The sequence below is a fragment of the Cicer arietinum genome, chromosome 8 (assembly GCF_000331145.2).
Source record: "Cicer arietinum cultivar CDC Frontier isolate Library 1 chromosome 8, Cicar.CDCFrontier_v2.0, whole genome shotgun sequence".
In the NCBI taxonomy this organism is placed as follows: domain Eukaryota; kingdom Viridiplantae; phylum Streptophyta; class Magnoliopsida; order Fabales; family Fabaceae; genus Cicer; species Cicer arietinum.
Window position 1 is genome coordinate 22,801,843 of NC_021167.2, and position 72,089 is coordinate 22,873,931.

General features: G+C 29.3%; 5 protein-coding genes across 5 annotated transcripts in view; 4 read left to right on the top strand and 1 right to left on the bottom strand.

Annotated features, from left to right (window-relative positions):
* Positions 1 to 2,349: 2,349 nt before the first annotated feature.
* On the top strand, positions 2,350 to 7,203 carry LOC101509171 (enolase). Its single transcript, XM_004514917.3, has 17 exons — positions 2,350 to 2,535; positions 2,925 to 2,988; positions 3,564 to 3,628; positions 4,077 to 4,124; positions 4,228 to 4,314; positions 4,423 to 4,503; positions 4,606 to 4,707; positions 4,795 to 4,875; positions 4,988 to 5,062; positions 5,342 to 5,404; positions 5,488 to 5,568; positions 5,676 to 5,870; positions 5,959 to 6,009; positions 6,130 to 6,218; positions 6,310 to 6,361; positions 6,523 to 6,579; positions 6,842 to 7,203. The coding sequence occupies exons 1-17, from the start codon at positions 2,470 to 2,472 to the stop codon at positions 6,920 to 6,922; spliced, it is 1,338 nt and encodes a 445-aa protein (XP_004514974.1). The 5' UTR covers positions 2,350 to 2,469; the 3' UTR covers positions 6,923 to 7,203.
* Positions 7,204 to 8,765: 1,562 nt separating this feature from the next.
* LOC101508847 (damage-control phosphatase At2g17340-like) lies at positions 8,766 to 16,068 on the top strand. Its single transcript, XM_004514916.4, has 12 exons — positions 8,766 to 9,069; positions 11,297 to 11,362; positions 11,460 to 11,526; positions 11,667 to 11,735; positions 12,684 to 12,824; positions 13,148 to 13,276; positions 13,391 to 13,477; positions 14,276 to 14,350; positions 14,423 to 14,500; positions 14,615 to 14,692; positions 15,547 to 15,609; positions 15,713 to 16,068. Exons 1-12 carry the CDS (start codon positions 8,900 to 8,902, stop codon positions 15,791 to 15,793), a joined length of 1,104 nt encoding a protein of 367 aa, XP_004514973.1. The 5' UTR covers positions 8,766 to 8,899; the 3' UTR covers positions 15,794 to 16,068.
* A 14,536-nt stretch (positions 16,069 to 30,604) lies between these two features.
* Positions 30,605 to 33,954, top strand: LOC101508329 (uncharacterized). The gene has a single exon (XM_073364410.1). It carries the CDS (start codon positions 30,854 to 30,856, stop codon positions 33,371 to 33,373), a length of 2,520 nt encoding a protein of 839 aa, XP_073220511.1. The 5' UTR covers positions 30,605 to 30,853; the 3' UTR covers positions 33,374 to 33,954.
* A 30,946-nt stretch (positions 33,955 to 64,900) lies between these two features.
* Positions 64,901 to 67,912, top strand: LOC101514242 (pentatricopeptide repeat-containing protein At3g62890-like). Its single transcript, XM_012720146.3, has 2 exons — positions 64,901 to 65,697; positions 66,142 to 67,912. The coding sequence occupies exons 1-2, from the start codon at positions 65,038 to 65,040 to the stop codon at positions 67,336 to 67,338; spliced, it is 1,857 nt and encodes a 618-aa protein (XP_012575600.2). The 5' UTR covers positions 64,901 to 65,037; the 3' UTR covers positions 67,339 to 67,912.
* A 1,512-nt stretch (positions 67,913 to 69,424) lies between these two features.
* LOC101508019 (hypersensitive-induced response protein 4) overlaps positions 69,425 to 72,089 on the bottom strand; it is a 3,945-nt gene continuing 1,280 nt past the window's right edge. Inside the window, exons 2-5 of the mRNA XM_004514913.3 lie at positions 71,910 to 72,030; positions 71,743 to 71,834; positions 70,469 to 70,565; positions 69,425 to 70,051 (exon numbers count right to left, since the gene is read on the bottom strand). Of these exons, the coding sequence (XP_004514970.1) occupies positions 69,678 to 70,051; positions 70,469 to 70,565; positions 71,743 to 71,834; positions 71,910 to 72,030 (684 nt within the window). The 3' untranslated portion in view covers positions 69,425 to 69,677. The remainder of the gene's footprint in view (positions 70,052 to 70,468; positions 70,566 to 71,742; positions 71,835 to 71,909; positions 72,031 to 72,089) is intronic.

The window sequence follows — 72,089 nt, forward strand, 5'->3', positions numbered from 1 at the left end:
ATTCTTCAATAGCACATACAATGTAGTCAAACTTTGAATGTAAGGAACACGAGATCTTCTCATATATTTGTTGGTTAGTGAGAGTTTCACCATTCTTTGGTCATGGAATTTGTAATACTACGAACCTTAACAAAGAAATCAACCAGGTTCTCTTGGTCTTCCATTTGCAAAAGTTTATATTGTTTCCTCAGGACTTGAAGCTTCACCTCTTAACTTTGTCACCACTAGCATTAGACTTCTCAAGTATATCCCAAGTCTGCTTCGCTGTTGTGACATTAAAAATCTTGTCAAGATTGGCTTCATCAACACTTTGATGAATGAGGAACATTACCTAAAGACTATTGATACAAATTTGTTAGAACAATTGTTACACTTGATTATTTGCAATACCCTCAATCTCGCATAAAGAAAATAATGAAATAATATAGTTATGAATTTTAATTGCACTAACCATATATTATTAACATATTGAAGTATTTATACATAGCACACCCACAAGGTTTAAGATACTCACACACTTTGCATCCCAATATTTTTGCTTTAGACTTTTTATTCATTACTACAAAATTCTCCATTTATTTTTTTTGAAAGATATTATTAGATGCTTTATTAGTTCATTATAACATATTTCTAGCCAAAAATTGTTTCTAGAAAGATGAAATACTGCCCAAAGCTACAAAACAGTTGGCCACAAAATGTCTATAACTTTGACTTCAAATCTTGCAAATCAAACAAGTCCATAGTTCCATGTGAGTATTCAACTTTTTACCAACAAACAACTAACTGCTTTTTTTCAAAACCATGACAACCTTTTACAAAACTTGGTGCTCCAAACAAGCATAATACAAGGGCCATATACCAAACATTTTTAAGGTAAAAAGACTAGCTAAATATCCAAATATAAAAAATAGTATGGATTACATCAAAAAAACATTCTTTATGATATATTTGGATTAAAATTTGCAAACTACATTTGATTGTGTAAGAAAAAATGAGTTTGTAATTATTTACTTTTTACTCTAAATGCATGTTACACACTCTGAAACCAACATTCAATTAAAGTGTATTATTAGGAATCAAACTCAATATTTTAAAATTTACATAACTAATATACATTCTGTATCTACCACTTGCATTAGACTTTGATAGTGAGAGAATAATTTCTCAATAATAATTTTTTAATAAACATAAATCTAAATATTAAATTTATGGTTACATATAATTTTAGTCTTTATAAAATTTTAATTTTTCAAATTTATAATTTTAGTTTCTATAAAATAAAAATATAATTATTAGTCTCTACAAAATTATTCAGTAAATACTTTCAGTCCATGATGAAAAGAAACATGTTTAATTGTCTTTCAACTTTAAATCTTTTAAATGCTTTTCTAGAAACATATTTAAAATATTAAATGAAGTTTTTTTACCACTGTTTTTTAATTTGCGATGAATTAAAATTAAATATGAATTTTTTAAAATTTAAAAAGTTTAAGATAAAAGTAAGAAAATATGAACATAGAAATTAAATTTCTAATTCATTTTTTGTGGAGGATATTTTTATAATGTTGTTAACTTACTGCAACAATTCGTTCAAAAATATATCTTGATTTAAAAATAGAGACTAAAACGGATACATGATATTTTATAATTTTATAAGAACTAAAAATTATATTTTTATTTTATAAAAACTAAAATTAAAAAATTAAAATTTCATATAGACTAAAAATATATTTTTTCCGATAAAATATTTTAATTATTAAAAAAATTAATAATTAAAATTTTAAATATAGTCACTTTAGGACACTTGATATTGCAGTTAAATGTGACCGAGCCTAAAATAACGATCATATTGTAGTCATAGTGATATCAATTTTTTCATTTTTTGTGGTGACTGAAATAATTGTCAGAGACATTTTCTAATTTTTTTTTTACGTTTTCTAAATCTTGTTAGCAACACATCACATTACACACATAAATAAATAAGTATATATATTTAATTTGTTATTTTATATTAGGAAGAATTGATTAAAAAAATATTTTAAAATGACTTTGTTTTTGCAATTGGTTATTTTATATTAGGAAAATTTTTAAACATGATTAATTTTTCTTAACATGAATGAACACTAACACATGAACTCAACTCAATCCTTTGCACACAGAAAAAATGAAACGAGCATAAGCATATTCTTCTCTATGTGCTTAGTAGTGGGACCCTCATTAAAATTAAAAAAACTAATCTCAACCGTCCTTTCATTCTTCTTTTTCCCACGACCAACGGTTCAGATTCAACACCTCTCATTTACCGCCACGTGGCAACCATTATATATATTCTAGTTCCATTTTCGTTTCATTTTCACCTCATTCATTGTAAACTGTAATTTTCTCGAGAAAAAAGTGGAAGAAAATCACCGAGAAAATTTTCAAAAAAACTAAGAAAACAACAAGAGAGTTTGATTCTTACGGTTAACAATGGCAACGATCAAGTTCGTGAAAGCTCGTCAGATCTTCGATAGCCGTGGAAATCCAACCGTTGAAGTGAGTCTCACTTGAATCTCTCTCTCTCTCTCTCATTTTGTTTCCTTTTTTTTTTCGTTTTATTTTTGGAAGCTGAGAAAATGAGCGGGAAAATGAAGGAGAAAATAAAACATTGTTTTATTTTACCATTACGATTATTATAGGTTTATTCATACTAAAATGTAAGAAAAATAGTATCTCATAAATTTGATTAAAAATAAAAATTAAGATCATATATATCAACTTTTTAGATTTATTTTCCATTTCAGATTTGTATTAATTAATAATATTAATTAATAATAATAATTATTGTTTTATTAACGGTTTGAGAAGTTTTTGAGTTGTCTTGTTTTAGGAACTTGTTTATGTGAAGCTATGGTTTCTGAACGTTTTTTTGTTGTTATTGTTAGGTTGATGTTACTCTTAGCGATGGAACATTTGCAAGAGCTGCTGTGCCTAGCGGTGCTTCAACAGGTACGATGTTCAATGTTTTCTGTTTGTGTGTATGAAATTCTAACTTGGACATCAAATATGACACTAACACTTAGACAACGATAGTAATATTTTAAAATATAAAAGTGATTAAATAGAACTACAATACACATTGACACATGTTAGGCATTGGATTTGCCTTCAATTTGAAGTGTTGGTGGTACATAGATGAGGAATATTTGGATTTGCTGCATTTTTGTAGTACATTGTTGTTTGTGTTGTGAGAAAATAGCAAGGAATGTTGATTTTGAAGTGATGTTTTGTGGTTTCTAACTAACATGCATGATGCATGATGTGACTTTTGTGTATTGTTGATGTTTATTGGTTGTAAAGTTTCATCCTATGAAGCAATGACACAACCAACGTCGGACAACTGACACTTAAACACCAATAATAATTTAAGAGAATAGAAGTAATTGAATGTAACTACAACACACGGACATATCTTCAGTCTGAAGTATTGTACTATATAGTTTTAGACTTTTATTGTGTGTTGGTGGTTTGGAAAGTCGCGTCTTATGAGTTATAACACATGCTAGTATTATTTTATGTAAAAGGTGTATATGAAGCTCTGGAATTGAGGGATGGAGGCTCAGACTACCTTGGAAAAGGTGTTCTCAAGGTACTTGATAGTTGATTTTTTTTAACATCGATGTATTTAGAAGTGGTTTTCTATTATTGGGACGAACGGTGAATTTCCTTTTAAAATGTTGGTATTTGTTGAATAGGCTCTTTTATTTCGACCACTATACAAACCCTTTTTGAAATATTTTTCATTACTAGTAACTTTAGTTAAGTGTTGTCAAATAGCCGCTATAGCAAAGCGAAATTTGAACAAATCGCTATTGCTTCTCGATACGCTATTTAGTACCAAGTGTTGTCAAATAGCCGCAATTGTGGCGCTATAACACTATAGCGTAGTGAAATTTGAACAAACCACTATTTGCCGCAATCACCAGTTGACAATGCTATTTAGTTTGTTTTGGGAGGGGTGTTGGTTTTCCTCTTATTTATTTTATAATGAATTGGATCGGAGCTGATAATAATACGATAAATTTATTTTGGTGTAGGCTGTGGGGAATGTGAATACCATTATAGCACCTGCTCTGATTGGCAAGGTATTGTGCAGCTATATTATTAGGTTATGTGGCGTATTGTTTTTAAATCATGTTTTCAGTTTGTGACTGATTATGTTTTATCATTTGATATCTGCGATTACAGGACCCAACCAAGCAGACTGAAATTGACAATTTTATGGTACAGCAGCTTGATGGAACCGTTAATGAGTGGGGATGGTGCAAGCAAAAGGTATAACTATATGATTTCTTTCTCTTATTTTCTGTGGCTACTTTTTTGGAGACTGTAATAGCCATTCATTTTATGCTTATTGGGTTTCCACAATCTTGAAATTTTCAGCTTGGAGCCAATGCTATTTTGGCCGTGTCACTTGCGGTTTGTAAAGCTGGTGCTTTAGCTAAGAAAATTCCTCTGTACAAGGTATGTAAGGTTTCTGTAACAATAGTTTCAATTTGGTTAACTTATGTTCTCACTTCTCATGATCTCATGGATTGATTTGGAATATTTTCGAAAATATTTCAGCATATTGCCAATCTAGCTGGGAACAAGACTTTGGTATTGCCTGTACCTTCGTTCAATGTTATCAATGGAGGCTCACATGCAGGAAATAAGCTTGCAATGCAGGTAAAATCTATCTAATATTATATGTGAATTGAAAAATCGGGTCTTTTTTTATCAAAGTATTCATCTTCCTGTCTCTTATGGGTGTAGGAGTTTATGGTTCTCCCTGTTGGGGCATCTTCTTTCAAAGAAGCAATGAAAATGGGTGTAGAAGTATACCATCATCTGAAGGTTAATGTCTTTTTTGCTCAACTTGCTTGAGAAAATAAATAAATTTGGATGACAGGAAAGGAATCTTTTTATTTATTAGTGTCATGAATTAAGATATTTTGTTTCCTTACAGGCTGTGATTAAAAAGAAGTATGGACAAGATGCTACTAATGTTGGTGATGAAGGTGGCTTTGCTCCTAATATCCAGGTTTTTACGCACATCTTTTCGTTTTTGTGATCTAAGTGTTACTTAAATATAGTCCATGGTTTGATTTCTTGCAATTAGTGAACTCATTTATTGTTTTTGCATACCAGGATCTTTTGTAGTTTGATAATCCAAATGTGCCTAAAAATATATTTATTTCCGCTGTTACTCTACATTCTATAACAAAAATTAATTACCTTTACTCTACTTTCTGCTTCTTTGCATTTTCATGTTGCCAAAATGCAGTTTTTAATTTTTACATATTATCTAATTAATTTATAGGAAAACAAAGAAGGACTTGAGCTTCTGAAGACTGCCATTGCAAAAGCTGGTTATACTGGAAAGGTTGAGCAAGTTAATACATATATATATGACTGATTAGTTTGTATCTTAATACATATATGACTGATTAGTTTGTATCTGTGCAGGTTGTAATTGGTATGGATGTTGCTGCTTCAGAATTTTATGATAACAAGGACAAGACATATGACTTAAATTTTAAGGAAGAGGTGGACAGCTTATAAATTTTTTCCAAAAGTTTCTTCATTTTTATTCCTTTGTTGAGATATATTTCTTTGTCAAATGCTTTAACTAGATAACTGACTACTTATTGCAGAATAACGATGGATCAGAGAAAATCTCAGGAGATAGCTTAAAGAATGTGTACAAGTCATTTGTGTCAGATTACCCAATTGTGTCGATTGAGGATCCATTGGATCAGGATGACTGGGAACACTATGCAAAATTAACAGCTGAAATTGGTCAGGAAGTACAGATCGTTGGTGATGATCTCCTTGTTACCAACCCAAAGGTATGCTCTATTAACTTCAAATTTGGTAGTTATGTTCCACAAATATGTATGCATTTGTGATTTAATTTTAACATTATTGGTGCCTTAGCGTGTGGAGAAAGCTATTAAGGAGAAGTCTTGCAATGCCCTTTTATTGAAGGTAAATTAGCTTTTGCCTTATTTTTATTTTTGTTAGAGGATCAAGAGTTATTTCTTAATTAACTATCCTTTTAATTCTCTATCAAATCTGATGAGAATATTTATATACTATCTTTGATAGGTGAATCAAATTGGTAGTGTAACTGAAAGTATTGAAGCTGTGAGAATGTCTAAGAAAGCTGGCTGGGGTGTCATGGCTAGTCACCGAAGGTACTGAACATCCATTGTTTTCTCAATCAGTTCCCTTTTTGTTTTGTGTTTCGTACGTTCAAACTAATGTGTTATGTTTTATTTATTGTAGTGGTGAAACTGAGGATACCTTCATTGCTGATCTCTCAGTTGGGTTAGCAACAGTAAGTTATCATTTGCTTTTTTTCCAATCATGTCATGATCTTTATCTTCGTCTCAGTTGTGCATTTGCCGAACAATTCGTGTCAAGATTTTGAATTGGAATGTTTTTACCTTCTCTATTGCGCTTTTGTGATTTGGTCATGTTCTGTCATTATTTTAACAGGGTCAGATCAAGACCGGAGCTCCCTGCAGATCCGAAAGGCTTGCTAAGTACAACCAGGTAAAACCGCAAAACTCTTTGTTAGCTAGTTATGACCTTTTGAAAACTGTATTTTGTAATGGCATGCCCATTTGATTTAAAATCTCTTATGCTTCTGTTTTATTATATTATTTGTTCAATGTTCAACTTCCACAATATTGCATGCTTTTGGGCCAATAATAAAAGAATAATGTAAAATAAATTTGAGATGTAGATAGCATATCTATCTATAAGTTGGACCATTGTTGTGTCAACACTCATACCTCTTCGATCTATGTTGCAGCTTCTTAGGATTGAGGAGGAACTTGGTGCTGCAGCAGTCTATGCTGGTTCCAAATTCAGAGCTCCGGTAGAGCCCTATTGATATATAACGCAATTTCGCTTAGCAACGTTGAATTAAGTTTCTGTTGATGTTGACCGCACCGGCATGTAATTCTGTGCTTTTTAAGTTTTGTCTCTATAATATATAGTTATGTGAATTGTGTAATTTTGGAACTGAGGCAATAGGGCAGTGAACTTTGATGTGTCTATGGGTTGGAACTTTGATTTTTAATTACAGAAGACTTTGTTATATTCTAAACGACAAAACTTAAATGTAAGAATGATTTTCTTGATTAATACTAGTGAATCTTAGTTGTTCAGAAAGTGTACATCAGAAGATATCTACTCATTCAATTCAACTAAGCTTATGAACCATATTTTGATAATCATGTTTTAAACTTGAGCAATAAATCAATATAAGATACCTATGCCTTTTTTTTAATGGAGGCAATGAGGTTTGAACTTAGGATTTCATGCATACTTCCAAATTCCTTACCATTAGACCAATTCTATGGTTTGTAAAATCACTTATTTTGAAAAAATAATTTTCATATAAAATAATTTTTAAGGAAATATTACTTAAATAATTTTCTAATTCTAGTTATTTTGTGAAGCTGTAAGAAAGAGATAAATTTTTTACAAGTGATTATGTTTTAGAAAGTAATCATACTTAAGTTGTAAACCACTTGAACTTGTGGGTTTAGTTAGAAAATTAAAACATGTTAGTATTATGTCAATCATTGAAAGATTATTATTTTTCTTTTTTGGATAGACAAATATTATGTTAATATGTTTTCTTTTATCAAAATTTAAATTCCAATCTTCTCACTCTTTATTTCTTCGACCCATTAATTCAATCTAATTAAATTAGTGAACTCTTTTTCATTAAAAACTCTTACGAGAAATTAAGATATTTATAGGATAAGAAAAAAAGGGTTTTCTTTAATTCACACCCATCATTGATGTATATTGCATATTTAGCTATTTTCATTTTTTATTATAATAGTTATTCTCACATCATTAGTGTGGTTGAAGGATAAAGAATCAAATGGGATCTTTTGAGCCTTGCAATTCTCAATAACCGAGTCCACATAACCATTGAAGTACTTTCCACCTTAAAGCCTAATTTTACAATCTATTTCGATAATGCATCCTAATTAACCCATTATAAATTAATGGGACGAAAAATGAAGATATATTTAAGTTCTTCTTTAAATTTGTAGCATCATATTAATCTAGTTATGCATAATATCAATATTATAAAATCATTATTAGAATTACAAAATATTAATTAAATTCATCTCCTACAACTCAAGAGTATTTGAATGTGATAAAATGTTTAGATGAAATAGTTTAAGTCTCTTTCAACTTAACTAGTACTTTTGAAATTGAATTCAACTCCCAGAATGGAACAACATTAAATCTTTTACCATCCATTGTGATTCTATAAGTTCAAAAATTAATCTTTGTAGCTGTGCATCGAAGATACTCAATTAAAAAAAAAAAAATCAACTCTACATCATCAACTAATAATATCATTTTAGTTTATACAAAAACCTAATTAATGTTTTACAATTAAAAAAAAGCTTAATTGATATACACTAAATTATTTTTACTAACTTTTACCGTAACAATTTCTAAAATACATTTATGAATTATTGTAATATGCTCAAAATATAAAACTAGTGCTACCAATTAAAGTCATTTGAAAAACCATTTTATAATATTAATACAATCATTTAGGTATTTAACAAAAAATACATTTAACCTAAATATATTTTTGATACGCAAACTTTATTTATTTATTTCTTAAAAATTAAAATAAAATTCAAAGAATAATTTTGACTAAACAAAAAGTTTTCCAGTTTTATGCATAAGAACTGAGTGAAAGTGAAAAATTCATTTGCTTCTTCCTTCAAAAAACCCAATCCAAAAAAAAAAAAAATCAATTTTAATTTTTTCACATTATTATCACTTGTTTAAATTCATCAATTCCATTTTTTTTATTGGTATAGAAAAAATGGAAAGCGCATCAGAGCTTGTTGAATTTCCATTGTTATCAACACCAATTGATTCTCACTACAGAGCTTCCACTATTCCTTACAGATTCCCTTCTGATAATCCTCGAAAACCAACTCCAACAGAAATTTCATGGATTGATCTTTTCCTTAATTCCATACCCTCTTTCAAGTATGTTTTTCTCTTTCTTTTTACTTTTTTTTTTCAGTTATAAAAAACGTATTTGTTTTTGGGTTTATGATTCGTTGTTTTTTATTGATTATAGTATACCCTTTTGTTTGTTTTAATTTGTATTGGTTTATTTTGTTGTTGATTGTTGTAAAAATTGGTGCTTTTTGTATTTTGTTTTTATTTTGTATTTTATTTTTGTAGTTGTGTGTGTGTCTTATTTTTCAGTTGTAAAAAAATTGATATATTTTTTTTGGTTTATGATTCGCTGATTTTTATCTATCATAGTGTACCCTTTTGTTTGTTTTGGCTTACTTTGTTGTTAATTGTAGTAAAAATTTGGTGCTTTTTGTATTTTGTTTTTATTTTTGTAGTTGTGTGTTTCCTATATGAAGCACACAGACCGACACTAATACTGAACACCATGCTGATACATTAATATCGATAATAATTTAAGAAAATAAATTAATTGAATGTAATCTAGGTGAGAGTGTCGTGGTAATGTCGAACGCTGGGGCACGTCTTTGATCAGCTTTGTTGGTGCTACAGAGGTTATATTGTATCTGGTTTTTGTCGTAAAAATTGGTGCTTTTTGTATTGTGTTTTTATTTTATTTTTGCAGTTGTGTGTTGTATTATATCTGGTTTTTCTGCTTGATGGGTTGTTGTATTGTCATTTCCTTGTGGGTTTTTAACTAAACAACACAAGACACTTCAAATTAAAGGCTTGTTAGGTGTCTGACATGTGTCGATGGACATTGTCATTTCCTTGTGGGCACATGTTGTTATTAGTGTCTATGTGTGATTACTGTATTTGGTGTTCGTGCATGTGTTGGTTGGTTCTTCATAGCTTTTTGCTTAACATACTTATTTTATGATATGCTGAATTGTTAATTAGTACTGCTATATTAGAAGTACCACTTGTATTGTGTAGTTTTCATTCGTTTCCTTATGCATTTTAAAATAAATGTCAAGCTTTATTACTCATTTACTTGGTCAACATGAAGATTAAATAAGTGTAGCAAAGATGCGAATGTTGTGTTGGATGTGTGGAAAAAACTAAATGAGATAGGATTAGGAATGACAACATTAAAAAGAGTTGGGTAGACCTATAGTAGAAAAGATGGTAGAAACTCGGCTTAGGTGGTTTGGGCATATGGAGAGGAGACTTGTAGATTCTGTTGTAAGGTGAGTACATCAAATGGATGATAGTCAAATTGCTAGAGGCAGGGGAAGATTTAAAAGAACTATAAGAGAAACTATTAGGAAAAACCTAGGGATTAATGAGCTGGAGACAGGGAAAGTGCTATATAATAGAACGTTATGGCGTCATCTAACCCATGTAGTCGACCCCTACTAGTAGGATAAGGCTTGGTTGTTGCTGTCTTCTTTAAATCAATGTCTTTGTTTGTAATGGTATTATGCTGGTGAGGGATGAAAAACAGATGACATCACCATTACCAATTTTTAGCTACTTATCTATCAAAATAGCACCTTGATATATTTGTAAGATTTATAATCTGTGGAAGTAACTGCCATAGTTGTACAATAAGGCTTCATATTATATTATCATCATGATTTTACTTATATCAGTCTTTTGAAAACTTTCTTCCAAATTCTTTTAGAACTGGATTGATATGAGAATGGATTCCTTAAGCATCTAAAAGGATACATATTTGGGTCATGGCTTTCAACACATTCACTTGAGGTGAGCTTGCTTGGACTAATGGAATAAGGGCTTCAATGAGCCTCTTCGAGCAGACTCTTGTGACGAGAACTATGATGAGATCCTAATATGTATCCTTCCAGTTGCTTTAGGAATCCATTCTCATATCCTGGATTGAGGTGATGTTTTGTTGGGAAAAAAAAGCTTGGGGTGAGTTGATTATTCTTGTTGAATTTAAAGGATGCTACTTACTATGAAAATGTTCTTCTAAAGAATGATTTAAGAGTTTTTGTAATATGAATATAGAAAAGCTGGTTTATGTGGTAAATTGTTACACTATAAGGCATAATAATCATCAATATTGACTATGGACCAATTTCTCCATGCAAAAAGTATAGCTTATAAGAAATATATGTTACAATTGTTTCAATAATTTATCTATGATTCTATGTACTTTTGTAGATTCTTTTTATAGCATGACTTAACAAAAAAGCTCCCACCAATTACAGCTCCTTTCAATAATTGGTGGTTATTGTTGTTTTCATGTTTAACTTTCACTTTGCAGGAAGCGTGCTGAGAGCGATACTTCTGTTTCTGATGCTGCAAATAAAGCTGAAAAATTTGCTCAAAGGTAATCTGATTCTACTTATCTTTTTTTTCTTCTATAGTTTAGTTTGTAGTATCAGATTTCTTAATTGCACCTTTGGTTTTTGCATTCCCTGGAAAAGGTATGCTGATATACTTGAAGATTTCAAGAAAGATCCCGAAAGTCACGGTGGACCGCCCGATTGTATTGTATGTTGTATACTATTGCTGACATTATACCGTAACTTGTCCTCTCCTCTCCAAAAAAATGAACCAGAACAACTTTTTGTGTAGTTTGATGATGTGTCTAATTACGTTGTTTTTCTTTTTTCGGTGGGGGGATTCGCTAGCTTCTCTGCAGACTTCGTGAGCTAATACTTAGAGAATTGGGATTCATAGATATCTTCAAAAAAGTCAAGGTAAATTTATCTTTGTTTTCGGATCTTATTTGTTACTGTTATGCAGTCATAGATAATAAAATGTTAAAGAAAAGTGTGTCTATCTGATTGTAGTCGTGGAAGTGTGGTATACTATGTAGCTCCGACACTTCAGATTTAAGACGTGTTTGTATTTAACATCGACACATGTAGTTACTTTAACTTCAACTTTTTCAAATTATTATCGATGTTGCCGTGTCGGTGTCAGTGTTGTGTATAACGTCCATGTTTGTGTCACTGCTTCATAAATGTAACATCTTGCATATGAATATAGAGGAAAATATAAATGCAATTGTTTTCAGATTTAGTTGACTGAGAATGTCTACATTTACTAGCCAAAGTAGCTCGAAATTTCAACATATGTTGTTATCAATTTTGATAAAGGAGGTCTGTGTGGTATAAATGACATTATTAGTGGACCATATAGCTATGTAGCACTGACACTTCAGATTAAAGGCATGTCTGGTATCTGAAACATGTGGTTGCATTCAATTAGTAATATTTTTCAAAACATTACCCGTTAGGTACTGGGTTTGGGCTTTAGAACAATAAATGGACCAATTGGAGAATTGGTTATAATATGCTTATGTGGCAAATCCTTTAGAGGAAATGTAGGTATATTAAGGAGACGGTTAGCAAGAGGGGAATTTATTCAGAATCATATTCAGTTAGAAACCTTTGGGTTTGGGCATAGAGAGAATCATCTCTTCTTTGAGGAGCATTTGCCTTGGGATTATAGGGGTTAAATCTTCTGTAATATTTCTCTTTTTCCATTAATAATACAGTTTACACGTTCTTTTTGATTTGGGTTCCTATCATTACCGGTGTCGAAGTGTTAGTGTTGTGTATGTCTGTGTAGTGCTTCATAACCATGTAGCCTTTTTTTTTCATTGAGATACTGTTGATCACTTTTCTGATTGAATGCTATAGGATGAAGAAAATGAAAAAGCCATCTCCCTATTTGAGAATGTTGTTCGAGTTAATGACGCCATTGAAGATGAAGGCAAGCGAATTGAGAATCTAGTTAGGGGCATTTTTGCAGGAAACATATTTGATCTTGGTTCTGCACAGGTAGAATGATTTTCTATGCATTCTTTTGATAATTTCTTGATAACTAAAATGTCCATGAAGTGTCAGTTCAATGGCAAGAGTTTGACTTTGTAACTTCAAAGGACATTGTTCAAATCTTATCCGGGACATTTTTAAAATGGTCATTAGTGTCACCGTCATTAATAATAATTTCCCCCTTTCCGAATTTTAAAAAACTTCTCGATAACTAAAATTAAGATTACTGTTTTGCTAGTTTATACAATTACAATCATATGCAGGAGTTTAGAGAATCATATTTATGTGTAGTATATGTATTAACATATTCTTTTTGCAATTCCTTGAAGCTTGCAGAGGTTTTCTCTAAGGATGGAATGTCCTTTTTGGCTAGTTGTCAAAATCTCGTTCCTCGACCTTGGGTTATCGACGATCTCGACACTTTCAAAGTGAAATGGAGCAAGAAGTCATGGAAAAAGGCAAGTGTTTTGTGCATAAATCGACACAATTTTGAAATGAATTGTTGAATTTTTTGTCTTCTGGCTTATTTTCTGCAGTGGTGCTGTTGTAATCTGTTCTCTTCATCATTGCAGGTTATCATATTTGTAGATAACTCTGGTGCTGATATCATTTTGGGTATTTTACCATTTGCAAGGGAGCTTCTTCGGCATGGGAGTCAGGTTTGTCGATATTTTAAATATTTATTTTAACAAAAGAAAAATTCATTAAAACAAAGACAAGCAATCACAAAGAGATGCGAGGATAAAAACAATAGAATAAAACACAAAACAACAATGAAAGAAGAGAAAATCAATGGAGCAAATATTTCCAATTGTTAATTATATATGTTAGGGAACCCTTTACACAAATCCACGTGCTTTGCACCAAATAAGGTTATGTTTCGATAAACAACTTAGTTAAGTGTTTATAGCCTAGGCGTTTAACATATAAGTACTTATGTATAAGCTATTGCTATAACAAAAGATAAAAAAAAACTCATTTTTCTATATAACTTATAAATTGTTTTTATAAGCTATCCTCGAGACCTTATGGAAATAGGCTACTAACAACTTATGGAATCTCATAGGCTGTTTCTATAAGCTCTTCCAAACAGTCTCACAAGTACTTATGCCACACTCCAGTAGATCAACTCTAATGAGCCGATCAAACAAGCCCTAAAAGCTCAATGCCTAGTTTTATACCAAATCAAGTGTTGTACCATAGAGAAGTACAAAAGTTAATCTCCAACCTAATGCACCTAAGTGTAGCACAGTTTGCACATTACCTGGAAAGTCTTGCCTCTTTATTTCTACCAAAGCCACGAAATCGATTTTTTCTGTCATTTTAATTCTAATCCAATCCTTTGATGGATATCAACTGAGATTATTTTGACTTTCTTGTTATATATATGTATTTATTTGGTTTAATGGATTTCCTAATGGTTTCGGCATATTTTATGTGATTTTGTTTGAATGCAGGTTGTATTGGCTGCAAATGACTTACCTTCCATCAATGATGTTACATATTCTGAGCTAGTTGAAATCATATCAAAGGTAATGAAAAATGGTTTCGCAAACTTTTGGTATTATGATATTCTTTGCTAACTCTAGCGGGTTGATTTTCAGTTAAAGGATGAAGAAGGAAACCTTGTCGGCGTCAGTTCATCAAATCTTTTAATTGCTAACTCTGGCAATGATTTACCTGTAAGAAAGTCAACAATGCTTTTTTATTAATTATGGTATTGCAGTTGATGAAATCCAAATCGATGTGATATGTATGACAAATAAGTCTTACTTGCTTTATTCAATGGATTGCAGGTTATTGATCTTACAAGAGTGTCACAAGAGCTTGCTTACCTTGCTAGTGATGCAGATCTTGTCGTCTTAGAAGGGATGGTGAGTTTTTCGTTCGGTGTCATTGGAAATATTTACTGCATTTATGTTCGGTTTTGATGCTTGGAGTGAAGTAAGCAATAGGATAAGAAAGGAAATATAGTTGTTGGAATTGAAGTGAGATTGGTTAGTCTTAGATTGGCTACGATTGAGCTAAATGAAGGATATATATGAAATGTGATTTATATATCCAATGCTTTCAAATTTTGGGTGGAGAATGTGTTTTGGTCCTTAACTAGTTGTTGCACCTCATGCTTTTTGGACTTACCAACTAGTGGTATCAGAGCCACGGTCTGATAGGATGGAGGAGCAGGAGTAGACCTAGACAATTCTTTAAAATGTCGGAGATTTAAACTTGGGAGATGAGATTGTTGGAATTCAAGCGTGAGTACTTAGTTTCAGATTTGCTAGGATTAGACAAAATGAAAGATATATAATAGAGGTGACGTGACTCACATACTTAATGCCTTAAATTTTTGGGTGGAAATGTGTGTCCTGATCTTTTGATGGTGTGGTTCTTAACTGTCATTGCTCATAGTTTTAGTGAGATGGTTTAGGGCTATGTCAATATTTTACGGTCCAAATCGATTGTCAACTTACTATTCAATGTAAAAGATTAGTGGTTATTTGGGATAAAAAATTGAGCAACTCACTTTAGAGAATAAAGTGAGTTATATCAACCATTGATAATCCAATCAATAGTTGATATTATGTAAACATGTATGACCAATCATGAGTGGTTATAATATCAGCTATTAATTTCCTCACTTTAGAGGAGTCAAATTTTTTGTATAATTTTTATATATTTTTTTTTTATTTTTCAAATTCAAATACTAATGATCTATTTCTTCTACCAGGGCCGTGGAATAGAAACAAATCTCTATGCTCAATTTAAATGTGATTCCCTTAAGATTGGAATGGTAATGCATTTCACCATTATTTCACTACATTCATATAACAAAGAAAACTTGATCCTATTTTTTTTTTTTTTTTTAATTTCTTTCTTGATACTATATTTTTCAGGTCAAACATCCCGAGGTTGCGCAATTTCTCGGCGGACGTCTATACGATTGCGTATTCAAATACAATGAAGTTTCGAGTTGACAAGTCTCATTCTTTTCTCTACTAATATGCTGCATATATGCAGTTCTCTAGTCTTAATCTTTCAACTTAATACTTCAATATTGTGCCTGAAGCTAAATGCTTTCTAGAATGTTATTGTAGCATTAAAAAAGGCTTTTACTTGTAATAACAAGTTATTTATTTTGTGTACGTGACTTCTAATGTGTAGCACTGATACTACAAATTGAAGACGTGTTCGGTATTCAACATGATACTAACTCATGATGTTACATTTAATCATTTTTCATTTTCTTAAATTGTTATTGTGTCGTGTCCAATGTCAATGTTTTGTATGTTATTATTTTTATTGTAGTAACCTTCTTTGAGATCTTTTTTGGGTCTAGATATGAGCCACCCCTCTTACTAAATATTTAGTATGTGAATTAAAAAAATCAACTTTATACAAAATAATTTTTTATTGCATATAAAAATTTCTCACGCTTTTATCTATTAGATATTCAAAAGACAACTTAATAGTCAAATATGAATTTATTTATTAATTAATTGACTCTTAAGAGCCACCTATAACTATGAAGTTATCTATTAACTAATTGACTTATGAATAGTCTATTAATTAATCAGTCAAATATGAATTCATCTATTAACTAATTGACTCTGAAGGATAATTATCAATATTTTTTTTGAAGTATCGATTTTTTCTTCACTTAAATTTAATGGTTTTGTGGGAAAAGACAAATAAATGAAATAACGATAGTAGTCCATACGTTTGCATAAGTATTTAGTGATGATTTTTATGTCTACCACTTATGTATTAAGTGGTAAATTAAAAAGAAACATAGTGTTAAAATAATTTTCACTTTAAGCTTGATTGTAAAAAAAAACACAGATAGATGTCAACAATAGAGTATACAAAAATATACACCATGAGCATAATAGAATATATATAATTTGTGTTAGACATTATGTTTTATAGATATATTTTTTTGATGAACAAATATGAAATGTGTAATTAGTAAGATTATATTTAATATCTGTTTATAGATATATAATAGATAGAAAGTATGTTAAAGGATATATATAGTAGATAATAGAAAATAATAAAATATGAAAAAAATAATAGAGATTAAAGAAATGGAAAGAATAAAAAATAATACAAAACAGAATAGAAAGTAAAAAGTTTATTTTTGGTGGCAAAAATATATTTTTAACTATTGGAAAAAGAAAGAAAAAGTTGAAAAGTGAGAGATAAATTGTATTAGAAATTGTAAAATTAACATTATCTTATTCAATGTGTATGCCTCTCTAAATTGAAGTGTCCATTATCATACTATTATGAATTAGGAAAGCTTGAGATCCATTGCTATACATGAACATGTGACTAAAACTTTTTGTATTTATAATATAGTTTCCTTTTGACCCCTATATTTACACATATGTTAGTGCTACATATATGATTCAATAAATATAAGGAAACGTATTCCACAAGGGAAGGATTTCGTATAAATGAATATATGATTACTCAAAGATTGAATGAATCTTTAAACGGGTCAATTTTCTTTTCTAAAGTGTTGAATAATGAAAGTAGGATTTGAGCCTTCTTCACCTTATTATTATTGCTTTCGTTAGGGTATAACCCAATTGTTTAATTTGTCTATCAAAACTTGTCAACCAATAAAATCAACCTACAATAAGTTTTTCGTCCCTGTAAAATTTTAAAATTTGGTTTTAATTTTTGTAAATTTTATTTACATATTTTATAGTCCATACAAAATTATTGTATATACAAGTAGTTTTAGTCTATGTTGGAGTATCAACATGTATTTTTGAATGATTATTTTGCATATATGTTTGCAAAACTATAAAAAATTATTTCACAAACAGTAAGTTAAAAAGTTGATTTTTACATTTATATTTTAAGAACTTTTATCTTAAACGTATGACTTTTAAAAAATCCATATTTAATTTATCTCAAGTTAAAAAATTTAATATTTTTACGGATGAACTTTTAATAATGTTCTAAACAAGCTAAATTTAATATTTTTTATGGATGAAATTTTAATAATGTTCTAAACATACTTGCAAAAAATCATTCAAAAATTTAAAAGTTTAAATATGTTACATTTCAACAAAGACTAAAACAACTTGTAGAATAATTTTGTAGAGATTAAAACATGTGATTTTTTTTATAGGAACTAAAAAAAATTCAAAATTTTATAGGAATTAAAAACTTGTTTAACCCTAAAACAAATTAACAAGTTTTTCATTTCTAAATTCAAAAGTATATCCAAAACTAATATCACATTTCTTATCTTAGGAGATACATAAACAATCTCAATAAAGAAATATATATGTCCATAATTGTCTGCCTCAAAATAAGCTTTTTGACAAGAGTCTTACACATTGAATAAGATAAGACTTGACAAATTGTTTATAAATAGTGAATAAGATAAGACATGACAAATTGTTTATAAATAGTGAATAATCTTCACCCTATAAGTTATTTTACGTGGGATTGTGTTAAGCTCAATTTAAATTTTAATATGGTATCAGAACCTATCTAAAATCCGTTGGATCATATGTTATCAGATCACTGCTATCGAACTACTCGAATCACACTTCAGATGTCAAATCCTGAACATAAAAAGTATTAAGAGTTTCACATTATATGAAATAAGTTGTGATAAAACGTTTATAAATGACGAGTAACTCTCACCATACAATTCGATTTTGTGGAGTTGTATCAGCCTCAACCAAAATTAAAAGATATTTCTTTTTTTATCAAAAAAAAAATTAGACTATTAAATGTGTATAAATTAGAAGACATTTTTTCATTAGTTACCAAATGAGAGAGGAAGAGACATCTCGACAGACTACCAAACAAACAACCCAATCTGTCGTGGGCCACAACCCACTCATTACAAAAGCCCAATTACAATATTCACAAATTAACTAAGTATTTTATTATAAAAGATACTTCCCAATAAATATATTTATTATTCAAACTTTTTAAAAAACTACAATTTCATATTGATATATTAACAACAAAAACCATATTTTAATTATTAATTAATGTTAATCCGCATAACATAATTAACTTAAAATTCAACATGGTTGCTTACATCTTGAGGTAAAAAAAAGTCACTAAAAACATTATGTGGTAAAATATTTTACAAAATTTATGACAAAAATATGATGATGGCCACAATACATAGAGATATGAAATGATTTTCATTTTTAGGAAAGAGATATGAAATAATATATTATATGACAATTTGATATTTTAATCTATAATAATCTATAGATTACAAAATTAAACTTTAATTATTGGTATGCAAATATTTTTGTCCGTTGATAAGTAAAGTTATCTTAGAATTAAAGACATTGATTATTACATTGCAAAAACGAATATAGTGACAAGAAAGAAAAGGGAGATTATCAATGGAGTGTTTGAACTTTTTGTGTACCTTACTTGTTGATAACAAATATAAGGCCAATATTCAAAAGACACATGTGGTAATATGTATTATGCAATGATTAATCATCATGATAATTAATGATAGCATTAGCTCTATATATAATTATACATTCTATAGAGAGAGAGAGAGGTCTTACCTTTTATGGTCACATGGATGAATTGATGTTAATTAGTTTTCAATATGATCGGTTTCAAAATTGGTTTGCACTAGGTAAATTATTATTATTTTTTTAAATTTATTTAATTACTGTAAAGCTAGCACAAAATTCGTAAAAGACAATAACTTTTTTAATCATCTAATGATGAATATGTATTTTAAATAAATGTGAATTAGTAGCAAAAAAGATATCGATATCCAGTAATTTGGATTCAATTTAAAAATTTAATCCTTACGTCTTAATTTAACTGAAAAATGCCAATATTGTTAAATTAGACGTCTTATTTCGATTTGAATCATGACTTCATAATTATGTGATTTAATTATAGTATAATTTACTATCTTTTCTAAAATAAAAAATGTAAATCTAAAAATTAAATTATTCGATAAAAAATAATGAATATAAAAATTCTTTGCATTTCTAAATTGTTTAAACTTAATAGTGAATTTTTTTAACCTTCAAATTCTTAAAAGAAATGCATGCAAGTGAATCGGAGGGAAAAAGTGTAGGGTCATTTGTTAGGGTATTAGGATGCATATATGGATGTTAGTTTCCACCCACATGCATAGATTTATGTGGGACTGTTACTATTAAGGTTCTACCTGTAGAGATTATTTTTCTTGTCGAAATAGGGAATGAAAGAAAATTATCCTAAAGACACTTTTTAGTCTGGTTGGTAATTTAGATTAGGTCCGGTTTTATGTTTGTGGTGGTATATTTAAAGATTATAGTAATTTTTTTTTAATATATTTTGTAATACCTCTTGATATTTGCAATGTTTTATTTGCGGAGTTTATCTATAATGGCATTTGAGATAGTTTTTGAGAAAGATTGACATAACTTGTTCTTAGAATGCGACTCAAGTTTAGTTGTTGTTGTTTTTCATAACTCTCGGTTTGTATCTTAGAGATTTCAAAATAAGTGGAAAAATTGTATTCATCTTACCACATTATTCACATATTTTTATGGACGAAAACCCTTGCGTTAACTTATTAGCTAATTTTCTGTATTTACAACCATGATTTTGTCCGGTGAAATGTTTATTCCTTATTTATCTTCCCAGTTATAAGTTCTTTTGGTGTGATTGAGTTTGGTGTTTGATCCCTTGCATCACTTTGTATTTTTTTTCTTCTTAATTTTTATTAATAATATTTGGTGTTGCATATGATCGTTAGACTTGTTGTACCAATCTAGTTGGGATTGTTGGTGCTTGTATACTCTCTACACCTTTTTTTTTACTTAAAAATAAGTTAGGGATAGAGATGAGATGGTTAAAGTTATTTTTTAGTTTAACTAGAGATTTTAAATTTAAATATAGTTTTGAGAACGCAACAACCTCAAAAGTCTTGTGACTTTATTCAACACGAGGGATTAGTTTATGCGTTGTACATAAAAAAAATATCTTTTTCACAAAACAATATACAAATAATTTTAAAAAGTTATATTATAAAATTGTTGGACAATAAAAAAAAAATTATTACTACTTCTATTATATTTTTATAAATTAGGGGGATCTTCATGGACAAAAACACATGAGAGAAAAACTTGTCATGGTATATTTTTCCCCCAAATTCATTGGATATTCCTAAAAAAAATATCATAATAATAAGTAAGATAAAAAATCACAATATAAATATCTACAGAAATATAAGTAAGTATCTGTAAAATTAAGCAAATATGAGTGTAAATACGGATATTTTAGTACCTACCTCACCTTAATATATATAGAGAAATAAAATAAAATGCAATGTTGGTGTAAACTAATTTTACATTGATAGTGAATGGTAATCTTTGATTTCATCATATCACTACATAGTTATAATTTTCATCATAAAATAACCACTCAAGCAACGACTTAAGTTTGTCTCCAATGTAAAATATTTAGACTAATAGTGTACGGTCATTAAATCTATATATAGAATTAAACTTATTATAGATGTATTCTTAAAAATAAAAATTGTTTCAGATCTCAAATTCATTGTGAACTATTTCAACAAAATAACAATACTTTAATGCACATATATTTTCCCCTTATATTTTTAGACAATATTATATTTTTAGTCTTTTATATTTGACTTAGATTTCAAATAAACCCTTTATACTTTTTTCCTACTTAAGTCTTTTATGTTAGTTTACGAATATACGTAAAAAAGACATATAGTTGTTAAGTGTATATATGGCTTTAATGAGAAGTTGTATCTCTTCTACAAGGCAAGCACACATAATCAAATTATATTTTTATTAAAAATAAAAAAATATATTAAATTAAATTAACTTGCTATCAAATAAAAATAAATACCATTAGCACATTTTTCTCTCATCTTCATCATTTATATATTCAGATTTTTGGGCTTTCATTTTCAAACTCTACATCTTTTGGACCAAACATCCAACAAATGTTCATCTCTTTTACTTTATATGCCTCTTTTTTTATATATATAATACATATTATTCCTTCTTCAACCTAAAATTCCAAAAAATCTTCGACCTAAAACTCACCTGCAAATTCCACATAGCTTGAACTTAAAAATCTCTTTCTCTTTGTTGATAATTTTCTCAAATCTATTATCCCCTCTTTAATTTTGCAATCAATGAAAATAGTAAACAAAACAAAAATCACATAAAAGTGAGATCTCATATTTATAAAAATGATGAAACCCACGAAATTTTTAAATTTTGATTCTCCTTCTACGGTCACAATTTGCAACTGAAATAGACTCTAATGAAATTTGTGATTTAAGAAAAAAAGTAAATCTTAAGCAAAAATTCAAAAATCTAAATGTGTAGATGATGAAGATGGGACAAAATATATTTATGGATTTGTTTAAATTTAAAGAATCCTAACAGTTTAATTTAATTTGATATATTTATTTTTAATAAAAAAATTAATTATTAAAAAATCTAATTTGATGACGTGTGATTGCCACATAGGAGAGATGTAGATTTCCATTAAAATCAGATATACACTTAACGGTCATGTGACATATTTTTAACGGAACTAAAATAAAAAAAATCAACATTGCTAACCAACTATAACATAAAGGTTAAGATCGCAAACATTACATGACGTAAAAGACCTAAACAAAAATTAACTTAAACTTTAAAGACTTAAAATATAATTTTGTCTATTTTTATTAAAACTTAAAAGTTTTATATATTTATGTTCATAAAAAAAAAAATAGAGCAATAAAATTAGAACCAACTACAGTTAAAACATATTGTTGAACCTTCCTTTTCGGAATTCCTCAATTTAATACCTTATATATAAAATTTAAATAGTAAAATTTTCAATGAGGTTAGTAATTCTTTATAACCTTAAAAGAAATGTGCCTTGCCTATATAATATAAATTTCATCTTGTAAAAAATAGTGATAAATTTTTTATATATATTAATTCAATATTTTTCAGTTGACTTGATCAAATATATATAATCAGTTAAAGTTATTATTAAAACAGTATTCTAGTAAATATTTAACTTAATTAAATTTAGAGTTTTTTTTTTTTGACAAGTTAAATTTAGAGTATATGATCTTTACATTTTATATATATCATGACTTTAGGACATTTTCTTATTTATATCGCTAATATTGGGTTTTTTAAATAAGTTGACTGTATTAGATTTTTTTGACAAAAAGTTGACTCTATTAGTTGGTTGATTGGTGTTGTATAGTTTTTTTTTTTGGACAGGTTGTTGTTTAGTTAATTATTTTTTTGGGTGAATTTTGTTTAGGTTTTTGAAGTACATCCTTATTTTGAAAACTACTTTTTTATAAAGAAAACTATACTAAATTAATAGAGTTTATTAATCCTATATTTTTTTTTCATTAAATAATCATTTGGAAAATGTTGCTATTTAAATAATCAATTTCTAATATAAGAGGTTGACCTATAAATACATATATTTTTTTATATGCACCAATTAAAGAGAGAACTTCTACCTAAGTCTGATAATGACATAGAAAAAATTTCTCTCAAAAAATTTAACACTATTGTATTTTCATAGTTAGATTAAAACTCAAGATTTTTGATTAAATTGGAACAAACTATTATCATCTTATTCAAACACTTATAATATTCACTTATTGTTTTAAATCATTTATCCGTTAATAAAGTTGTATAATGATGTACCAATCAAAATTTTTGACAATAAATGTCAATTATTTTAAGTTTTGTAATTGTACATTTATTCTATTTAAAAAAACTTTTATTTCAATAGTTGGATTCGTTGCACTTACATTCTTTTCTTAAGTGAGAAAAATAAAACATTATTGATGAAAAAAAACATGATAAGAAAAAAAGAATAAAAGTGTGGGAGGACAAAACCAAAATCCAACTAAACAAATTTAAGATCTCATCTAGCTTGAAAATTGTTTGTTCTTACCTTTAGAAAAAACTTATCTCGTTTTTTAAGTTTATACCTTAGTGATTTAAATGTAATAATAGCAAAGTCACCATCAATAGTAATACTTCAAAACATTATTCAATGAAATTATTCAATAAAAAAAAATTATTCAATGAAATAATACTAAAATTTTTATATCTTATCTCCACTAATTTTAAAGGAAATTTTTAATGTTCATCCTAAAAATCAAACTCTCCGTTTTCATTAATGTTATTCCTTTTTTTTTATTACTAAATTTAGTTAAATTAATGTTATTCACTTGAGAATTATTTTATGGATTTAATATTGGTATAAGCATTGTTTATACAAAACTTTTTATATGTGATTTTTTAGGGTAGACAGTTAATTAGAATTAAATTAATATTTCTAAAAATGTTTATAATTAGTTTATCATTATTTTTATTTTTACATTAAAAGTACATCAAAATTAAACTCTTATTTTACAATTTTACCCTTGCAAAGAAATATAAGAACAAAACATTTCAATGTCTTTAACTCTACTCCACAAAATTAATAATAAGTGGCCAAAAAAGGGAATAAAGAACATGACCCTAAATTGAAGGGGAAAAAATAAAAATGAAAAGGTATCCAACTACTTTGTTGTTCTCTTGTTTGAGTACATCACTGCATAATTTGCAAAACATCACACATTATATGACAATATAAAATACTGTCCAAGTTTATAAAAAGTTCACATAATTAAAAAGAATCAATTACAATGTGTGGTTACCTCCTTTTATTATTATTTATTATTATAATTATTTTTTTTCTCTTTTAAAAGGTGAATGAGACATTACAACTGATAATACATGTAAAGTCTATTATTAACAACCACATGCTTTAGGTGAAATTATTCATCATAAGCTCTTCACCAAAATTGTGTATCTATACATTTGACTTTTCATCCTAATAATCATATACACTGTTACTTCTTCCTCCCCCACCTCCTTCTTAAATCATATAGATTAATTACTATATACTATTGGTTAATTATCACCAAATCATGTTTTATTAGATGTTGTATTCATTGGTAAAAAAAAATGTTGTATTCAAATTTTAATAGTTTACATCAATTTTATAATGTTAACTAAGAAAATATATAAGACATCATTCATGGTAGTTTACATAAAAAAATATAATTTTAATCCATGGGTTCAATTTGATTTAAAGGATGTGGTATAGTTTTTAAAATTCAATTAGAAACACCCTCCAAATTTAGTTTTTATTTCGTCCTATAAGTATGATGTTATTTATTTATTTTTTAGTGTGTATTTTAATTTTTCAATTTTGATACGATGTTTATTTTAATTTAGATTGACAAAAACATTTTGACTCATTATAATTTGAAAGAACACAGTTAATTAAGGATGTGTATTTCTTACACTTTTCAATTTTAGTCCTTGATAATATTTGTAGTGAAATTTTTTTTAAGGTGAAAGAATAATATTTTAAACTATGTTTGATTAAAATTAATTGATAGTTTATCAACTTATAATTGATAATGGATTAATATTTAAAATATTTTAAATTTAATAACTTCACATTTTTAGTACTTCAAAATTTATTATTATAAAATTAATTTTTATTTTCTAAAATTTTGTTTAAAAATATATTACACACACACACACACACACACACACATATATATATATATATATATATATATATATATATATATATATATATATATATATATAATCTTTTTATAAAAATTTTGCTAACATATCCCAACCCTATATATATATCATGTAATAATAAATTTTAAACATATAATAACATTATAATTAAAATAAAAACTTAAGCTAATCTTAACTACAATAATTGAATAGTGCATCCATTCTCTTTCGTATATACATCGTCCTGCAATTATAACATGTACATATTTGATTTATTTTAAGTTATAAGAAATACCTTTAAAGGGTAACAAAAAGGTTTTAGTTGAAATAATAAAAGTAAAATTTACATAAAATATGATAAGTTATAAACTATAAAGGTAAAAATTACTTGAAATAGTTTATAAGAAATATATTATAATCTAGTAAAAAAGTTATATATAAGTTCAGACTACTACTAAACATATTTTATTTTATTATAAGAACTTATAAATTATAAACTAACTTATTTATCTTATGAAACAATGTAAATTAAAGATGACTTTAGAGCTCAAAAAAAACTTACGTAAATATTCTAATTTTTGTGATTGATTAATTAGTTGAATTTAATATTTTTTCATAAATTAAAATGAGTCCCTCCACTAACATTAAATTTAGTTTGGGGACTAATTCAAATTAGTCTAATAAAAAACATTGAAATCTATTTGTTTTGTGTAACTCAGCTGAAACTAATCTTTGTTGAGTATAATCACAAAGGACAAATGTTCCCTGAAGACTTTTATCGCTGCTACATTCATGGAGTACACTGAGATCTTTTGTTATTTGACAATAGAAAATATTATTTTGGTCGTTAATTTATTTAAAATATAAGTAGTCAAATTAGACTTGTTTAATAATTTTAAATATTGTTTTTCAATAAATGTAAGGTTTTCTAGAGGTAAATAAAAATAAAAAAAAAATAAAAAGTAAGATGATATATAATATTATATGAGTAGTGATGTCAAAATAGATCTAATATGTCAGGCCGATTTGTTTTATCCACCATTTTAGGTAAAGCGAACAGAAGATTTAAACTATTTTATCTAAGTTTGTCTGCTATATTTAACTAGTTAAAAAATTGGACAAGGCGGATTGGCCTCTCAGACTAGATTGAATTTTTTATTTTATTTTTTTTTACTTTAGCTGATTTTTTTTTTTTTGTTACTAACTCAGCCAAATGAAAAGACTAAAATTAGTTTATTAATTTACTGAACTCAATTAAAAAGTCAACCAAAACTAAAAGAGTAAGGTATTAGGGTTATGAAGGTGAGTCTTAGATCATAAAAGTTATTAAGAATATGAATTCTATGTACAAGGGTCAAAAAACTAAACCATGTAATCTTAGTTCTTAAGGTGTTAGAAATCTAGAATACATTAGAAAGAAGATTTTAATTGTAATCTTAATTGTGCTGACAATTTTAAAATTCTATTTCATTTCGTAAACTAAAATGAGTTATCTATTAAAATATTTAACTTTGATCATAAAATACTTTAAACGTTAGTTGAAGTTGAACTATAAAAAAATGATGAAATTAAAGAGATAAAAGAAGATAAGAAAGATACAAATATTTTTATCCTAGTACACAACAAACTGTTGTTATATTTAGTCATCTCATTATAAAGAGATTTTATCTCAGTATAATCGAGAACTTAATTTACTATGATCCAATAGCAAACAAGTATTTTATAATCTGTCTCTTCAAAATTTGAGTATTCTTCTACTGCCTCTTCGATCTATATCACTAGAAACTTTTCTACTATTCTCAACATTACGGCAACCTGCCATTGAGGAATACAAGTATTCTACACCTATTCAAGTACCTCTTGAGTTAAAAAGTTGTTGCCACTACTGGGCTCAATTATATTGAATCAAGTTTGGGGCTGAATTGACACTCAGTTTGTCCAAGGATTTTAACTTCCATAGAGAGAATATGTTAGGTTAATTTTATTTCAATTCAAGTGTATGAAACAACTTGATTGATATACACCATCATCTAAAAACCCCCATCGGATAATTTTTCATAAAATGTTTTTTTTTTGTTCAAGGCTTTTTCAAATTGCATTTTTTAATTGAACATTTTTTTTTTGATACTTGATAAATTTAACCTTGCCATAGACAAGACCTACTATGAAAAAGTTGTATATAGTTTGAAAACCTCTTCAAGATGATGCTTTCAAATATAACATTGATGGTTTTTAAGCCTTCCACGATCATTCTTTATCTTGTGGGTGCCTCGTTAAGAATCCCTATGGTCGTTAAATTAAAGGCTTCCATTGTCATATTCAACTCTCCTATGCTGTGGTTGTTGAATTTTGGATTTGCTTTATGGCCTCCACCTTGCTAAAGAGCTTCACATCTCTTTTCTCTACGTGGAAACTAATTCCCAAGTCTTGACTGCCATCATTATGTTGGGAAAAATAGACATAAACAAAAAATTAAAGGAACACAATCAAAACACAAAAACATAACGCTGAAGCTCCAAAATCGAAGAAAAATCACGATTGTTGTCTAATGATAACGACCAGATAATAACACCATGTGAAGTTTTTAACAACTCATAGATACTCAAACACCCTCTGACCCACAATACACCCATATCCCCCAGAACAAATATCTAAACTACATTTTTCAACATTATGACACAAGAGTATTATAGATAAAGCAAAAATTAGATACAAACTTAAAGTATTTCTTACTAATGTAAGTTGTAATAAAGAACTAGTCATATATATAATATTGACATCTAATTTCCTTTAAAATGATAAGCAATATGTAACTATTTTAGTAAATTTTCTAGTGCTAACAATTTTTTTGACATGCTGCTCAACAAAGAAAAATATCTCTACAAACTACCAACCAATCCAAAACTGAATGCCAAACTTGATTGAAAAACATACAATCGAAAAAGAGATGATGTGAAGTTTCTTTTTTTACCACAATACATAACACAAAGAAAAGAGTTGTTGAAAAAGATGCCACATTTTCACAAGTTATCTTATTTGGCCACTCTATCATTGAACAACTTATATGCAAATAATGAAGCTTTTAAAGGTGTTGCCTTATTGCAGATGAACTTGAACATGGGTGACCTCTCTTCCTCCTTGTTATATGTAAGTACTTTGTATGCAATTTTGACATTTTACTCCGTCTCATGCTCAGATTCTAACGTCCACTTGTCTGAAATATTTTTTGACAAAGACATATTATATAACAAACACACAACGCTCCTTTAACAAATCATCTTCCCATGTAAACATATGTCTCCTCCATCTCAACTTATTCCCTTCAACCTCCAGTCTAACCTAGCCATCTCCGCCACAGTAACATTCTTATTTATGGATAACCCAAACAACTTGTCAAAATTCTCTCTCAACACTTCAGCCCCCACTCATGAAACATTCCAAAATGAAGTATTGCTCCTATTTTCCATTATCCTACTCAAATTACTGTTAAACCAATCCACATTTCAAGGCCTCAAACCTTCAGACACACATAATATTTTTCAGCAATAATGACTCCTTACTACATTGCACCTCACCTCTTATTCTCTTTATAGCATATTTTGAATCTAAAACCTTATACCACAAATAGCTCATATTCGTCCTCAATCTTCAACACCATTTCCCTAATAATGCATAATTAAACTAACACACCCTTTTAATGTTCCAAACAAACCTTATTCCATTTAATCCAACTAATCTCATGTGACTCCTCATTCCCACCACATAAAAAGATTTGAAAATGGACTCAAGAGGAGAGATAATACTCGAAGGTGCCTTAAAGAAAGAGAGAAAGTAAATCAATAATGCAAACAAGATAACTTTTAGAAGAACAAAAAGACCACCATAGATAGGAACCAACCCTTTCAGCTAGATAGTCTCTTCTTAACCCTCTCAATCAAAGGATTCAAAAAGAAATTCTTCTCAGATTGCCTCTAATTGGAAGGCCAAGATATTTGAAAATCATTTGACCCTTTCTGCAATTAAGACTTTGGACAACTTCTTCCAACCAAGAACTCCCAATATACATCCCCACTAACATACTCTTATGGAAGTTGACCTACAATCTAGACACTCACTAGTTCAAACAACAACAATATGACCTTAATCATTTTAATATTCGACCAATTTGCTCCTCCAAAACAAGTGTGTCATCTACAAATTGAGGATGAGAAACTCAAACTTCAAGATGACGACCAACTTGAAACCCTTCGAATAACTCGTTGTATAAGTGTGTCAATCTAATATCCATTTTAAACAAGAAATTTTTATTCATTCTTTTTGCCTTATCAACAATTTCAATCAATGTTAAAATACCATATAAATTGGTCTCCCTCTCACAAATACCGATTATGACTCTGAAATAACTTGTCTATCACTTGTTTCAATCTGTTAGATAATACATTCGACAACAATTTATACATACACCCCATCACCATAATTATGTTGGATAACCATATTATTTGAGCAAAATTTATATGTACACATTTTCTTTTAACAAAATTATATTATATAAACATTAAACTATTTTAAATTTTTAATTACATTAATCATTATTTATTTATCAAAATACTTCTTATACATTTTATTTCAATAAGTAAAGAATAATTACTATAAAGGATAAACTTAAAAAATATTATCATTTTCAGTCCTAACATTGACATCCAATCACAAATTATAATATTACCACATAAGCTTATTCATTAACCCTAATTTAAAAGTAAATTCATTTATAAGACTCAATTTAATTCATGAGCGAATTTCTTTACTATTTTATTATAAACAAATAAAAAAAAAACTAAAATTTTTGCAATTTTCATTAAACAAACACTAATTTATCCCATTTTTAAAAAAAAAATTTATTTCTCATTTCTTTTACCTCTTTGTCTCTTAACCTATCTATCTACTCCATCCGTCTCAAAATATAATTAAAAATTAAATAAAATAAATGCATTTAATTTAAATATATTAATTCTCTTTAATTTGTTTTTGTTTACATCATTTTAAAAGGAGTAGTATATCTCAATAATGATGAAGAGAAGAATTTATTCCAAACACACAAAAAAAATAAAAAAAAATAAAAACAAAACAAAACAAGTTAAACAAAAAAAGAATGTCCCTTTTTGGTTGAGAAATACAAATTTGGTTGACTCATCTCTCTCTCTCTCTCTCTCTCTCTCTCCTACTTCCCTGTTTCACTACCTCCTTCTATATGCACTCACTTCTCCACTCTCTTTTTCTAACATCAACAAACTTCACTCCCTCACACTTCACCTCACTCTCTTCTTCACTTCAACATTTCATCAAACACCTTATACTCATTTTCCTTCTTCACTTTCTTCCATGGCTTCTTTCCCTCTTTTAAACCAAAACATCTTAAACCTTCATGGCTAAATGTCCCAAAATGAAAACCACCACCACCACCACCACCACCACAATGTTGAAACCAAAACCACCCTCTCACCACCATCTTCACAAACTCACCCAATTTTGACCCTTCAATTAAAAGAAGCAAAAAACCCAATTTTGCACCCAAATTCAAACACCCTTTTAAAAATGACTTCAACAAACTCAACTTCCACAACAGAACCACTTCCTTCATCTTCCGATGAAATCGCCGTTAAAGCCGTTAATAAACGTTACGAAGGTCTCGTAACTGTTCGTACAAAAGCCATCAAAGGTAAAGGTGCATGGTATTGGACTCATCTTGAACCTATTCTTATTCGAAACCCTGATTCAGGTCTTCCTAAATCTGTTAAACTCAAGTGTTCTTTGTGTGATTCTGTTTTCTCAGCTTCAAACCCTTCAAGAACAGCTTCTGAACATTTAAAGCGTGGAACTTGTTCTAATTTCAATTCTGGGTTGATTAAACCCGGTTCGATTTCGGTTCCTTCTCCGGTTCCTATTTCCTCTGTTTCCGGTTCGAACCGGAAAAGGGCTTCACCTCATATGGGTGTCTCAAATTCAACCTCACCATCATCATTAACTTATCAAAATCATAACTTGGCATTGGTTGAAATTGGGTACCCTCAGGTGCATGGTAATATGGTGAACCATCAACAAAACCAGAACCTTAATCAGAATCTTAATCAGAATCAGCAGCATCATTTGATGTTGTCTGGTGGAAAAGAAGATTTGTGTGCTTTGGCTATGTTTGAAGATAGTGTGAAGAAATTGAAGAGTCCAAAGACTTCACCTAGTGCTTGTTTGAGTAAAGAACAGGTGAATTCTGCTTTGGATTTACTTGCTGATTGGTTCTATGAATGTTGTGGTTCTGTTTCTTTGTCAAATCTTGAGCATAGAAAGTTTCAAGCTTTTCTTTCTCAAGTTGGTTTGCCTGTAGGAAGTGGTTTGAGGCGCGAGGTTTCGGGTTCGAGGCTTGATGCTAGGTTTAGTGAGGTTAAGAGTGAGTCCGAGGCGAAAATTAGAGATGCTATGTTTTTTCAGGTTGCTAGTGATGGTTGGAAGAGTTATGATAATGTTTATAATAATAGGAATTTGTATGGTTTGTGTTGTGGTGGTGAGAGTTTGGTTAAGTTCACGGTGAATTTACCGAATGGGAGTAGTGTTTTTCATAAGGCGGTGTTTAATGGTGGCGGTGGAGTTGTGAATTCAAAGTATGCTGAAGAGATTTTGTGGGAGACAGTGACTGGTGTTAGTGGTAGTGTTGTTCAAAGATGTGTTGGGATTGTTGCTGATAAGTTTAAGGGTAAGGCATTGAGGAATTTGGAGATTCAAAACCATTGGATGGTGAACACTTCTTGTCAGCTTCAAGGGTTTGTTAGTTTGATCAAGGATTTTAACAATGAGCTCACAATTTTTAGAGTTGTTACTGAGAATTGTCTCAAGGTTGCGAAATTTATAGACAATGATTCTCAGGTGAGGAATGTTTTTGTTAATTTTAGAATGCAGGAGATGGAGTACGGCGGGTTGATTCGCGTGCCTTTGCCGAAATGTGATCCGTTGAAGAACTTTGCTTCGGTGTTTCCGATGTTGGAGGATATTTTGAGCTGCGCTAGAGTGATTCAAATGGTTGTGATGGAGGACGCAGTTAAGGTGATGTTTATGGAAGATCCGGTTGCTAGAGAAGTGGCGGGAATGGTTCAGAATGAAGGGTTTTGGAACGAGCTCGAAGCGGTTTATTCACTCGTTAAGATTATTAAAGGAATGGTTCAGGATATAGAAGCCGAGAGGCCGTTAATCGGTCGGTGTTTGCCACTTTGGGAGGAGCTTAGAACCAAAGTGAAGGAATGGTGTGGAAAGTACAATATTGTCGAAGGACCTGTCGAGAAAATAGTCGAAAAAAGGTTTCGAAAAAACTACCACCCTGCTTGGTCAGCAGCATTTATACTCGATCCACTTTACTTGATCAAAGACACAAGCGGAAAGTATCTTCCGCCATACAAGTTTTTAACGCGCGAACAAGAGAAAGACGTCGATAAGTTACTCACGAGACTAGCTTCAAGAGAAGAAGCTCATGTTGTGTTGATGGAGCTAATGAAATGGAGATCAGAAGGACTCGATCCTCTTTACGCACAAGCTGTTCAGATGAAACAAAGAGACCCTTTAACCGGAAAGATGAAAGTCGCGAATCCGCTTAGCAGTAGACTTGTTTGGGAAACATGTTTGTGTGAGTTTAAATCTTTAGGGAAGATTGCAGTGAGGCTCATTTTTCTACATGCTACTTCATGTGGATTCAAGAGTAATTGGTCTTTCATGAGGAAAGTTTCTGGAAACAAAAACTCAAGAGTTGCTTTGGAAAGAGCTCAGAAAATGATATTTATTGCAGCTCATGCAAAGCTTGAAAGGAGAGATTTTTCAAGTGAGGAAGAAAAAGATGCTGAATTGTTTTCTATGTCAGGTAGTGAAGAAGATGGCATGCTTGCTGAGGTCTATGCTGATATGCAACCTTAGTGTAAAATGCTTTCTTTTTCTCTTTCCGACGCTAACACTTCAGATTGAAGGTGTAAGGTGTGTCTGGTGTCCGAGACATATCAACGTTCGACACTGATACGACACTGACACATGTAGTCAGTTACATTCGATTTCTTCCATTTTTCAAAATACTATCGGTGTAACGTGTTAATCTCAGTGTCGTATTCATGTCTGTGTCAGTGTCAGTGTTTCATAGCAGTTTATAGACTTGTGTAATTTTAGGATTTATCAGATTCTTTCAAGAACTCTTCTATTATTCTGTTACATCCAATGGAAAAAAAATTCTTAACTTTTAAGGATTGGAATAGAAGGATATTTAGGTGTCTAAAAAAGCATGTTGTTAGTGACTTTGTTATTATCAGATTTGATTCTCTAATGAATCATCAATCCTTTTTTCTTTCTTTTTGTAAAGAAGGAACTCTTTGCTCCTTTATTAGCATACCAACAATCAGAAAAGGAGCAAGAAGAATGTGACATTTTTTTTGCATTATTTTTTCAATGAGAATTGTTTTTGAGTTCTAATTTTATTATATCCAATATGAGAAAGCTGTGATTTGTTATCTTTTGTGGAATGAATATATAGAATTGACCATAATATGAAACTCCATGTGTGGATCAAAAACTAGATTAATAACCAATGAATCATATATATAGAGACACAATCACAACATTGATATCGATAATTGATAATAATTTGAATAAATGAAAGTATTAAATATAACTGTATTTCTTAGTATTGTATCGACATGTGTCAAACATATGAATTCCGACATGTCTTCAATTTGAGTTGTTTGTACTATATAATTTGAAACATAGTAAATAAATGTCCATAAAATTATCTTCAAAATTTATATATTTATCTTCAAAATTATTGACATTGATATGATAATGATATAAAGCACTCATGCAAAATATTTGAAAATTTTAAGCAAACTGAATCTTTATGAAAAAATAATTAAAAAGCAAGAAAGGTTTATGGTTGGAGCAATGTTTTTCAACGACAATAAAATTGACATAATTTGAAGGGTAGAAGGTGGGGTATGAACATGATTCATTCACCTGAATGAAGATTGATCACTCATCTCAAAATCTCAATGGACACTTCATGTCTTGATTTGCCATAACACAACATTGTCTAATCCATGATTTTGAATTAGCATAATGTTTGACCATTTTGATTTTCCATCACATCTAAAGGAGTTTATTTCTTAAGTTTAATTTTAAATTTAGTTGACCAAAAGAACAAAGGTCTTCACTACTTTGTTCAATCTTATGAAGTATGAACACAAATAGAGACAATATGATATGTAGATATTGATAAACATTTGAAAATAAAAGTAATTAAATATGTTGATGCCATATATTGATGCATATTGGATATTACATGAATTCGAATTTCTTTGCGTCAGAATTTTTTCGTAGTCATGTAATTTGAGATATTGATGGTTATTTGATTTTGATTGGAGTCCCATAAAAATATAGACTTTAATTTTGATTTTATAATTAAAAATATCCAACTTAAATATGAACTGTTTAATCTTAATCGAATGGTTATCGAAATATAAAAGGTACGAACTATAGGCAAGTCGAAACCAATACTAAGCACACTTTTAATATGAAGTATCAACTCTGGTTGCATAAGTGCAAATTCTATGATTTAATATTTTTAGGGTCTTTCTTGTTTGAATTTTTTTTTAGGGTCCTTAAACAAAGTATCAAGTTAAGAAAATCTTAATTAGGCATCATTTTCTTTCACTCTATTACGTATTAATCTCTAAAAATCATTATTAGAGTTTGTAACTATTTAAATTAACTTATTTGAATTTATCTATTTAAGTATTTGTAAAACGGTTTGAAAAAACTTATGAAAATAATTTATAACAAGTTAATAAATTGTTTTCAACTAATGCAAACAATTTTAAACTTAATATTAAAACAATTTTACTTTATTTTACTTTTTATTATAGAAATAAGGGTCTGTTTGTTACAAGATTATAAAAAAAGTGATTTTGATATTCAATAATTTAGAAATTATTTTTTAGAGCTTTAAAAAGAAAGAAAAAACTTTTTTGTATTTTTTTATCATAAAAAAAATCAATTATGAAAAATAAATTTTTTGAAAAGCTACTAAAAATAGCTTTTATTTTTTTTTTCTCTTGAATTTTCATTTTTTTCAAAAAATTATAGAAAAACAAACTAAAAATTTTAAAAATAATTATTTTATTTTAAGAAAGTGATTCTTGTAGAAAAAGTTGGTAAAATTTACAATAAATACATATTTATCTCCACTTTTTTTCATGTAAAATCAAGTTCCAACCTATGAGGACAACATTAATTCTGAAACAGTTTTTGTGTTATTCATTAGTCTCTCTACTATTGATGCATGTGATTGCCTTTTGAGAAAAGTGAAGACACATATCTGGACAATTTTTTGCCTCAACTTTTTTAATTAATCCATCTTTTGGCGTTTTCTGTTTCCAACAGTTTGTTGTCAAAAAAAAAAAAAAACATTTTTTCCAAATTTTGATTTTATTATAATTGGAAAGAAAAAAACATAGTTGTAGACATGTGTAGTCATGTTTTTATTCCTAGTCATGTACTCATGCTTCACCATAATTAGAGATAATATGAACAGTTATCACACAAATGAGAGCACTATGCTTGAAAACTATACCAATTAAGAAATATGATGAAATTTATGATATTATATGCTTCATGATAGAAAGTAAAATATTACATGGTCCCAAATTGAATGACACTTTTTTAGTGAAGAGTTGGAATGGATTTGGATTGTATGCGATCCAAATTAATTTTATGTATTAATGCAATCAACACAAATCAATGAATTAAGATTAGACGGGACAGTAAATATACAGATTTTAAAACTTAAAATAACAAATTTGATATATAAAATATGCCGATCTTGATTTAATAGACATTAATATACTAATACATTAAAATATGTAATTTCGAGTCTATGCAATACAAAGTATATAAAATGGATTCAAATTGTATTTGATTAGAATTTTATACACTAAAACAGTCAAAATTTTAAATATAATTGTCTAATCTTAATCGAACAGTATTAATATCAATATAGTTGTAGTAGGGTGAGTGGCAAACTAAAGATGGTATTGGTGAGTGTCAACCTCGGATGAAGATAAAGAATCTTTATTTCCAAAGAAGCATAATGTAAATAATTGTCTAGCATATATATTATATCTCTTGGTTTTGTTTGTTTGGTTTGACCCCACAATTGGTAGTGGTTATACATGTCACTGTTTGATGTCATGGTCAAACAAGAGTGACATTTGATTGGCTTCCTTCACATCAATCCATCTATATACTCTCTCATATATGTAACTCTTACACCACACCTCATCCTAGATTTGGATTGCTTGCAATAGTATATTCATGAGTTTGTTGTAGTAGATGATCTTGATCATTGATTTGATATAGCATAGTTTAGGTATTTAATTAATGAAATTAGTTATAAATAAATTCAACTATTAATTTTAAATTAGATGATTTTGATCTATTATATCGTTCTGTTGTGTTAGTAAGAAATTCAATTTCAACATTTTTCACTTCTTCTTAAGTTTGATGTGAGCATTAATTATTGTTATTGTTTTAGTTATTGTTTCAACATATATTGTATTGGTGAATTAATATAATATACGGTTTTTTGTTGATTAGTGTTTAAAAGTTATTTAAAATTTTGATAATAATTGAAGATATTTTTTAGAAATAGAGGTTCATAATATGCATTATCATTTTGATTGAGATAATAATCTAATTGATGTCATTACGTTTAAGTTTAATTTTGAATGACACATATTCGTTATCATTTATTTTTGTGGAATGAGTATCAATCAAGTCATTTTTCAATTATGAGATTGAGGAAGACCATGAAATTCTATTTTCATAAGATATCATCTATTGTCAATGAAGTTTCGTACAGTTTTTAAATATCAGTCTACATAGAACCACTTGTGAAAATTATTCACCTTAGAATTTGTCCCACCACTTATAATAACTTTCTTTTCAAGGTAAATGTTCTAACTTCGAGGTGCTCTACGGTGAATTGGTACTTACAAACCATTTTAACCTTAATCGATGAAAATTGTTGTCTTTTGAAAGTTGAAGATTGCATTCCCCCTCACCCTCATAGTTAGACACTGACTTCATTGATGTTAATTCAATAAAATAAGAGAAATAAATATATGTATAATTCAAACTCCAATATTCTATGTTTTTATTAAATCGACATCATTCTAATAACTATCTTAATTGTAAGGACGAAGAAGAACAATAAAACTCTACTTCTAAATAGTGTCATCGAATGTAATTAAAGTTTTGGATAATTTTTAAATAATAGTCCAATATAAACGATCTATTAAAGTGATCTAAAGTAGACTCTAATTTTTTTATACATTAATTTTTGTGATGATATATTTGTTGTTATGGAACCTTATTTAATGGTTATCTCAATGTTGAAAATTGGAATTTTGCATAATTTAGTATGACATGATTTCCAAAAAGGTTTTGAAAAAAAAGTTGAAGCAAAGAGTGTAGCCTAAAAAATATTTATATGTCTGATATGAAAAGGTATATCACGTGTCTTAGAGGTTATTGCAATTTGCAGCATCATTGACATGTTTTTGCATCTAATATCTATTATTACCAAGATTATTGAATCCATAATAACAATTTAGTAGTTCTATAGTTCTTGTGGTGTTGAAATAAATCTCTTATCATTTTTTTTCTTTCAATCTTGTTAGTTATATCAATTCTAAATAATCAAGACAAAAATATCAATGTAGTTATTTTACGCAATTATTCGAAATTGATAGGTTGAGATTTTTCTTTCTATTCATATTCAAAATAAATATTTACATTTGATTAAATTCAATTTATTTTAATTTAAGATAAACTCTAATGTATAATGAGATACTCATAACAATAATTAAAACTACATTTAGTTCAATCGTAATAACTATAATTAAAACTATCTTTGACTCAATCGTCTCATAATAGATAAATAAAAAATAACATAATCTAATATCAAAATCCATTGCCCTTAAAGAAATAGGCTATTAAAAAATTTGTTATAGTAGGTTTTTATTACTAATAAAACAATTGGGAGTGGTTATACATGTCACTATTTGGAGTATTATGTTACACAACAACTTTAGCTAGCAATAAACAACTAATTTTAAGTTGTACTTTTGATACATAATATTACACTAAAATGTAAACAAATATCGTCAATATAGTCAAAATTATAGTTGTAATATTATCATAAATGATTTAAAAATCTTTATATTTCAATTTTATATAGATTTAGTTTTAATTCACTTAATAATTATATACATTTATGTAGTTAAACATTTGTAACTGTTTAAATAAACATTTTATATAAATTTTTTATAAATCGTTTGATCAAAATCGAACAGTCAAAAATTGATAATTTTATAAAAATATTATACTAAAAAAATTTATTTAATTTTATATTTTATATTAATATAAACAATTCTCCTCCTAACTAAAGACATTTAATTGTATCTACACCAACCACAAAGGCTAGAAATAATGAAAAGTTTCTGAATCTCTTTAATTAATTAATGAGTGTGAAAAAGTCAAAGAAAGATGTAAATGAAAAAGTAGTGTTGAACTGACTGAAGTAATTAGTAGTGTAAGATGCTGTTGTAATATATTGCTGAATTCAGAATTGATCTAACTTTAATTTGTACTCAATTTGGTGTGTAGTGACAGTGTATCATGTCGGCAATACCAAGCAATTCTGACTACTGACCAACTTAATAGAAAAAATACTTTCTTTTTCTTTTTGACAATTTTATTATGAAAATTACATTAAATTATTGAATAATTATAAGACATTTTATAATTTATATTAATAATATATAATTAATATTTTGAAGTTTTGTACGGTAATTCGGTTTGCATGAATTATAAGTCGATATTATAAAAGAATTTTATTTAAAAAAAAAGTTATTTAACTGATAAATCAAAAATAAATAAAAATAATGTATATATTGTATCATATTTTGGAATTAATTATTAAATATTTAATTTTGAATATTCTAATTATTATCAAATTTTCAATTGAATGAATTTATTTAAAGATTTTAGTATTATCTTTTTCTGAAAATAGTTATATATATTAGTTGTATTTTATTCTTTATTAAATTTGATTTTTTTGTTGTTATTTTATATTCTATCCTTTAATTACTTCTATGGTTACTATAATTTCATTTTTGATTCTAGTTTGGTTCTTTATGTATATTGAGAGGAATGTGATGATTGGCATAGGACAAGATTATCTTTTTTACAAGAATCTTCATACTTTCAATGTTCCCCCATGATTAGGCTTTTTATCTTTTTCTTTTGAGTGAATAAATAGATTCGTCTTCAAAATTGTAAACACCTGTTAAAATATCTTTTACTTTTGCTATGTAGTAAACATATATTTGAAATTCTAATGTATTGTTTAAATAAAATCTTCATAATTTATATTGTTGGTAATTACTTTATTTTAGGATCACTTTAAGGATAAAGCTAATTAAATAAATATTTTATTTTAAAAATAAATTTAGAATTGATCCAAAAATAAAGCTACCAAGACATATAAACCTATTTTATGGTTTATACTATTAATTTAATAAATGTCAAACTAAAAAAGATACTTTCTTCTTGTGTATTTAGTGTTTCTGGGAGTGGTCAACCAAGCTTCCCTTTGCAGCTTTGCTATTAAAATAAATAAATGAAAAGATGCCCTTCTTACGTACGTGTACTCTATAATTGTATTTTTATTTTATTTTTTCAACAAAAAATTGTGTTTTTTATTTATATTTAAAATTTGTACATATTAATTTTTTTTATAGACAAAATGATAAAAAAGAATTTATATACAACGAAATCTCGAGTTCAAACTTATATCATAAAATTTAATTTAATAATATTATTATTTATCAATTACATTAGTCTTATGGATTGTAAAATGTTAATCGACTTAAATATGCTGATATAACAACATTTTCGAGTGTGTTTAATTAGAGCAAATGGTTTAGAGGATTTGGATTATATATGTGGATAAAATATTATATAGTCATTGTAGTCAAGATATTTTATTTTGGTCTTTAGAAGAAGATAAAATTTTTATAATTGATATTTAAATTTTGATTCGGGAAAGTTGAAATATGAAATATTCAATCTTAATTTAATGATTGAAAATATTATTATTTTGTCTTAAAAGAGATAGTAAATTCCATTATAATTAACTCACACAACTGTGATGTTTCAAATTCAGAACAAGACATCAAATCTAACAATTTCAGTATTTATCACTTGAGTTAGGGCTTAACAATTAAAAATATATTTTAGGTTTAATTACAGTTTTGGTCCTTCTATTTTAGCTGAATGAAATTTTGTCAAATTTCAGTATTTTGGTCCTCCAAAACTTAATGAAATTTTATTTTATTTTTTTCGTTTATATAAGTCATACTATGCCTCAAAATCTCGTGGTGCAATAATTGTACCTGAAATCTATTATTATAAATGGTGTGGTGTGACTTAAGAAAATGAAACTTCATCAAATTTTGGACCAAAATTATATTTGGGGACCAAAACTGAGAAGAAATAAAATGGATGAACTATTTTTACGATCCAGCTAAAATAAGAGAATCAAAACTGCAATTAAACCTATATTTTACTACGACATATTTTGTTCGCAGACAATTCAAATTTATATATTTAACATTTTTCATGAATTATAAAACGTTTGATTTTGCATTCTAATGCAGCACCAAACACATTCTTCATTTGTTGCATTAAGATTCCATATTGAATTGAAGAAAAAAAAAGTAATTAATTATCTTTTGAAAAATATTGTAAGTAGTAGGTGACATAGACACATAGTGTACCAAGATTCTTAGAAACTAGTGTTTTAATTGCTTTACTATGGTGAATAATGTAATGTTCTTGTTTTAAAATTTACTTATCTCACAAAGGTATAGACTTTATTCTAAAAGGGAACATTTTGGTACTTCTTGTCTTTCTCTTTTTATTTTTATTTTTTATGCCAATTTACTTACTAACCTTGTAAACTTTAACCTTTGGTAGTATTTTGGTAGATTTGAATTTTTGTGAGTGGTGATGATACATTGATAATGATTACATGTTTAATTATTTATTGTGAATAACAATGGGGACTATATATAGGACAATGATTGCATAGTTAATCAATTCATTTTCTATCAATATTTGGCCTTAGATTACAAGATCTTGTATGTTTTGCATGTATCAACTAGCCCTACCTACCCCTCCACAAACGTTTGATGTATATTCCAAATTATAAGTTGGTTAGTGTTTGTAATCAACTTTTTTAATATTTCTTTATTAAATTAATTTTAAATAATTCAATCTTTATCTGAATTATTTTTCTTTGTGGAGTTTTAGTATATATTTTTTAACATAATATAGAGCAATGATAATCATCTTTAGAAAATAATAATATATTTATTTATTTATTTTTCTTTTCTCCTTGAAGAAACATATTCTCTCAATCAATAGAGTCATTGTTGCACCTTAACGCCCAAACTATATATATTTTTACGCTAAGAGTTCCAAGAATGTTTCAATTCTTACATAATAAAGGCAAGATTGCATCAAATGGTTTTTTTATGTGAAAAAAAAAATTGTCTACATTAAATCTTGTATTGTGAAATTAGAGATGCAACTTTATTTAGTTGACATTTATGATTATGTAGAAGTTGAGATTTCAATCTTCTACCTATTCTCATGTCTTTTTTTTTTTTTGGTGTGGCATTGACATTATTAATGTATTTCAGTTTGTTGATGCGACAATCTTATATTATTGAATTAAATCAAAATAATTTAATCTTTCTCTAAATTATTTCTCTTTTACAACATAAAGGTCACTTAATCTTGTTAAACATATAGTAGAAAATCTTTGGAATGTTATCAGACAATAAATGAGAATTTGGATTGAAATTCAAGTCTGTGAATAATTATATGTTTATTGCAAATAAGTTAAATAATAATATATAAGAGAGTTTTCTCATATACTCAATACTAAAGTTGCTGATAGAATGCAATGCTTAGGTTTCTTAATGGTTTAGATTTTTAGATCGTTGTCACTCGTTGAACTCCCAAAAAAGTTTCTCCTACCAAAAATTCAAAAATTGGCAGGTGATATGAAGATGTTAAACCCACTAGATTAGTATTTTTCTACATATTTGTTTATTAGGGTATTACACTTCGAACATATTTATACACATATCAGTAGAAAGAGGAAAGGAAACATTAATTTATATAAATTGTTTATGTAAAAACATTTTACATTCAGTAAAAAAATGTTGGAAATGATGATAATATTAATGATAGTTAGTTGGTGTGAATTGAAAAAAAGAAAGTCCCACATAGGAGGGATAACAACACTAGTAGTATTTATAAGGTGGAGGTATGACACTTGGGGTGTGTCCTAAGGGGTACCCTAATTTTGTGAAAGGGGAAGAACACATGCAAATAGGCCACCACACACGCACCGCCACCATTGGGCTGGACATGAGCTTGGGCTAAGTGGTGTATAATTGTTTTTTGCATCCGAAAAAATTAAAAAAATTATTTTATTTTATTTATGCATGCTTTTTTCTCCCATTGATACGATGTACACGTGTCTGCCCTCCACCGAGACAACATTCAACGTATGCTCTGGTAATTCCTTCCCCCGTATTCGCGCATCAGTTTGCCCAATCAAACCCTAACTATTTTTGCTATGATGTGGACTCACGAATCAACTATTGCTCGGTAAAAAACCTAGAAAATTCGAAGAACACGTTTCTGTGGATCTGGTCTGATGGATCACACCTTTTTATCTAATCCATTTGCAGTTTTCCTCTATAAATAAATGGTTCTACTCAGTTGAAAAAATACACCAAACATTTTTTGAAATATGAGATTTTTCTCTACTTCTCCCCCTTATCTCTTCTTCTCTTTCTTTCGAGTGGTCACAATGCCATAGAGTGATAACCATTATTGACTGTCATATTGGATGTAATTCTAGAACGATTTTCTACGGTGCAATAGAACTTCAATACAGTGAATTTGAGCTATTTTATCGTGGGGACTTCATGGTTGATAGTCTTCCTTGCACAATTTAGGAAGTGTTGCGAAACGTCTTAAAGAGAACGACATAGTCCGTGACTCAACCCAATAATATCTTCGGTGGCATAAATTGATTTTTCAAAACAGTTTTCAAAACTCAAAACTAACAATTTTAAGACATTTCCTTCTGCCATGTGTATCGAAGAAATTAATGGGTTATGTTCTTCTACTTCTGATTTCAACAAACCATTTTGGTTTGAGAGATATCACTTCAAACTATGACAACAAAAGATGTTATTTTTCTTAACCATGAAAAAGTTGCCAACATTCTAAAAGATGACATTCCTATTATTCTAGAAACAGGTGAACAAACAGATAAGGATAAGAAAGCTGTTGAATTAACCCAATGGGAACATAATGATTACGTATGTAAGATTTATATTCTGAATGGACTTGCTGATTATTTGTATGTTTACTTCAGTACCAGCAACAATACTGCTAAACAGGTTTCAGATGCTCTAAATAAGAAATATGATACTGAGGAAGCTGGAGCCAAAAAAGTATATTGTTAGCCGCTACCTCAAATATCAGATGACATATCAGTGGAAGCACAATCCCATGAAATCTAGAAAATTGCTCACAAGATCATCTCTGATGCTATGTCCCTAAATGAATTGTTTTAAATTGCTGTTATTATTGACAAACTGCCCATTGCTTGGAAAGATTTTAAAAAAATTCTGAGGCATAAACAAAAGAATTATCTCTAGAAAGTCTGATAACCTGCCTCAAAATTAAGGAAGAATCCCGTAAGCAAGACCAGGAAGATGAAGTTCTTCTTGTTACAAATAACAAGAAAAAGAAATTCATCGGAGCGGTTCTGAAGCCAAACGACAAACAACTTGAGAATTAGAATCGTACTATAAAGAACAACAACTACAAGGGAACCCACCAAAGGTCCCAATTATAAGGCGACAACCACCTCCTAGGAATGACCTTATTCATCCACTATTTCTCTACTTTAGGTGTGGTAAAGAAGGTCATATGGCACGCAAGTGTAGGAACAAGCTAAACCCCGCTCAACATGCTAACTTAATAGAAGAACAATTCATTGTTATGATAAATGAGATTAACATTGTTGGTGGATCAAATGGATAGTGGATAAACACTGGTGCCCCATGTCATGTCTGTTATGATCGTGCTATGTTTAAAACATACATTCTTGCTGAAGATAAGAAAATGTTGTTGGGAGATTCCCACACCACTAATGTTGTTGGTATTGGAGATATGGAATTAATATTCACCTCTGGAAAGACCTTAATTCTGAAGGATGTCATGTTCACTCCAGAAATAAGGAAGATTATGGTTTCTGGGTTTCTTCTTAATAAGGCAGGGTTTACTCAGTCTATAGGGGCAGATTTGTATACCATTTCTAAAAATAGTATTTTTGTTGGGAAATGATACACCACTGATGATATGTTTAAATTGAATGTTGAAATTAATAAAATGTCTCCTTCTGCTTACATGTTGTGTGATTTTAATATTTGGCATGCAAAACTCTATCATGTGAACAAACGTGTAATTTCAAACTTAAGTAACTTAGGTCTAATTCCAAAGTTATCTTTATTTAAATGATTTTGAAAAATGTGATTTTTGCAGTCAAGCTAAAATAACAAAGAGTTCACATAGATCAGTAGTTAGAGAATTCAAGTCTTTAGATTTAATACAATGTGATATATGTGAACTTGATGATATGTTAACAAGAAATGGAAAATGTTATTTTATTACTTTTATTGACGATTTCTCTGACTATACTTTTGTATATCTAATGAAAAATAAAAGTGAAGTGCCAAACATGTTTAAGATATTTGTAACTGAAATTGAAAATCAATTTAGTAAAAAGATTAAGAAGTTTCGAAGCGATAGAGGTACAGAGTATGATTCTAGTTTATTTAATGAGTTTTATAAAACACAAGGAATTAAACATGAAACCATTGCACCCTATTCACCTGAAATGAATGGTAAAGCTGAAAGAAAGAATTGAACTCTTACTAAACTAGTTGTTACTATTATGCTTAAATCTGGTGTTGCATCTCATTGGTGGGGGAAAATTATTTTAACTGTTTTCTATGTTTTAAATAGTTCATAAATCTAAAAACAAAACATCTCCTTATAAGATAGTGAAGAAAGGATAACCAAACTTGTCCTATTTTCAAACTTAGGATTGTTTGGCTTATGTCAGAATCCCCGATCCCAAGCGAATTAAACTCGCAAGTAGAGCCTATGAATGTGTGTTCATAGGGTATGTAGTAAACATCAAAGCGTATATGTTTTATGGCCTAGATGTGAAAGTAATCATAGAGTCAAATGATGTTGACTTCAATGAAAATAAATTCTCTTTCAAATCAAGAAATAGTGGAGGCAATGAACCAAATCATGTTCCTGTAACAAGAAGCATTGAAAGCAGCAAACGAGGCAAAACATAAACTCGAAGAAGTAAGAGAGTCAGAGTTGCCAAAGATTATGGACCCGAATATACGACCTATACTTTAAAGAGGATCCTACAAATCTTAAAGAAGCTTTATTATCATTGGACGCAAATTTATGGCAATAAGCTATAAATGATTTAATGGATTCTCTAAATTATAACAGGACTTGACGTTTAGTAGAGTTGCCTCTTGGTTGCAAACAAATAGGTTGTAAATGAATTTTGAAAAAGAAACTAAAACTTGATGGAACTGTTGATAAATACAAGGCATGCCTTGTAGCCAAAAGTTTTAGACAAAGAGAAAAATATAGATTTCTTCGACACCTTTTCATCGATCACTAGAATTACATCCATTAGGGTACTCATTTCTATAACAGCTATTCATAACTTGGTGATACACCAAATGGATGTTAAAACAATTTTTTCAAATGATGATCTAGAAGAAGAAATCTATATGGAACAGCCTGAAGATTTTGTAATTCATGGACAAGAAGACAAGATATATAAGTTAGATAAATCTCTGTATGATCTTAAAAAAGCTCCCAACCAATGGTATAAAATTTTTGATAACTTGATTATATCGAATGAGTTTAAAGTAAATGAAAGTGACAAATGTATTTATTACAAATCTGAAAATGATATTTGCATTATCATTTGTCTCTATGTAGACGATTTACTTATATTTGGATCAACCATTCATGTTGTAAATACTGTGATATCATTGTTGTGCAACAACTTTGATATGAAAGACATCGGAGAACGAGTGTAATCCTTGGAATCAAGATTACTAGGTAAGAAAAAGGAATTTCTTTGGATCAGTCTCTAAACATGCTTGTACACCATATAATCCAAGTGCGAGCATCATTAGCAGCCTCAAGTATGCCACTGATTGTACTAGACCTGACATTCCCTACGTCATGAGACTGTTGTGCAGGTTTACCAGTAGGACCTCGAATGGAACATTGACACACTATCAAAAAGTCATGAGATGCCTAAAAATGACCATGAGTCTCAGATTACATTATGAGAGATTTCTTGTTGTACTTGACGGATATAATAATGTTGATTGGAACACCTTATCAAATGACTCTAAAGCAACCAATGACTATATTTTTAGTATAGCCGATGGTGTTGTATCTTGGAAATCGAAGAAATAGACGATACTGGTGCAGTCCACTATGGAGTCTGAAATGATAGCACTAGCTACTGTTAATGAAGAAGCGAACCGATTAAGAGGCTTGCTAGCTGAGATTCCTTTATGGGAAAAATCTTTGCCAGATTTTTGATTCACTACAATAGAGAGAAAGTCGTAAACACATCCAAAAGGATGAGACTAATGCCTGTGGATCAATGAGTCACTCATGATGGTAATCCGACCTAAAAGACTGAAGATACCAAGAATTAGGTTCAATGGGTAATAATAAGTCATAGAGATATGAGATGAACATATTATTATTCTCATGACGAAGGAATTATTCCTAAAGCGATGAAATGATGAGGTAATAGAAACTCTTAATCAGATTTATACTCTATGTGAAGTGGAGTAACTAGTTGCAGGAGTACTCTTGATAGACTCACCTATGTGAATGTGGAAGTAGGGGCTGCTTCCTATGGAATTTCGAGGCAGAATTCCTAGACCATTCACTATATTGGGATAAACGTGTAAGGCCGTTAATGCACGAACTTTTGAGAATACACTTGATGAAAAGGTTGTGTGCGGGTTTGCTGTTATAGATAGAGTTCAAGACTACGAGTCACTCTTGTTGAATCTGAATCTTACTTGCTATGGAAAGATTCAAGTTAGGAGACATGTGTGTTTATGCACGATCTTATAGAAGCATTTGACGCTATTCAGAAATTCCTTTTTAAAATTCAAGTTGGGGGATTGTTGGAAATGATGGTGATATTAATGAGAGCTAGTTGATGTGAATTGAAAAAAAGGAAGTCCCACATAGGATGGATAACACACACTAGTAGTATTTATAAGATGGAGGTATGGAGTATTGAAAAAAAGAAAGTCCCGGCGTTGTCCGGCCAGTTCGACTCGGTACGGGTCGGGCCTGGGCTAACTGGTATATATATATATATTGTATCCAGAAAAATTAAAAAAAATTGTTATTGTTTTTTATTTTATTTATGCATACGTTTTTCTCTCATTGATACGGTGTACACGTGTCTACTCTCCATCTAGTTAATATTCAACATCTGATCTAGTCATTCCTTCCTCTGAATTCGCGCACCAGTTTTCCCAGTCAAACCCTAACTAGTTTTGTTATAATGTGGACTCACTAATAAGTTATTTGCCCAGTCAAAAACCTAGAGAAAGTCGAGGAGAACATTTATGCGGATCTGGTCTGATGGATCACAGTTTTCTCTCTCATCTAGTTGCAGAATTCCTCTATAAATAGAGAGTTCTACCCAGTTGAAAACACACACCAAAAGTTCTCTAAAATATGAGACTTTTCTCTACTTATCCCCATTATTTTTTTCTCTTTCTTTCGAGTGGTTACAATGTCATATTTCGAGTGACATCCATTATTGACTGTCATATTGGATGTAATTCTAGAACGATTTTCTACAGTGCAATAGAATTCTGATACAGTGAATCTGAGTTATTTTATCCTAGGGATTTCGTGGTTGATAGTCTGTCTTGCACAATTTGGGCAATGCTGCGAATCGTCTTAAAGAGAGCGACGTAGTTCGTGACTCAACCTAGTAATATCTTCGATGACATGAATTTATTTTTCAAAACAATTTTCGAAACTCAAAAATAACAAAACAAATATTACATTTTCCGTATATAATGTAACTAATGATTTGTTTCGACATTTTTTATTGAGTAAAAAAATATGTAGCAAATGAGATAAAAAAAATATATTTTTATATTGAGACTTGAGTAATTTGAACCACCATAAACAAATATTACTACAGGTTGATACTTGAGTAATTTGAACCACCATAAAAAAATAAAAAATAAAAGAATGTTCTTAGCAATTTTTTTATATTTGTTGACAAAACATTCCCACAAAAACCGAAAGTTCCATTAGTTTTCTATTTTGAAATTTATAAAAAGAAAAATTAGTTTGAATTTTAAATTTCAGTGTTGAGTTTCAGTTTAAAATTAATTTTTAGTTTTTATTTTTTAATCTAAAAAAGTAATTATTGAGACATAAAAATGTTGAATTTAAATATGATTAAAAATGCAAAAACAAATAATTAACTCTAAAAATTAGTAAAAAAAAAATCTTAGTTAAAATTTCTGATATTAAAAAAAAAAAAATTTATTTAAGAAATATAAAAAATTATAATTTGTTATTTAATAACAATTTTCATAATGGTGGTTGGAAGTGTTGGTTCAAGGAGGCAGCTATTAGAGTTGTGATTGAGGGTCGGTGGTAGTCGAAATGGGTGGATGACTATGGTTGGCAAGGTCAGAGTAATGGCAAATAGTGGTCAAAATGATAGCCAATAGTCACTGGTTGGAGAGGTCGGAGATGCTTGTTAGAAAGATGACATGACATGTGGTGATGTGTTAGAGTTAAAAGAAAAACAAGAATTATAAAACATAACTTTGAAATTTTAATATTTGATCTCTCTTTCCAAAGAGGAAAAAAAAAAAGGAATTGTGGATAACCTACTTGAAATTGAAAGAATTTATAGTGGATAATATATAAGTTTTTATTTTATGGCAAAATAGATTACATTCCATTGCTAGAACAACCATAATACAATTAAATTGAACATGTGTTGAGAAGTGTTTCTCATCACATTTCGAGATCAATATAAGTAATTAAGCAAATTAAGTATACGTTATCCATATCAATACAAGTAATTATCGAGTATTATCGAGGAGAATTAGAGATTCATGGTCTATTATCTCATCAAGTTACATATCATTTATTTAGCTTATGTAGATTCATATTAATAATAGGTGGTATAGGAAAATAACCAATTAAATAACATGTTCATATGTCATTTGGTGGTGGTCACCATAAGCACCTTAATCAAAATACAATTTAAAAAACCTACTTTTGAGACTTTCAACAAACATAACGTGAAACAAACTAAAATAAAAAATAAACACAAATAGAGAAATAGAACAAGATAAGCATAAGAACACTATAAAAACATTGGGTCCTAAACCAAGCAACGATGAAGACCAAGATGCCAAGTTTCCATGATAACTTTAGAGTGGTCAATTTGATCTGTGTCCGCAAGTAGGGCCGCAACAATGGGGTGAGAGTTTGAGGTAGTGGATTAGGTGAAGACATTTTGTAATAAAGGGGATCGTGAAAGGGAAGCTATGTGGCTGAAAACACGATCAATGATTTGGTTGCTCTATAGCTAGCACAATAGGGAGCGGAAAAGAAATGAAGGGAGAAAAGAAGCCCCAAAAATTGGGGGAAGAAGAAGACATTCACAAGGGAGAGAACAATCCTAAACAAGGTTAGTAGGAAACCCTAATGAGGGGGAGACTTATTTCACATGCACAACATTGCACGAGCAATTATTGGATACACATATAAGTTAGTTGACACCATATAACCAAATAAATTAAATTTGAAATGCGTTATAAAATTAGCAATTGAATTAATTGATAAATATAAGCTAACAAAATATTAGTTTTAATTAATATTTTAAATTATAAGTTATAAATGTTGAATTTTAGGATTACTTTAATTAATAAAATAAAATATTATATCAATTATTAAATTATTATTTAACTTATTTTAAAATATATATAGGAATATTGTATTAAACTGAAATTGTGAAAGGCCTATAAGGGATTGAGTTGTTTAATTATTTGCCAACTAAGAGGTCACTATCCTTATCTGATGAATATAAATTATGAATATCTCATTAAGTCAGTTTAACTTAGTCGCTCATTCAGCAGTAAAAGGGCAATACACTTTTCACAACTTTCTTTTCCAAACACGTTGGAACCGACAATTTACATATTCTCGAATACTGATTTAACATTAATATATCGTGTATTTATACTTATAATTTTGGTCTCAATCTTAAATTTCCAACATTTGATATCAGAACCGAATTGATACATTTTAGGTCTATTTGCTTTGAATTGAATCATATGAATATTGTGGTTATGCATACCTTTTTGAATCATGTAAAAGTGATTATAAATTAAAACTGCACATATCTTATTTGGTAAAGGTACATCTCTTGTTGTCTTCTTCTTTTCTTCTTCAAAAATAGGTGATTTATGGTCAATTTTTAGTTTAAAATCTTCTCTCAAAATCATTTTTTTTACTCTTTTATCTAAATAAGCGATTTTCACATATATTTAGTTTATTCTTTGTTTTTTTCTTTCTTGATTTCACTGTCTTAGTGAGACATTATTTTGTTTGTTGTCTTGGTACAATATTTTTATTTCTTATCTTGAAGTTCTGAAGATATAGGTATTTTGAATATTTAATTTTGTCATATTTGTCGATTTTTTCACATGTGTAAATTTTGCCGTTTTATTCTATTAATTGCGAATTTATTTGTAAATTTATCACTTTTTCGATTTTAGCAAATTTGAATAATAATATTCTTGGTTGATGTAATTTTATCAATTTGAATAATTGAATGAATATTATTTTTTAATAAAAAAAATATTATCATGTATTTAAATCGATGAGTGTCAAAACACACTTTTTTATTGCTCGTATATATGAGAATATTTTGCTTTGGTGTGCTATCACTTACGTAGTTTTGCTTTTGTTCATAAAATCGAATTACAAATGTCATACGATTTCAAAATTTATTTTGATGGTTTTCTTTGTCAAATGGTTAATGATTAACATACTAAAATATTAAGTTATATATAACATTAGTCTTTCTAATTATATATTTTCTTTTTATTTGTTCAGTGTAAGTTATTTTTGTTTGATTTGGGTTATTGCAAACATTTTTATGTTTGATTTTGATCCTTGTTATTTTATTTTAGTCCTTATAAACTTGATTTTTATTAGAATGAGTCCATATAACATATATAATATTTAACTTTAGTCCCTTAATTTCAATAAAATCAATTTTATAGTGACTAAAATAAATTAAAGGACAAGAAAAAAAAACAAAAATAATTGCAAAATGACAAAAATCAAACACAAAACATACAAAGGTTAAAACAAAAACAAAAAATGTGTATTTAGAATGACCAATCATATATCTAGAAGTAATCTCACAAAAAATGTGTTTTTTTATTTTTGGATTTATAAAAGAATTTGACTTTTCAATGTGATTTATCTCGAATAGAAATATGATTCTTGAAATTGATTTAGGGTTTCTCCTTGTTTTTGCATAACAATTAAAATCATTGCTTCACATTAAGAAACCAGAGAGAATAAATAATTTTTTGCCAAATTATTTGTGTAGTTTTTTGACTTTTTTTAGAGAGTTTAATTTTTTGGAATTTTTTACGACAGTTAATAATTTTAATTAATTTATCTGAGATAAAATTGTTATTTAACATATTATAAACTCATAATTTTGGCCAAAATATGTTTGTAGTTGTTTCATATTGTTTGTGTTTATTTTATACATTATACGTTGCTTGTCAATTAATCCATGTAGTGTAATTTTATTTTTTTTGCCTTTTATATATGGTGTATACTTTATTATTATGTTTCATATAAATATGTCATATTTTGATGAATCAAAAAAGTATTATTGCCAGTGACGGATCTTGACAAGTTTTATTAGAGGCCAACATAAAATAGATTATATATAAAATATTTTCAATTAATCTTATATGTTTGATTTTAGTATAGTGATAATTATAATTTTTAAATATATTAAAAGTACCGGTTCGCATGTACGGTTGTGGAAATTTTGTGTATTATTTACATAATTAATTTGTTAGTAATTATTTATATTGATAGTAATTCTATCAATGTATAATTTTTGTAAGTTCTGAATAAATTAGTAGTAATTATGATCAATTTTTTACTTGTAATAATTAACATCTATCGGTTGTTATTATTACAATTTGATAATATAATAAGTTCTTTAATTTGAAGTTTTTGTCTAATTTTTTTTATTAGTATTAAAGACCCTCAATTGAGCATGAGAGAACACAAAACGATGTAGAATATTTTGAACACTCAACTAAGTTAAAATATGAGACAACACTTTATTAAATTGTTGACATTGATAAAAATAAATGCAATAACAATTTCTCCTTTTCGCAACCACTAGTACACAAGATATTATGCTCGTTTATATCATATCGCTTTACCAAATTATCCTTAGTTGGAAGTCAATTAGCCATGAGACACCAAGCAAAGAGGGACACTATAAGACGAACCAATTTTTTCTAAATAAAGTCACAAGAAGGAGAATAAACTTTATCCGACACAACAAAATTTTCCGACGACATGATGCACTACAAAACCAAATCTTCCCACAAATAAATAGATTTCTTCTCCAATGATATGCTTTCCCCAGACCCCCACCCACAACTAAAATCTTGCCACTAAGATATGTTTATCCATGGTTGATCTAAACAACAACTTAAACCTATCACTAACCCAACCTCCTTTATGCCAAGAGTTGCATCTAAAGATGGCGACTCTACCATTACCCACAACACTACTCAAGTTATTAGAAAACCAATTCACTCTCCTATCGACCATGCCATCACAAACTGAATTTTAATCTTTCCACCAATTAGAGTCCTTATTCGAATTCCTCATTACAACATTTCCCACCAGACCATTTTTTTTTGCCAATAATTTCAACTAGATTTTATGCAAATTAATCTTCAATATCGACACTTATTTGTCTAATAGAAGCAAAATTAAAATCTCTTAACCTACAAACACTCAACTCACCTTTGTTACAATCGTGATAAACCAACTCTCATTTTACCCAATTAAAATCTCTTGAGAATAATGATTCACCTTTGTTTGTTTTCCTATGCCTACTCACAAGCTACATGTATGGGTAGATGATGAGATAACATCATATGAATTAATCGTCAACGAGGAAGAGACAAAGTAATTGACATATTGTCAATGCAATAAATAGTATTTTAATTTTTATTGATTGTTTGACATGTTAATTGATCAATAAATTTCAGATTATATATAATAAACTCTTATTAGTGTGACGATTTTGGGGTTGAACTATTTTGAATTTGTTATTTCCGCATATTTTTTAATTGTGTTATTTACGTGCTTGAATATGTTTAATCTATGGATCAATTTTACTTGTATTTTTATTATATTTGTATTTTAAAATATATTCAAGATAGAGAATGTCACAAAATGCATATGATAAAATTTAAAATGTTTATGTATAACATTAAAGTCATGTTATTTCATAAAAGTCATGTTGTAAACAACATTTAAGTCATCTTCTCTCATCATCTAACACTTTGAAATATAGTGAGAAATTCTCCAAAAACACTTCCTGCTAATTATCTCTTAAATCTCAAACAAAGGCTAAAAGCCTCTGGCTTACCTGTGTAGGACTTCAAAGTACTTTATATAACTAGGATGTGTGGGGCGATAACTTCCCAAAATATGGTGTAGGAATATTATTGTCATTTGAACCTTAATATGACTATTCAAGCACAACTTGTATTATGTAAACCCTAATCCATTTGTCTAATAAAAGGAACTAAAATTACTTTGTAGTAAGAGACTTAAGCATCATTGGTCGAACTTCATAACCAAATATTTTGTGTTTTTGTTTGCGATTTAGTTATCTCTATTATTTTAAGATCATGTTGTTGTTATAACAATTAGTATCATATTAAGAGTAACTCTGGTGTAAAATTCGAAGTGTCAAGGTTCGACAGAACAAACAACTTCGAATTATGACAAATGAGGGTTAAGGATCTGTTGGCACAACAAGATCTTCAAAATGCACTGCGTGAGAAGAAAGTGGCAGACATGGCAAAATTCAATTGGATGGAGATGAAGGATAAAGCCATTGGGATTATTCATTGATGTGTATAAGATGAGGCACTGTATCATATCCTATACCTAACCTCTCCAAAGAAAGTCTGAGAGAAATTATAAAGTTAGTATTTGTGCAAAATGATTAGGAAAAAACTATTCGCGAAACAACGATTGTTCAGATTGAAGAAGTAAGAATGATCAAATTTGAAACAAAATGCCAATACCTTCAACAAAATAATGATTGATTTGGTATAGCTTGGGGTGGCGGTTGATGGCGAAGACCAAGCTATTATTATGTTGTGCTAATTACCTAGTTCGTTTGATCACCTAATAACAAATGTTACATACGAGAAAGACTCTATCAAGGTTGATGATATTACTACTACACTTCAATCTCACTCTCAAAGGAGACATAATGCATTGGGATGATCTTCAAGCGAAGTTCTATATGTACAAGATGGTCAAGATCATGAGAGGAACAAAGGTAAAATATGTTATGCGAATAAGAGGTCTAAGTCCAAGAACAGAAAAATAACATATTGCTTAAGTTGCAAACATATTGGGTATTGGAGAAGGGATTGTCAAAACAAATCACATAGTTCATCCAGTTATGCGAATGTAGTTCAAGATGTTTAAGAAAGAAATGTATATAAGCATGAATTATTGACTCTAGTTTTAGAGATACTTTTTGTGTTTCATCTAACAAATGTATATAAGCATGAATTATTTGAACCTAGTTTTTCTTACCACATGACGCTGCACATTGAGTGGTTTACCACATTTAAGTCAAACAATTTTGGTTTTGTTTATTTGATTGATGATAAAGCATGTAGTATCACTAGAATGGGGTATATTGAAATTACTATAGACGATCGTGGTGCACTAACATTTAATGATGTCAGATATATTCAAAAAATGAGACATAAACTAATCTCCCTAGGTACTCTACAGGCAAATGGCTTCTCATATAAGTCTGATGGATATAGGGACATTTTGAAGGTTAGCAAGGGTGAATTGACAATGATGAGAACAAACAGGATTATACAAACTATTGGGTTGTATGGTAGTAGGTGTTGTTGTGTTAGTTGAGTTTGATGATGATGCAACAGAATTGTGGCACATGTGTTTGAGTCATCTCAATGATTGTGGGATGACAGAACTTCATAAGAGATATTTGGTGAAGGAAGCCCACAATTATAAGTTTGATTTGTGCAAATATTATATACTTGGAAAAAGTGTTGTGCACTTTTTAAATTTGGGAAACACAAAACAAATGGAATCCTATACCGTGTGCATTCTAATGTGTGGGGGCTTAATAAAGAGCTCTATGTCGGTGTTCCAACTATTTTGTGCAAAACACGGTATTGTGAAGTTTTTGCCAAGTATAAGGTGTGGAAAGTAGAGGTAGAAAATCAAATGGGCAGAAAAACTAGGTACTTGCGGGCAGATAATCGGACAGAGTACACTAACTCAAGTTTTCATAAGTTTTGTGTGGAACACGATATTTAGAAGCATTTACTAGTTTGAAAGACATCATAACATAATGGTTTGACATAAATATTGAACACATCCCTAACTAAAAGCATATATCTGGTTAAATTCTGGACTTTCTAAGGGTTTATGAGAAAATGCTATTAACATGACATGCTATCTTATCAATAAGTCACCACGGTGCTTCATTGGAAGGGAAGTTGTAGAGGAAGTATGAACATTAACTCCGTTAATATTGACAATTTAAGCTAAATTAGAGATAAATCTAAACTTGATCCAAAGTTGAAGAAATGTGTCTTTATCAGTTCTGCAAAAGGTGTGAAATAGATCAAGTTATGAGATCCCGTTTTATAGAAGATGATGATCAATATAGATGTTGTATTTGATTAGCAGTTTGTGTTGAAAAAGATATGTCTACATAAGAGAGATAAACTTTTATCACTAAGGAGATTCAAGTTGATGTTGAGCCACTACCAATAAGAAATACTCGTATAGTACATGAGCCACTAATAGGACCTAACTCTAAAACTGAAAATTCAAGTGGAGGATAAAATTACTCCCTTCTATGTGATCGAGAGCATAACCAGATGAAACCACTAGAAAGATATGAGTATGAAGACTCTGTAGCTTATGCACTTCTTACTAGTCCTAGAGATCCATCCACCTTTCGAGAGGCTATAGCTAGTTAGGAGAAAGATAAGTTGATGGGTGTTGTGGTGGAGGAGACAGAGTCCTTAAAAAAATAGATATGAAAGCTTGGTCAACTTCCTAAAGAGAAAATGGCTATATGTTGCAAGTGGATGTACAAGATAAAACTAGCAGTAATAGAAAAAGAAGGGGAAAAGTTATTGATAATCATATACATGATATAAATAAATCGAAAATCATGTTGAGAAAAGAGTTTGACATGAAATACTTGAGTGCTGCTAAGTAGATTCTTGGTATTTAAATTCATTGGGATATGAGTGCTAGAAAATTACGACTCTATCATAAAAGTTATGTTGAAAATGTGTTAGACATATTTAATATGAGCAATTTGAAGGTTGTGAGTACTCAATTGAAGAATCACTTTAAGTTGTTGTTGGATAAATATCCAATGAAAAAGGAGAAGATGAGTATATCTCAAATGTTTTATATGCCAATGTTGTTGGTTGTTTAATGTATGTTATGGTTTGCACTAGACCAGATTTGACATAAGTTGTAGACCAAGTTTGCAAGTTTATGCCCAACCCAAGTAAACATAATTGAGAAGCAGTCAAGTGGATTTTCAAATACTTGAAGGGTACAACATGTCAAGGTATCATGTTTAGCAACGAACAAGGTGACCCTTCAATTGTAAGATATGTTGATTCTGATTATGCAGGTGATATGGATTATAAAAAGTCTACAACAAGATATGTCTTTACTTTCTAGGATGACCTATTTGTTAGAAGTCGTCAGTTCAATCCATAATGACTATGTATACAACTGATGCAGAGTACATGACAGTAGTTAAGGCTGCCAAAAAGGCTTTTATGGCTTACATGATTATTAAAAGAATTAGGTGTTGAGCAATATGGAGTTCAATTGCATTGTGATAGTCAAAGTGTCATTTCTTTTAGCAAAGAATTAGATGTATCACACCATGACTAAGCATATGAATGAGAGGTTTCACAAGATCAGAGAGTTACTTGTATCTAGACATATATTACTTGAAAATGATCATACTTCATATAATGTAGTTGACATGTTGACCAAACCAGTCACCAGTGACAAGTTCAAGCCCTATTAGGACTTTTTAAATATTTTTTTAGTGTTAAGCAGAAGTTGTACCCCAATTGAAAAGATGTGAGCATCATATAGTAAATCTTCATAGAAGTTTGATATTCACAAATGTGGAGATTGTTGAATATGACTCATAGGTAATATCGAGTGGGAGGTTTGGTCCATCTGTTAGTTGTGGGGGCAAATGATGGTGAGGGGGGCGATAGCTCCCCGCTATATGGTTTATGAGTATTGTTGTAATATGAATATCATTATTATTATTATTATTATTATTATTATTATTATTATTATTATTATTATTATAATTATTATTTAAGTACAACTTGTACTCTATAAACCCTAATTCATTCATCCAAGAAAATGAACTACAACTACTTTGTAGTCAGAGACGTAAGTATCATTAGTTGAACTTCGTTACCAAACGTCTTGCATTCTTGTGTACAATTTCGTTCTCTCTATTCTTTGAAGATCGTGTTATTGTTTTAACCGATCGAATTTCAAATTCATTTTACAAACCAAATAAAAGTGCATATATAAATTTAATGCTTATTTATTTTTTAGGCTAAATTACATTTGTGGTCCTTTAACTTAATTTCAGGTAACGTTTTAGTCCTTTATCTTTTTTTTTTCCCGACTTGGTCCTTTATTCCTAAAAATATCAAATAAAGTATGAAAATATGAGTTTATTTGAAGATTTGCGTTACGAATTTGATGAAATTTGTATTATATTGAAGAATATAATTAATTTTATGAGTTTTGATTGAATTTTTTTTTGAATTTTTGTATAAAAAAGGATAACATTGTTGAAATTTTAAAACATAAAATATCAAATTGTCACTTAAAATTAAAATAAAAGATCAAGTCGGAAAAAAAAAATAAATAAATAAATAAATGACTAAAATGTTACCTGAAATTAAGTTAATGGACTATAGATGTAATTTAGTCTTTTTATTATATATATATATTATGCTTCAAATTTATTATTTTATTGTGATTTTATAATATTAGTATTAAAATAATATTTTACAAATTGTAATTTGAATCTATCAAAAATTGATCTAATTTAAACCTCATTAATTTGATTCAGATCGAATTAATTTTTTTTATAATTGTCATCTAAACTGAACCATAAGTATTTTAATCGTCGAATCAGATAATTTTTTACCCCATGACCTCCCAAACCGCACTACAAAGACCTATAGACTTTTGTATTAAAAATATTCGGGGATAAAACAATAACTATAATATTATGAATTTGAGGAGGAAATAAAATAATAAAGTAATTTCAATATACTGACAATATAATTTGTTTTACATATTTATTAGAAGTCGCACGTTGAATATATAAAAGTGTTCAATATTTGTTTTTCTTAGTGATTTAAGTCATAACAATATATATCTGACTAAATTATACTATACTATGATGTCACTTTATTATGTTAATTCCTAAATTATTTTTATAAATATCTGCATAGGTAGATGTGATAAAAAAAAACAATGTAATTTTTTAATAAAGCATAAAAAAACAATGTAATTTTTTAATAAAGCATATAAATTAAATCCATACAAATGCAGAGCAGTGTACATTTTAACAAGTTAAGTAATGTCATAAAGTATAGTTAAGGGAAGATATGTCGGAAAAAGAATTATAATTTATAGGGTTTGATTAAGACATATATATCAAGTTTCACATGGTAAGTGTTGAGTAGACACCAATGTTGCATTAATTTATAATTTACATATAGTATACACCCTCAGTGATTTATGAAGAGATTATCAATATGAGGTGCTTGAGTTTGGCAAACAATATTTAATTTATTCTTTTAGTGCTAATATGAGTCCATTAATTTAACTTTAATGTTCAAATCAAAAGAGCAAAAATATCACAATTCTAAGGCACAAATTGAAAGTGAATTTGGAGTTTTTTATTTTATTTTATATGGTTTTGTTTTTGGTATGATTATATGGTTTCAAAAAGGTCAAGTATCAATTTCAATACTACAAAGGCCAATAATATCATACTATTATTGATCATTAGAGAAAAAGTTTAGTGGGGTGGTGTCTAATATGTTGGAGACACAGTAAAACATATATATAAAAGACATTTTTTAGTAAGTGCTGGTCCAATAATTCTTAATAGTTAGTGAAATCTAAAATCAAATTTTAATATATTAGTCTTTTTGTTTGCATATGTGGCATTTTGTTTATTAAAATTAATTAATGTTAGGTAAATTTTAATTGGTAAACCTAAAGCTAAGGTTTTAGTAGCATTTAATATTTGCTGAATGCAATTAGATGAATACTACTACTATATTTTTTATCACACATTTCATAACATATTTTCTCATAGTGTTGTAATTCAAATGAAATTTTATTAAATAGTGTGAGTTCTACTAACATTTTATAAATTAATTCAATTATAAATAATTTTTATAACAATTATCCTTTATTGTATATATGACTATGCATATTTTTTGTGTTATCATATCATATATACGAAATCACTATCCATAGATTTTATTGATAATTAATCTCTACTAAAAAATCTAATTTTTTTATCTATAGTAGAATATCTCTTTTCGATAATATTTTTAATTTTAAGACACATACATTTAGAACATGAAATTTTGCTTAAAAAATTCAAGTCAAATTTTCTAGCTAGTATGATTTTATTTTTTTACAAAACTAGTATGAATTATATAATGACATATGAATAGAATTAAAACCTAGTCAAATTAGATATTAACTACGGTTATTATTTTACTGCATACACTTGATAGGAAGCTAACTTTAAGTACAAGCCATTATATGTGATATTTCTATCACATGGTGTGTTACTTTTGCAGCTCCCACTTAATACATGACCCTACAAACTTTTCCAAAACAAATCCTCTCTACATGAGATTTCTTTCTTTTTTCTCATTTGGTCTTCACTGTTTATCCACCAATCTATGGCATAATTGGCTCTTGTATAAGTGGCCCCAATTCAAAAGAATTAGAAAAACAATAAATAAAAAATTTAAAATAAGTGTTGTATTAACCAAAAAAATTATTCTAATTTTATCTTTAAATTACTAGTGTGGCATTACTATCAAATAAATAATTTTTATTATGTATTTATGACATTTTCAATAGTTAATAATTAATGAAAATTATTTTATAAAATTGTTATATTTTTTAATTCAAAATTGTTATATTTATTCATTATTTTTAATCTATGTAAAAAACTTTAAATTTTGAAATGGAGGTAGTATTATTATATTGTACTATTAACCTATAATTACCATCAAATATTCTGAAATTACATTAATTAGAAAGAGAAGATGGGTCCAAGCATTATCATACAATAGACATTAGAAAGAGACTATTACATAAAATAGGACTTATAATTGAGTATAAAAATAAAGGGGAAAGGTAAAATTAAAGAGTAACATATATAATGGCACCAATCAGCAAGATTTTTAGTACTCAATTGGATTACACTACTTTGGGAAAGTGACCAGCTAATAATCATTCACACTTGAAAGCTAACCTTATACCCTCATTTTGATTATGAAATATCATTTTAATATTATTCTATTTTTTCCTTTAACCTTAAAGGAATAAAAGGGGTTTTAAACACAAAGCTATACATTTTAGAACTTTTTTTTAAGACCTGAAGTGGCGGTTAGAATAGTTATATACATAGTGAATTTGCAAGTAATTTGAAATTCAAGATAGTATTTAAGAGTGAATGGAGTATTGAGAAGTATATTAGAATAAATTGTATGCCTTTCGTGCTGATAAAATGTTTCTCTAAAGGAAAAATTAGACCAACCTTTGAAAGATTTGACAAGAATCTTGATGTGTTTTAGACACTTGCTATTTACAATCATTTCGACCGTTACAAATAGTAGAATGAAAAATAACGTTGCGATTAAATGAACTTTGTATGAATGAGCTTATCATCAATATTGACATTTTAAAATAGAGTGTAAGTCAATTCCAAAACAAGAAGACTTATAAAAATTAAAAAAAAAACAAAACAAGAAGAAAACAAATGTGGATTTTACGGTGCACCACTTTCACAAATGATCCACCATAGATCAATATTAAAAATATATTGAAAATTCTAACGACGATTGATGATACTTAGTTTCCTAAATAATAGTTCACGATCTTCAATATTTTTATAGATAAGACGATAATTTAATTGATGTCAATTTAATATTAAATATTTATTTATTTTCTTTTATTTATATCGAATCAATATCATTTCAAATATTATATCAGTCATGAAAATATAAATGATCATTAACATCTATTTTAAAAAAGTATCTATAATTGTTAGATTTTGAAACATTTTTCAAATACTATTTTATGATATATTACGATAGATGGTGGTGCAATTAAGAATTTTCCAACAACAAATACTAAAAATATTTAAAGGAAAAAAAATAACATGTTAGTTAATAATAATGAATTTTTGTCGTTTTAGTTAGAACTTAACTCTCATAGAAAAGAAAATAGTGCAGCCATCAAATCTAGATTTTACCTTACCTTACCTAATAATGCTTATCGTGTATGATCATTACAAAGCTTTTTTTTATATATATACTTTTTCTTTCTTGTATTCCTCTAGTTCCATAATTACTACTGTACTCACAAACAATCCCTACAAGTGGCCACCAAAACCTATTATTGTACTAAGCTTTGTAACAAAAAGAAAAACACTTGTAAAATGTAATTTCATTGGACCACCTAATGATATGACAAAGATTCTTAGGCTTATTGTGCTGTTGTTAATCATATTATTATTATATAGTTTGTAGTATTATGCAATATATCATATGCTTGTCTTTTTTGTTAAGTGTACAATACTCTAGGTATCAAATTTTATATTATATAGGTGCATGCACATGAGTATACAGTTACTCTTTAATATTCAAAATTTATTATGCTAACTTCTTTTACAATTTATTGCAAATCAACTCCAAGTTGCAAGGATTAAAAATTTTCTGGTCAAGTGCAATTTACTCCCTAATTTATAAGTGTAATTGCACTTTCCACCTCAATTTATTAAATTAAACATTTCGCTTCATAGTTTACTTCTTTTTCAACTTTCCCTTATATTATAATTTTACTCTCAAAAGTATTAATAAAAATTAATGTTTTTTTTTTCAATATCTGACTTTCAAATTAATAAGATTCTAGTATTTAGAGGTTAGTCATGATATAAGTAAAGTCTGATCAAGAATTATTTGAGTAAAAATTCAAATTTGAGTTCTTCAAAATAATTCGTCTTTAACTAAAACTTATTAACCACTTAAATTCAACGAGTATTTAAAATATGTATCTTTTATAAAAGAAAAAAAAAATTATCCACATTTTATTAATATATTTTCGCATTCAACATCAGGGCGTATATTTTCTCCACATAATAATATATACCTTGGTATCATATATTTGTGGAGTAGTAAATCATGAGCATGTCATTCTCTTGTTTTTCCAAAATGATAAGAACCAAAAACATTGTCACATAGGGCATCCTATATTTAAATCTTAGAATGTTTAATTAGATGTGGATAATTGTCTTTACTTTTGTATTAGAATTAGAAGAAAAAAAACCTTTAAAATTCAGATTTTACTAAATTATATGAAAAAAAATATTTTTAGTTAAATTTTAAATAAACTTTAAATTATTAGAATATCATTTTTTCTGCGCACCAGAAAGTTAAAAAAATAAAATTTCTTAAAAATGATATAGAGGGTCCAAAAAGTAATAGTATGAGGAAAATGGTCTAAAGACTCATACTCTCATTTGATGGGTTGGGCTTAAAAGTGAATGAACTCTTTAAAGGGGCTTACTACTTACACCCCCTCTCATGGCCAAGGTCCTTCTACCCGAAAACTCTTTTTACCCATCTTTTGCCTCAGCTGAAAAATTCCAAGAGCTATTCTTACAAATATTATCAAGAAAATGAGTTGTTTATTTCTATATGAGAATAAAATGCAACTACTAATAATTACTCATTTCTCTCTATTTTTTTCTTCTATTTTTAATGTTTATATTTTTCATTTTTATGAGAATAGAATGCAACACTCTACGGTCGGGAGTTTGTATTTTAGAGAGATATTAAGAGAGTTAAGTCTATATTTTAATATATATTTAATGTTTTAATAAAATTAAAAAGATATCATCATAAATAATCATATATTACTTCAATCACATTTAATTTATTTTTAAAAACAATTTATAGTATCTTTAATTTATAAAAGAAAATTAATCCCTTCTATCCCCTCCAAAATCCTCAATCCAAACATACCTTTATGTATTGCTGGTTTCTAAGGAAAGTGAATGGATAGAAAGATAAAAGGAAGAAAAGTGTTTATTCAAAAGTGTGTTTCCATCATTTGGAATCTATGTCAAAGAGAAAGAAAAAAAAAAGTATTATTTGGGTCCCACATCCATCCAAAAAAAATCTCCCCCTGAGATGCAAAGACCCAGTTCTGTATAATGACAAAACAGTCCTTATATTTAACAAATACACATCTTTCTTTCTTTTCACTTTTTTCACACTTATATTCAAAACTAAAAATATCATCTAATTTTTCACTCATTTTTTACTCATTATTTCCTTTCACTTTCTCTCAGTATCAAACATTAGGAGGTATAGTAAAGGAATTTCATTTAAAAAAGTGAAAAGAGGGTGGCGGTGGAAAAAATAGGGGGTGCTAGTATCTAAACTTTATTTGTTAAAAAAAAGCCTAGCCCATGAAAAAAGCCCAGCCCAAGATAAGACATTTGGGCTATATTTCAATTCTCTAAGTTATAGAATTCATTGTAGTGTACCAAACACAAAAACATGATTGTTACTAAGCCTATTCATGTTGTTAACTATGTTAGACTTAGCTTTTTGATTGATTCATTCAAATCCATGCAACAAATTAAGCAAACCCATGCACACTTAATCACCACATCAATAATCTCACACAATGTACTAGCCAACAAATTCCTAAAACATGTTGCTTTATACTCTCTTTCTTATGCACACAAACTGTTTGATACAATTCCTCAACCAGACTTGTTCATTTACAATACCATGATCAAAGCATATTCTTTGTCACCCAATTCTAGCTGTGATTCTGTTGGAGTATTTCGATCGTTAATTCGGGATTCAGGTCTTTCTCCGAATCGGTATAGCTTTGTGTTTACTTTTGGTGTGTGTGGAAATGGGTTGTGTGTGAAGGAGGGGGAACAGGTTCGTTCACATGCTGTGAAAGTTGGTTTGGAAAATAATGTGTTTGTTGTAAATGCTTTGATTGGTATGTATGGAAAGTGGGGATTTTTGGAGGATGGGCGGAAGGTGTTCGATTCGGCTATCGATAGAGACTTGTATAGTTGGAACACCATGATTGCTGCTTATGTTGGATCCGGTGACATGATTCAAGCTAAGGAATTGTTTGATGAAATGCAAGAGAGAGATTTTGTATCATGGAGTACTATAATAGCTGGTTATGTTCAGGTATTGTGGGATTGGAAAGTAAAATAAAATATATAATGATACTAACATCTTTACATGATTGCCATGTTTTTTTTTATGAGTAGGAATCAAACTCGGTACCCTAATGTTTACAACACTGCACACCAACCACTTGCAAACCCTGATTGTTGTGTGCACTCGCCATTGCACAAGTATACAGTTGAAAGTATATTATATTTTATGGTGAAACCGTGTGTTTAAACTACACAATGGAGACTCTTTATATAGGTTTAGAAGAAATAAGATAATTACAAATATTCTATTCCTATTTATAAGATTAAATACTAATCCTCAAAGATAAACAAAGATATTCTAAGATAGTATCAAGATATTCTAGGATAATATCAAGATATTATTTTATATTCTAACAATATTTAACTTGATTGTCTATGTACTCTGTCTAAAATAACTTCATGCTTACTTTAGGTTGGCTGTTTCATGGAGGCTTTGGACTTCTTCCACAAGATGTTGCAAACCAAGGTCAAACCGAATGAATATACCATGGTAAGCGCTCTCGCAGCCTGTTCAAATCTTGTCGCGTTGGATCAGGGAAAGTGGATCCATGTTTACATTCGCAGGGGTGAAATTAAGATGAATGATAGACTTCTTGCTAGCCTCATTGACATGTATGCAAAGTGTGGAGAGATAGAATCTGCATCAAGTGTTTTCTATGAACACAAAGTGAAGCGAAAGGTTTGGCCGTGGAATGCAATGATTGGTGGGTTTGCAATGCATGGAAAACCTGAAGAAGCTATAAATGTCTTTGAACAAATGAAGGTTGAAAATGTTTCTCCTAATAAAGTAACATTCATCGCCTTATTAAACGCTTTTAGCCATGGCTATATGTTAAAGGAGGGAAAGTTATATTTTGAATTGATGACTAATGATTATGGAATTATTCCTGAAATAGAGCATTATGGATGTATGGTAGATTTACTTGGTCGTTCCGGGCTCTTGAAGGAAGCTGAAGACATGATTTTGAACATGCCTATGGCTCCAGACGTTGCGATTTGGGGAGCATTGTTGAATGCTTGTAGAATATATAAAGATATGGAACGCGGATATAGAATAGGTAGGATAATTAAAGAAATTGACCCTAATCATATAGGGTGTCATGTTCTGTTGGGTAATATATATTCTTCATCTGGGAGATGGAATGAAGCAAGAATGCTGAGAGAGAAGAATGGAATCAGTAGTGACAAGAAAAAGATTCCTGGTTGCAGCTCAATTGAATTGAAAGGGATGTTCCATCAATTCCTTGTTGGAGATCGATCGCATCCACGAAGTAGAGAGATTTATTCGTTTTTGGATGAAATGATAAGCAAGTTGAAGATTGCAGGGTATGTTCCTGAGTTAGGGGAACTTTTGCTTGACATTGATGATGAGGAAGACAAAGAGACTGCTCTTTCTGTTCACAGTGAGAAGCTGGCTATTGCTTTTGGACTGATGAACACAGAACCGGGAACTCCAATTCGCATTGTGAAGAATTTAAGAGTTTGTGGGGATTGTCATCAAGCAACAAAGTTTATCTCCAAGGTTTATGATCGAGTAATTGTAGTTCGTGATAGGACAAGGTATCATCACTTCAAAGATGGAATTTGTTCATGCAAAGACTACTGGTAGACAATGAAGCACTAACAAAAAAAGGTGCCGGACACAACACTTACACATAGACACTGTCGGTGTTGAACACGGAGACATGTCGGACACCAGACACACCTTTAATCTGAAATGAAAGTGGTAGATAAGGAAAGTGTTCTTCAAACATAATGCCTAATGCATAAATCTGCTCTCCCTGCTGTGTGTTTGAGGAGGAATTGGTGTCTGGTGAGTTTGGTTGATTGACAAAGTCCAAAGAAGGTTAAAAGTCCTCTATATTTGCAAGTTGTAGGGATTCAACAATGTACTTTCCAAAGGAAAGAAAAAAAAAAAGCCCTTTGCTTTATGCATCACGGTGAGGGTTTTTGTCCTGCATGATGTTGATTGTTTGTTCAATGAGATGGATTATTGTGAGGTTTCATGACATGCCCATTTTCTCTAGGAACTGATGAGGTTGACTTGGTCTGTATTAAGTACCCTTGACTTGGTCTTGTATTCTGTAAAAAAATAATAAAAAACCAAGTCTTTTGTTTTGTGTAAAAAATATGAGAATGTTAATGAAGCTGGTTTCTACTAAGCATATACTAGTTCTTCTTGACTCGGGGATTTCCATTTCCTGATAAAGCTTGATTCCGACAAACTTTCTAATGCTGCAGAAGCCTTCTTGCCACATTAGATAAACCCTGTAGTTGAAATCTTTAGGTAAGGCTGGTGACCTTACAACCAGCATTGTATCCCGCATTCAGGAGGTTTGGAAATCCATGCAGAGACTACCTTGTTGTCATGTTTTAGTAATATATTTGATCAAAGATGAGGTTTAATTATACAGAAATTGTAATAGGGGGAATGAGAAGCATAAAAGGAGAGAAGGTTAGGTATTAAAGGGAAAAAGGAGGACACAACTGAAGTAGAATGAATCAACTTGAGAGAGTTAGCAGTGTTCTGGATTTCTGTCATTTTCTATTGCTCATGTCTTCTAAAAATGCTGTTCTGAATTTGACATGGAAGAATACTTAGGTACAAGGAAATATGCTTTGGTGAAGATGGAGATTCTTTTGTTTCACATTCATTGGGATTTTTCCTCAAGCTTTTTCTGCTTTTGCCTTTTGTAGTTTATGGTATTTTGTTATGCAAAAGAAAAGGCACAAAAGAAAAGCAATAGCAAGGTCATATCCTTTGTAACTTATTGAATTAGAAGTGTTTAGTAATATTAACAATTGAACTAGTTGATAGATATAAAATAATAAAGATAGAGAAGGAAGTTAAGTATGTTATAAGCGGTCAAATGCAAGGTACTTTTTTATAGGCAAATGTTAGTAAGTTAGTAGTTATGTTAGTTTTCTGGGTTTAAATCTAGTACCTTCTTCTTAAATCTCTTTTGATGTTCCTTACCTCACCAACGGAGCTATCTATGGGGACGCTAAAGCCAAACAACTGTACTTAATTGTTGTTACCTAAATCCTTTATGCACTCATGTTCTAAACAAACAATAGCTTGACTTGCAAACCCATATCTTTGTTCTTGCTGGAACTGGTAATGTACAATTGTAGTGGAATAATTGTTGTGCAGCTCTTAGCCATCGTCAACATGTCTCGTTTTTGCAAAATATTTCAATTTTTATATTTTGATTTTAAACAAAAGTTTTTCTGTGAGGTTATCACCTACAACATATCAGCCCGAATCCTCTGATGACAGTACAGTAGCCAAATATCCACCGTTGAATTTAGATTGTACCTTGATCTAACAGTTGATATTTGGTTGCATGAATACAAAGGATCCGGGTTAATAATAGATCTGCATAGAGTCTGCATTATTATTTCAGTTTTTTTGTTGGTCCAATGTTATCAGTTAGGATTACCCTTTTTATCTTTTCAGTCAATCATATCTTGGTAAGCAGCATCCGTGTATGACTAGAAAATGTTTTCCCACTTGGAAGCAATAATTTTCCTGCATTATTCCTTTTCATATCATTTTTTTTTTCTGGCATTGGAGTTTGCAGGTGGATCCAAAAACATTGGAGTATGTCACATACTACAATGAGAGCAACCAACTCAATTTTAGAGAAAATAGATAGATATATTGAGATTTTTACTTTGGGGAAAAAAATCAGTTCCCAAAACACAAGATTACATATCAATATCATCTTTTGAATTGTCATAACATCAAAATATCAAGGAATCTATAGCATGGTTACAGAGATTGTATAGTACAACTCAACCATCTAAATTTACAACTTCAAACTGTTCAAAACTGCACTTCCACAAAATCCAACAGAAACATATTACATATACACATATATTACTATGATGTGTGAGAGTGATAGAAAGGTGGTGTGTACTTTGATAAAAGGCAATTTTACAAAATCACTCGATATCGGTTACTTGAGCGCATGATGCTTCCATCATTCCATTGCGTATTTGCTCGCCGATATCCCTAACATGGCCTGGTCCATGAGGTATAAAAATTGTGGTATTCTTTGAAGAGTTTCCAAGGTCTCTGATTGTGTCAAAGTACTGAGTAATCATGATAAGATCCATCACTTCTTTAGCTGAAGTGCCTTCTACCTTGTTAGAGAATTCCAAGATGTTCTCTCTCAGTCCATCTGTGATAGCTTGCCGCTGCCTCGCCACACCAACGCCACCCAAATACTTTGATTCGGCTTCTGCTTCTGCCTTTTTAACCAGAAGCAACTTTTCAGCTTCTCCTTTGAATTCACTTGCAAGTAGCATCCTTTGAGCTGTGAAGTTAAATCAATACTCATTAGTTAAGCTGCATACAGCAAAAAAGATGCAATAACCTGTGTGTGTGTGCACAACGAGCTTAACTCATAACTGAAACTGAAAATTGAAAACTCAAAACTGAAACAGAAAGCTCAGCTGAAACTGATTTTAGTTTTTGAAAATTTCAAACATCATATAAAAAACCACCCCGAACAGGACATTAGTGTTTGAAAATAATGGTTAATTTCATTGTTGTCTACAAATATTAAATGGGGAAGAAAGTAAAGTGGTAAAACATCGAAACCCACAGAATCATTTTTCAGAACCTAATGTTAATTTTGTGATGAGTATTCTTTATACATACATTTTACTGCTTGATATAGCTATGGGAAGAAAAGAAACAGAGTCTAAAAACCACAAAGTATTATTTTTACCTGCATTGATCTCATTCATCGCCCGCCGCACAGAAGGATCAGGTATAATATCAACCATCAGTATGTGTTCTATGCTATATCCATACTCTCCCATCACCTTATACATGAAATTCAGGAGAAGGAGAGGAGAATTAGGAGATTGGTAAATTGGTATGCACATGAAAAAGTCAGCAAGAAATTCAGAAAAAAGTTATACAGCACAACTACAGTAGAACACATTAAATTAATATAAAACTCAATTAATTACCTAATAACTCACTTATAGAACCTTGAAGAAAGTGAATAGGTACAGTGAAGTGTTACTTAATTATGTAATATCTCGAAACAGATGCTTTAACATAAACTATTGAAGTTGCAATGAATTTGGTTCTCTTAAGTAAAATCTAAGGTTCAAGTATTAGGAATGAAAAAAATAGATGCTAAGAGAGTTAAGCTTTTTCAAATGGATTGATCTGGCTAGACTCAGATTAGTTTAGCCTTTGTCTCTCTCTCTCTTTACTCAATCTTCACTCTTATCTTTGTTTTCTTATTTTACTCACCCTTTTCTCTCCTCTACACATTCAAAGGCACCATGTCTTTCCCATCCTAAAGTTAAAGAACACAGTTCCCCCAATGTAACTGTTAGGATATTGAGGGTCTAGGCCTAGACCAAAAACAAGTAAAATCTTCCAGTATTAGCAAACAATCATTTTAAGAGTAGCAACGACCACAGAAAAACAACAACTTTGTGATAGTTTGTAGGATTTTTGTCAAGAGAATCTCTACAATGGATCACTTTGATAGGTAGCCCATTTGAAAATTGTTTGAAGCTTCAATGACGACAAACGCCATCTTCCGAAAGTAGAAGTTCATAGTTCTCCATGTCCTCACAGTTGACAAGTGAGGTGATCGGCATGGGTTTGACAAAAACAAGAGAAAACAAATATATGTGCCTCAAAACTCAACTTATATTTGCTTTTCCTAGTTTGTGTTGAAATGTTACCCATCAAGTTACATTCTCAACTGTAAAGACAAGCAGAACCATGAGCTTCCCTTTTCGATGGACATCATTGATCATCATTGGAGTTTCCGCTGATTATACGTACTAGTCTACTATGGACCACTATTAAGGTGGTCCACAGTGGAACTTGTCTTTTATCAAATACTATAGTACTTTGTGTATGAAAGTCTAAAGTTCTTTTCACTTGCCAATTCTTACATACTCCTATGAAAATAACCGTACGTTTTTTTTACTATATTAATTATGATGATTTGATAAAAGCAGTGAGAGTCACCTTTTCAAGTTCGTCCAAGACAGCTTTGGCAACCTCGCCTTTTTGCTCAAACAAATCATCCAAACTCATTTTCGGAACAATAGCACGCGCCACTACAACAACAAAAACAAATCAGACACAAACAACAAAAATAGCAAACAAAAACAAGACAATGAAAAAATACGTACCATCAAAAACATAAGCCTGGATCTGTTCCTGCGGGTTTTGTAACTCATAAAAAGCATCATCTGCATTTTCCTTCACCACACGGTATTGAATCGAACATAACAATTGCACAAACACGTTGTCCTGCACCCACACAAAAAACCATACCCTATTATAATTATAATTATTATTATTATTATTAT

Coding starts and splice junctions, on each gene's coding strand:
- LOC101509171 (XM_004514917.3), top strand. CDS start 2,470: ATGGCAACGATCAAGTTCGTGAAAGCTCGTCAGATCTTCGATAGCCGT. Junction 5,569..5,675: donor ACTTAAATTTTAAGGAAGAG/GTGGACAGCTTA, acceptor TACTTATTGCAG/AATAACGATGGATCAGAGAA. Junction 6,362..6,522: donor TCTCAGTTGGGTTAGCAACA/GTAAGTTATCAT, acceptor TTATTTTAACAG/GGTCAGATCAAGACCGGAGC.
- LOC101514242 (XM_012720146.3), top strand. CDS start 65,038: ATGATTGTTACTAAGCCTATTCATGTTGTTAACTATGTTAGACTTAGC. Junction 65,698..66,141: donor TAATAGCTGGTTATGTTCAG/GTATTGTGGGAT, acceptor TGCTTACTTTAG/GTTGGCTGTTTCATGGAGGC.
- LOC101508329 (XM_073364410.1), top strand. CDS start 30,854: ATGTCCCAAAATGAAAACCACCACCACCACCACCACCACCACAATGTT.
- LOC101508847 (XM_004514916.4), top strand. CDS start 8,900: ATGGAAAGCGCATCAGAGCTTGTTGAATTTCCATTGTTATCAACACCA. Junction 14,351..14,422: donor TAGTTGAAATCATATCAAAG/GTAATGAAAAAT, acceptor GTTGATTTTCAG/TTAAAGGATGAAGAAGGAAA. Junction 14,693..15,546: donor TTGTCGTCTTAGAAGGGATG/GTGAGTTTTTCG, acceptor TTCTTCTACCAG/GGCCGTGGAATAGAAACAAA.